Source organism: Hevea brasiliensis, chromosome 1, assembly GCF_030052815.1.
Source record: "Hevea brasiliensis isolate MT/VB/25A 57/8 chromosome 1, ASM3005281v1, whole genome shotgun sequence".
NCBI lineage: Eukaryota > Viridiplantae > Streptophyta > Magnoliopsida > Malpighiales > Euphorbiaceae > Hevea > Hevea brasiliensis.
The window spans coordinates 10,353,139-10,425,227 of NC_079493.1; the positions used below are offsets into that span (position 1 = coordinate 10,353,139).

Sequence of the window (72,089 nt, forward strand, 5' to 3'; positions counted from 1 at the left end):
TTGATATAAAATTTAAGAGATTAATTAATAAAAATACTAAACTTTCATGTATGTAATAAAGCAAATTAAGTATATTTGAGTATGATATGAAGAATTATTTTGTACAAATTTATTTTGTGTCTTACATCATCATGAGAGAAAAGAGCTATATATTGATAAGAGGTGTTTGGTTCCAATTTTGATTCAAAATTTATTTAAGAATTAGAATTTGATCAAATTTTTAGTTTAATTTTAATTTATTTTTTTAATATTTCAATTTTAGCTCAATTTAATTTGGTTTGAATCTTAAAATACTTCTAAAATTATTAAATAAATCAAAACTATATAATTTTGATAGTAATAATCTCTCCACCTCTTTTCCTTTTATTCTCTCTCTTAAAATCTTAAACCTTTTGTCACGACCCAACCTATGGGCCGGACCGACACTAGGACCTGGGCCGGCCTAAAGCTCCCGAGACCCGTAGTAAGCCTAACTATTCCTCAACCCATAACCAAGCCCACAATTTAGGCCCAATATGCATATAAAATAATTTAAATTAAACTGTTGAATTTTTTTTTTTTGGGCCAACTTAGCCCAGTAATTATCAGAAACTAAATTAGGGGAGCCCAGCTCAACCCTGTTACACCATTTACAAACTATTTGAAACTCATAAAAATTTTTCATTTGTTAATACAAAAATTTAAGTTCATGCAATCCCTGACAGGATTAATGCTACTACTAGTACATGCGGAGTCCTAAATTACGAATTTAGAGAATAATAATACAATTAAGTAATCTTTTCATAACCTGAGAGGAAAGGGACAGATTATTCTGAAAAAAATGTCTCCTCCTGTAGCCTGGAAAAATATGGTGAACAAGAGTGAGCGTTCGACTCAGAGAGTAAAATATCAATTTTAACCATAATCTCTATAACTATCTAAAGCTAATGCACCCTGTAGAGTGAAATGCAACATCAGTAATAATTTTCACAACATAATAGCAAAAAGGTAATTTGAAGCACTCATGCACCCAGTAATATCAATCATAATATATGGGAGCTGATCCCCTATACAGCCCTCTTAAATCCAACCTGGTGCTAGCGAAGAACTCGACTTTAATAAACCAAATCGGGTCCCGAAGAACTCAAGCCGTGACTACCCCGAAGGATCGGGTCCCAAAAGATCTCAAGCCGTGACTACCATAGTCCACACCACATCACACGCACGCCAACGCACGCTCCAAATTACCACAACAACATCCATGACACTTTAACAGTTATGAATGCAACATAAATCGTGCCTAGAGTTTAACTACATAAATATATGCATATAAGTGATGCATGGGCATGCTTGAACATATAATAATATCAAAATTACAATTAAAATTAATATTTTACTCACTGTACACCGATGACTATTGTGGCTGCTGGATGCGGAAAAATAGCTGACATCGATCACCTAATAATTAAATTATAAATTTATTAGTACTAAGTTAAGATAAAACTCTAAAGTGGCAATAGACAGCCTAATTCATGCCGGAAATTCGGCAGAGTTTCCCCTATACCTGGGACCTACCCAACCTGCAAAAAGGCTCAAATAACACTTCTAAATTTTCAATTTCCACAATCACATCTCATCAATATCACATGGCCCCTCCTGGGCCCTCCAAATCAGACAATACTCAAAATCTTAAAAATTACGTTTTAGTCCCTATAATTGACATTTTGCAAAAATCCACTCAAACAAGCTCTAAAAATTCTGAAATTTCGCTCCGCGGTCCCTAATAATATTATAAGACTATTGCAAAAGGAATTATAATTTTTCGATCATCCACGAATATTTTATGAATTTTATTCTAAATCGATATTCGTCGAAAATGAGCAACTTGGAGTTCGGGTTTACCTATGCCATTCGACACAGAAAATGCTAGGATTGACTGTAATATTGACCATGTTCTGAGACGGATCGTCGGGCAGCCGGATCTGGCTGAAAATGCAGTCCCGACGCCGGTGAGCTATCCTCGATCCGATCGCACCTAATTTAAGTCCAAATTTTGTTAATAATTATCATAAAATTATTTTTAAATTTTAGAAATCGAAAAAGTACGAAAATCTCACCAAGCGATCTGGACCGTCCGATTATCGCCTTTTTCAAACGGTGTCCGATCGGAGCGGGACCAGTCCTATCTCGAAGATCTCGTCATCCTGAGTCCATCGGTGGCCTCGGATTTCCGATCCGACGGTCGGATCGCCGGAAAAGTGATCGGAAACCGAGAAACCCATATGATTTTCTTCTAACTTTCCCTCGCCGGTTCTCTTTCCTCCGGCCACCAAACGGGGTGCCACTGGTCTCATATGAAAGTTCATCATCTTGGAAGTCCGTGGCACTTGAAATCACCGGAAATGGCCGCCGGAGTTGGCCGAGGCGACGCCGCGAAGTCGGGCCCCCGGTCGCACGTTCTCCCTCTCTTCTCTCTTTCCTCTCTCCTTCTCTCTCCTTGGTGGTTGCTCGGAGGGCACCTCACGGACGAAAATGGGAGGGAGAGAGTGAGGGGGAGAGTGGAGTCGGGGAGAGAGAAATGGGGAGTCTTTGCGTTTTTCTTTGTTTTTTTTTTTTTTTTTTTAAATGTTGGCAGTGACAGTGGGTTTACCCACTGTCACACGCCAACAGTCAAATCATTTCATTTTTTTTTTTCCGGTTGTTACACCTTTAGACTAACTAACTCTCTCTCTCTCTCTCTCTCCCCCCCCCCCCTCCTCCGTGTGAATTTTAAGGGCCTATTTGGTATTGCTGTTAAAACCGCTGTTAAGAAAATCATTTTTTTAGATATATTAGTTAAAGAGTATTAAAAAATAATTTAAAATTAAATTTGATAAGTTTGAGTTATAAGAACACAAAAATAACAAAATAGTTTTTTTTTAAACTGTTTTTTTTAATAGCATCTAAAATTATACTTTTATTTAAAAAAACAGTTTTTGACCTCCAAATGTAATGTCAAACAGGCACTAAATCCTTAAAACTAGCTACTTATCTTTCTCTGTCTCTCTCTTTCTCCCTCTTCTTGTCTCTTTGTGAACCTTAAACCTTTAAAATTAACTATTTCTATGTCTCTCTCTAAACCATAAACCTTTAAAATTTACTATCTATCTTTCTTTGTGTCTCTCTTTTTCCCTCTTCCTTGTCTCTATGAACCTTAACCCTTTAAATCTCTCTCTCTCTCTCTTCAAGTTTACCACAAAGCTATCCAACATCTTTGAACCTGAAATCTCTAAATATTAAGATTTAAATTTACCACTAAACTGCCTAACATCGTTGAACCTTGAACCTTTAAAAATTTAAAGTTCAAGCTTACAACTAACCGATCCAAATCCAAATTTTGACACTAATGTATTCATATTTGTAATTTAAATTTAAAATTTTATTTTTTATAGGAAATAAATTAAAATGTTAAATGATAAGTATCTTTCTCAATTTTCAAGTTTTATTTGGATTAAAAGAATATAATTAAATCATGGAAAAAGTACACTTAGGTACCCTGTGGTTTAAGGATTTTATTAAAAGGGGTTTGAGATTTTTTTTTTTTTTTTTTCTTGTGGTTTAATATCATTAGTACTTAAGTCACAAAGTGCTAAATAGCATCTATAATTGATGTGGCAATATCTCCCAACTTTTTTTTTTAATCTTACCTATCACGGTGGGTGGGACAAGTGAAATTGGAAACAAAAAAAATTAAAACTTAATTTCAGAAATCCCTAATTTTCTACCCCATATATAAACCCTAGAATTTCTAATCCCTTATTTCATGAAAATCTTGTAGTAAAAAAAAAAATTGTTAGCTGAGATGAGTTTCAATTTATCGAACTCATATGCATTAGCGTTCCAAACTATAAGCAATGATCAAAGATGCTTGTGTGGATATGTAAATCTAATTTGAACATCTTGGACAAATAAGGTCCAAGTAATATGTAGCTTCTTTGAGTGGATCAATCCAAAGGAGAAGCTGATAAGGGTAAAGGTTATTCTCAATTTGATTAAACATATCAACAGCTGCGAGAATGAAATCACAATATGTAAAGTGAGATAACCTGAGCTTGAAATGGAAGTCCATAGCAAAGGAACAAATTTGTTGTTTGGATAGCACTCTAATATGCTATCAGAAAGAAATGATAAAGAAGCATATGAAGTTGGAGCGTATCGCCAAGAGAGAGTAAAGAATCTGAAATGCAACTTTTGTTCAGTTATTGGCTTCTCTATAGTTTTGATTGAGGTATTTGCTTTATTAAAAATGAGTGCAAGTAATGCATATGGCAAAATGTGTTTGCCATGATGTTAAGATGTAATTGGTGCTATAGGGTTAGGATATGCCTTGTATTGGACACGGCAAGTGTTTGTGAAAATGCTATGACAATGACTTGTTTTATTAAACTTGTTCTAATTGTGAATGAAATTTGCAGTGAGTAAATATGTGTAAAAGATTTGTGAATGGAATTGGTAATGAGTAAATATGTGTAACTTAGTATGAAATTAACTTGATAGAGCAAATGACCATTACCCTTTTCAAGTCATGAAGCTCACCCATAATCACAAATGCAACTCTAATTTTTCATTTGATTTCTTTGAAATCGTGTAGTGATATGTCTTCATTGAAATTACAAATGATGGTTTTAAGTTTTTTAGAATAAGAGAGTGAGGAATTATAGAATTATTCCAACAAAGTATAAAAGATTAAAAAATAGAGCTCTTATTTTCTGAGTTTACCACATACCTCACTTTTTATTCTAATCGGATCATAGTACGAAGTTTTTGGGTTGGATCATAATTTGGGTCTATAAAAACATATCCAAAATTCAAGCCACATAAAAATAACACTAATACCAAAACCATGAACTATTTCCTTTCATTTTCCACTACTAATTTCTTGCACTGCATCATCCTCTTCCTCATTTTTATCAATTTTCAGTATTTCAACATCATCAAATTCAGGCGGTATTTCCATATTCATAGCTAATTTTTGCTCTTTTTTCTACTAATGCAATCTTGAATGTAACTTCTCACATCTTCCACGCATTTTGGATACCGAACCACATTTTTGTAACCTTCAGCAAGGTGTTGCTTGATTTTATTAATTCATCCTTTATAAACTTTCATGCAGCAGTTGCATTGAAGATCATTGGTATTATTTTCACTAACTTGAATAACATATACCCACCTTGGGTCTGTTCTTTTAGTGCCAATAGAAGAAAATGTAGTTCTATTACCCTTATAACCCATCTACAATCTAACAAGAATATTAAAAAAAAGAAAACAAATTAACAAATTAGCAATACTCATATAAATTAACCAACTAATTAAAAACTAATTAATAAGAATAAAAATTATTGTAATAAGAATAACAACAAATTAGCAAAGTAAAAGTAAACAAATTAATAATAAACTAAAAAATTAAAAATAAATTAAACAACTAATTAACAAAAATATCAAGTTAAAGTAACAAGAATAACAACAAATTAACAAAGTGAAAGTAAACAAATTAATAATAAATTAAACAACTAATAAATAAGAATATCAAGTTAAAGTAACAAGAATAACAACAAATTGACAAAGTGAAAGTAAACAAATTAACAATAAATTAACAAATTAACAATACCCATATAAATTAAACAACTAATTAACAAGAATATCAAGTTAAAGTAACAAAAATAACAACAAGTTAACCAATTAACAAAGTGAAAGTAAACAAATTAATAATAAATTAACAAATTTGCAATACCCATATAAATTAAATAACTAATTACCAGCTAATTAACAAATTAGCAATACCCATATAAATTAAATAACTAATTACCAACTAATTAACAAATTAACAATAAAATAACAAGAATAAAAGGAAAAAGTAAACAAATTAACAAAAAATTAAGAATTAAAATAAAAAAATAAAAAATGAACAAAATACTAAAATTGACAAGAATATTGTATACCCAATACCTATATAACAAAATACTAAAATTGACAAGAATATTGTATACCCAATACCTATATAAGAGACTTAGAGAAGAAGGAGGAGAGGAAAAGAAAAGAAAAGAAAAAGTATGCAAAACATTCCGCAACAACAACTGCTTTGAAGACTAAGAACAAAATAGGGAAGAAGAAGAAGAAGAAGAAGAAGAAGAAGAAAAGAGGGATCAAGAGAGAGAGACAGAGAGATAGAGAAAGAGATACCCAAAATTGAGAGTGCCATAGTGAGGTGAGAGCGCACTCTTTCTTTCTTGCAAGTACCGAGGTAGATAGCCAACAAGTAGAGGTTTTTTCTTTTATTTTGCTTAAAACAATTGAAAAAAAGAAAAAAAAATTCTTCCATAAAAGAGGTGTCGCCTCAAGGGCCTTGTCTCTTCTCGCCTTTCTTTACTGGGGCGCTGGCCTCTTTGACGACAACCTAGGAGTTTTTTACCGTACAAGGTTACTGTAGAAAAAAAAAAACTAAAATTGGGTGCAATGTGATAAATTTACCTGAGCGGGGTTGAAAAAGTCAGGAGCGTAAAAACGCTAGTACTAGTAGCGTTTTAATGTCCAAAACGCTATTAATAATAGCGTCCAAAAAACACGCTATTACTGGTTGCAAGTTTGTGCTCAAAACGCTAGTCATAATAGCGTTTTAGTCTCAAAACGCTACCACGAGTAGCGTTTCTATGTTGAGTCGTGGGACCCACACTTACACATTCCAAAACGCTACTATGAGTAGCGATTTTGTCCAAAAAATAAAAACGTATAATAATAATAATATGTTATAATTTTTAAAACATAGTATTTTCTATTTTTTTTAAATATAATAGTTTTGTAAATTTAAAATATTAAAGTGTAAAATTGTAATTGTATTAAATTAACAAAAAATATATACTATAATTTTTATTAAAGTGTAAATAATTATTTTTATACATTTAAGGAAATTAAATGTTAAATGTAAAAGGGTATTGTGCAATTTCAAATTACTAGAAATTTTATGTGCAAAAAATAAAAAAAAATATGTACTATAATTTTTTAAAAAAATATGTGAGTTTTATAAAATAAAAATATTATTTGAACTAAATTTTTTGAATAAAAATTTAAATTGTAATTATTAAAAGAATAATTTATTTTATAGATTTAAAGAAATTAAATGTTGTACAATTTAATGGAAAGTATTATGTATGAAGCACGCCAGCTTAATTAGTATCCTGAGGCCATACTCGTACATGTAGACATAAAAATTTATAATAATTAATACATGTTAAAAAAATTAAAATTGTTTAAATATAATTGCATAAAATATTTGTAATATATAAAAAATAAGAAATTAAGTAAAATTCATTGCTTTAATTTTAATTTTTATTCTTATCATAATTAGGAATAATTTATTTTGTTGATAGCAATTAATAAATTTAAATTTTAAAAGAAATTAAATTATTATTTATTATGTGTTAGCATGTATAACAATATAAAATTTAAATACTGTAATTGATTTTCAGTTAGTGCCAAATTAAGTTATTAAAAATTTGTAGGAAATTTAATTGTGCAAAAAATATAAAAATTGTCACTAGCATATTGTAGCAATTGACTTAAAGCGAGAAATAACTTGAGAGAAGTATTCATAATTAATATATAAATGAAAACAAATATTTAAATCAGTCATGTGCCACAACCAGGTCTTCGTATATGTCGTCTCGGTCGAAGAACTCGATGTTCTCCCCCTTCTTGATGTTCTGCTGGATGACCTTGTGCATCTTTGGGTTGGCTAGCTTTCCCTTGATGTTGTCCCGATGATTCCCTCCCTACAGTATAATGCACAGCACTTTGTTCATGGTGTTCAAATAGACCTGCAGCAGATGGAATATGGCCTAAGGCACCAGACTGATATGGTGCAAAGTATTGTTCTGACCTATATCCACTAAATTGACCTAACGTATAGTGTGATGGATAAATGCTTGATGGTCTGCCAAATGGAGCAAATAAGCCGCTGAATGGTGTTTGCGGCTGTTGACTCTCAGTAAAGTCGAATGTGCTTCTGTTTTGCATTTGATTTTGATATGACATCCACTGTGCTGATGGGCCAGGCATTGATGGGGTAGCCATCCAACCAGTGTAATGAGTGGGGATAGTTGCTGAATATGATTGGAATATAGTGGATGGAGCAGGGTCAGACGGTGCAGGAGCCAAGGGAATAGGATCAGAATGATCAGGCGCTTATGTGATGCAGTAAGAGTGGAAAGAGATAGGTGGGGGCAAAGCATCATCGGGAGGAGAGGCTGGACGCACTGGATGTTGACGACGTCGAGCAGGACGTGATCAGTGTCGTGCTGATCTATGTGAGGGCTCAGGCTGGTTGATGGGTTGGTCCTCTTCTAATTCATCATTAAAGGTTGTTGCTTGAGGTGCGGACTGAGGAGGTAGCATTTGGCAAAGCCGACTTTCTTCCTCTAGAGCAATCATCATTTTTCTTAATGTATGTTTAACTTCAGCCACATTTCCTGTTGATGGGTTCTGTAATTTTAGCAAACAATCCTCAATTGCATCCTCCTGTAAAAATATGAAGTCCATGTATTATGTTACAGTTTGTGTTAAATACTATAATTAAAAATTATTATTACTAAGTATTTAATAATGAAAAAATATGTATTGTAAATGATTACCACACAACCAATGGCAGCTCCACTTATTGAGATCCAACGTCTTGCAACTCGACGATACCACTCCATATATTCAGAATGATGGTGGAGTGGTTGTGCCATTTCTTGCCTGTGAACAATGTAATTTTCTCGCCTATTCCAACGATTAATGTACGTCGCATGGTGGTGCGCCCAATTACTCTCACTAAATCGGAGAGTAATCTCATGTAACTCATCTGTTTGCATCGGTCGTCGTGGAATAGGTTGGGCCAAACCAAACTGCCTCATCACTCTATCAGGCTGGTGCCATTCAATAATATGGAAGCAAATTAATGGCACCACTGCCTTCCATATGGGACGGCCCTGTATGCACATGTCAGGCAGCTCATCCAACAATTCCTCATTATATGGTTCCCATGTAATCTGCAAGTGAATATGAGCAAAACATGAAGTATTAAATTTGCAAAACATAAAGTGATTATAAATATAGGAAAAAAATATAACACTATTTTAAGTCAGATTTTGAGAATTTTGATTTACATCTTCAGGTCGCATCCGATCAAGATTGTACCGAATTTGTTGTAGTACATGGGTTGTAACTTCAGTGATCTGTCATGTAACACCCTCATTATAGCAATTCCACACATTCTACTGTTCCAGTGACCGGTGTCGGTCTGGACAGCTAGAACGTCTGGAAAAATATTTAGACTAGAGTGAGGAGTCATAAATAACTCAAATAAGTGTAGCAATTCCACACATTCTACTGTTCCGGTGACCGGTGTCGGTCTGGATAGCTAGAACGTTTGGAAAAATATTTAGACTAGAGTGAGGAGTCATAAATAACTCAAATAAGTGTAAGAAAAATTAAGAAAAAATTTTAGAAATAAAATACAATTAAGTTAAATGAGCCGGGGCCCTAGCGATGGGTAATCTAGTGGGAAGTTGCGGTCCTCGCAGCTAGAAGCCCTAAACTCGGGAGAAAATTCATGAAATAATTTTTGAGACTCCAGAGAAGAGTCATTGAGGTTTCTATGGCATTAGAATGCCAGGAAAAGGATTAGAAAAATTTTTAGATTAGTACAGACGATTTTGGCTCGATAAGCCAAACGAAGGGCATTTTGATCATTTCGTCTTCAGAGATGATTTTGGCTGACTTGTCCAGTTAAGTAAATAATTATTATGACATAAAATATGAATAAATATTGCTAAAAATTTAATTAAAAATGAGTAAAAATGAAAAAAAAAAAAAGAAAAATGAAAGAAAAGTTTAATAATTACATCATGCTTGAGTAAGCATGATGCAATTAAAAGCTCTACACCAATCACCATGAGACAACCATTTAATGAACAAGTAAAAAGGAGATAAATGAGTAAAAAAAAAATGAAAAATCCATCTTCTTCTCCAGTATTCTCCCGTCCAACCCTCTCTTCTCCATTTCCTCTCAAATTCTTTCATTTTCCTATCATTAAAACACCATTTAAAGCTTCCAAATCATTACCTTCCTTCACAAAAATAGTTGGCAGCCTTGATAAACCTCCATAGCCAGCCATAAAACCCAAGGAAAGTGGGAAGAAAAGTGAAAGGAAAATCTGGTTGGCAGCCCCAAAGAGGTGAATCAAGTGTTGGGTTGATTAAAGGTTGCTTGGAGCTAGAAGAATAAGGTTAGTGCTAGAAATTCTCTTGGAATTTAAAATTTATGCAAGTTGATTTAGGGTTTGCTAAAATATGAAATTTTGTGTTGTGACTTGAATTTGATGATGTTGAGGTTGATTATTGACTATTAGAAGTGCTATAAATGTGAATTGAAGTTTGGAAGTTGGGTGGAATTGAAAATTGGGAGTGCTTCTCTTATGCAGGAAATTCGGACCTATGAGTCTAGGGTATTGTTTGACCTATAACTGAAGTTGTGTGACTCCAATTGGTATGAGGCCAATTGGAGGTGAAACTAGACTCAAAATGCCCCATTTTTCATGAAGAAACCCTGCCCAAATTCTGTCCATAAGTTGACCAATTTGCTGGTCCAATCCGGATATCCAAACACTGAACCCAGAAAAATGACCACACATGTTCATTTGGCCATAACTCTCTTTAGACAGGTCCAAATGACCTGAATTTTATACATTGGAAAGCTTAGACATAGTACTACAACTTTCATTGAGAACACCAAGCCCAGAAATGCTTCTAACCTAATGAAATTGTTGACTCAAATTAAGACACCAAACTGACCTGAACCATTCTACCCAGAATTTTCTGGACATAGACTACCCGACCAGTTTTGGCAAAATAGCCATAACTTGGCCTATAAAAATTTAAATGCAATGAAACAAATGGTAAAAGTTTTATAAGACATAGTTCTACAATATTTGTATTTTGACCAAAACCCAGAACCTAAAGGAATTAGGTCAAATGCTTAAAAGAACTTAGTACATCTAAACCTAGAAATTTACCCAATTTCATCTGAGCCCGGATTAGTTTTTATAGCATATCTTCCATTAGAAAACTCCATTTAGGATGAGCCATACCTTTTCAGAATCCTAAGACAGAGAGATCTAACTTTGTTTTAGAAACCTTCCTCAAATTATGAATGTAAGAATCCTAAAAATCCACTCGTACTCACTGACCTGAATCTGGACCCTGAAGACACAGGGTACTAGAGTCTAGGCCAATTAAATTGGTATAATAAATTCTACAAAACTTGAAAAATTGTGATTAAAAATTTTGAGTGACCATAAGACATAGGGAAATAAATTCTATGAAGAGCACTAGACCTAAATGTGACTGCAACTTGGTCAATAAAATTTGTAAGGTGTAATTACAAAATCTGCCTAGCTAAGGAACCAGAACTAGGAAATGAACCAGTTATGGTTATTTGACCATAACTTGAGCTACAAAACTCCAAATGGAGTGATTCAAAAAAGGAAATTAAACTAGATACATAAAGGAACAACTTTCATGAAGAAAGATTAGCCAAATTCTCACTTTAGCATAGACCAATGAAATAGTAAACATAGGACATAAAAACTGAAAATTTAGAAATACTTTTAGAAGGCTTTGAATTGCAATCAATGCCAACAAATTTAGAACAAAAAATGTGGGATCTTAGTGCAATTGGAATTAACACACCTATTATATATGAAAAGTCAATAATTTGAGTGAATAGTAATGTGTGAATAGTAACCTTAAAGACATAAGAAATAATAAAAGAAATTAAAGAAGTCATTATGAGTAATGTATAAATATATATTGTAATTGGTGAATTTGAATGACTTAATGAATACCAAAAATTTTGTAATTGAGACTTATACTCCCAACACCAATGTAGTTCATAATATATTAGCAATACAACTTGAAGTATGAAATGTACCTTACATGAATAGATTGTTAAATGAATAAATGTGATAAAAGTGTCATTTGGGATTTAGGTTCCCATCAAGAGAGAAAGGAAAGATGTTTTGAATTTGAATGATAGATCAAATGAATGTGAATTGTGATCAATATGAATAATGTAAGGAATGTATGAATATTATGATGAATGTATAAATTATGGAATTTGTCATGAAATAATGAAGTCATAAAACACAATATATTAATATTTAATGATATTATGTGCTCTTGTATTGCCTAGACATGTGTGTCAGATTGGATAGATTGGCATGCCAATAGGGTATTGTTTTAGCAGTACTGCGAAAGACTTTATGCATGTATTCATGGCTTTATGCCCGCATTCATGGCTTTATGCCCGCATTCATGGCTTTATGCCTGCACTCATGGCTTAATGCCCGATTATGTGATATCATGGCTTTTTAGCCATACTGACTGCATACGTGGTATGACGGCCTGCGTCCCATGGTATGACGGCCTGAGGCACCGCGGTGTCTAGTGCCAACGACCCGTTATCCAGTTTAGTCAGCCTGTCGTAGGTTACTTGGGCAGTCTAATTTATTAAAATAAGTTACGAATATTAGCAATTAAAAATGCTAGAAAGTAAATAAATGAGAAGAAGTTTTTAAGTAAATTAAATTAGTTCTAAAAATTTTAAATATTACGAAATGATTGTAAACAACTTAGAAAGTATCAAGGAAGTGATAAAAAGACTAGTAGAAAAATTATAACTTAAATAACAATATAAATATGACTTTCATAAGAATATAAGTATAAGTATAAATTTTATATTTATTTGTACATTATATAAGTGACTATTGTAAACTTATGACAGAAGAGATTCTAGAGAGCAACATAAATGACGAAAAATATACTGTATGGCAAATTTCATATGAACCCAGTAAAATTCTTGAGTATAGAAAATATGCTCCAATTATTTTTATTTGTATACATTATTTCCTTGTTATATTATTGCACCACTAAGCAGCAATGCTTAGCGCGATAGATTTGTTTTCTCGTGCAGGTACTGAAGTTAAAGCCCAGCGAATACTAAACAGAGATTTTAGAGTTCTGATTTGCAGAGCGTTCAAGGTTGTCACCTCCTCAGCAATGCATGTAGATAGGGCTCACATTAAGCATTTTTGTGTATTTTATTTATTTCTTATATTGTAATGTAAATTAGCAAATTGTAATTAATTTGTATATCATGTAAATTAAGGATTTATGTAATTATTGCAAATCATGTAAATTAATGCAAATTTGAGAATTTTGCTATAAGAATGGAGCATGAATGAATTTGTACAAATGAGTATAAATTTGAATTACATAATGATTTTTCAAATGATGATATGAGTATGGATGAGATTATACTTAGAAAATATTGGTGAATTTTCAAACAGGTGAATAGTAAAACACGTCAAACGAAAATAAAATAGGAAAAACTCCGTTAGTTTCTCCGTTGAAAAATAATCGATATTAAATATAACGAGAACAAAATTTTTAAAGAAATAAAGTAAGATAAGTTAGGGTGCTCCGGCACCGAATGTAGCACGCTTTGCTCGGCTACACTGTAGTCGGGTGAGGGGTGTTACATGTCGAGCTCTACTCCACCTATTAGTTGATAAGAAAATTTAAAATATTGTGCAATAAAAATCAATTTTTTGATTGTTTAATGGAAAAAAAATATAAATTTAGTTACATACCTAGCACTTAGGGGTGCATCATGAGGTGCCGATGGATCTCTTATTGATGGAGAGATTATTTTAAATCTCTCCCAAGCCTAGATTTGCAATATGAACAGGGGTCCTGAAATCTCCTTTGCTTCAGTAACTGCAACATGACAAAGCTCACGATAAAGGAAGGCTAAGCAAGCTCCACCCCAACTGTATGTCGCAGCTTCCCTCAAGTCTTCTTATAGGGGTAGGAACATCAAGTTCACATGTGAGTTTGCCTTGTCGGGAAATATCAAACTGATGAGTCGTAATATGAATGCTCTTGCATGCCATAACACTGTTAAATCATCAGCTTCATGTGGAATAGCTCCAAATTTTAATGTATGTCCTCGAATCATTTCTGGAGGTGGTCTAGCTCCCAACAAGAGCTCACAAACTTCTGGCCATTCGGCTCGTGACATTCTAATTACTGGAGAACCATGTATTGGCAATCCGGTGATAATGCCAACATCTTAAAGATTGATTGTGCACTCCCCAATTGGCATCATAAATGTATGAGTTTTCGGTCGCCATCACTCTACAAAGGCACTAATAAGGTGCCAGTCAAGGGGAAAAAATCCTAATCTAGCAATTCCAATAAATCCAGAATCGTGGGGATGAGGAACAATTCGGTCATCAATGTCAGCATGCAATATGTTCCCCTGCCTTCTACACGTAAGCACCTCATGCTCCATTGTACCAGTCCAAATCCCTTCAGAACGGTGTTGTGACTGGAGTCGTAGAAGCTCTGGATCAATTGGACCTGGCACAATGTAATCTCTTCTTGTTTGTTGATTAGCCATACCTATTCATTATATGAAATATACATTTTCATTTTGTATTTTAACAGGTAAAACAATGCACATATTTTCCTTATACAGTAAATAATACATGAATGGTAAAAAAAAAAATTTAATACACGTATTAAATGGTATAAATAAAAATTTCTCATTCAATGCATTAATTAATAAGTCTACATTACATAGTCAATGCAAAGATAAAAGTACATCATCATTTACTACATCAACATTGTTTACTACATCAACTAATTAGGTCAGTCTGACTATTTGATTTACAGGACATGATCTAATTAGCTCGTCATAAGGATCTTTCTCCAATGTGTAGTCGATTTTAGGTAAACAGGGCTTTACCAGAGTATGTTTCTTACTATCACACATTTTTATACCACTCGCCCGACACATTGTCCTTGTAGCTACCCAACTAGCATATTCTCTGACAAATCCTTTAAGAAGTAGTAAATATGATGGGGTACAGTTAGCTTCTAATTTTTGTCATACACTGTCAAGTATACCTTTATCCTGGACACAACTAAAAGCTGACTTTAAAGCCAAATATCTAGGTTTATTTGTTAATAGCTCTCCTTCCCATATGATTTGTTGAATTAGCCCATTTACCCTTATCATATGCTTAACAATGCAGAGTAGGTAATCTCCTGTAGTTGATGGTGTTACTTCCATAGGTAGATTAATCAAATTCCTAATTAAACCATGTACTCTTGCCCGCTATTGTTGACTGACAATTCTTTTCGGAGTGCGCATTATACGAGCCATTATTTTATCTAAGACATAAACAAAAGAGAGCATAAATAAATATATATGAAATAAATCATAATGCAGTAATTATATTAAATAATGCAATAATTTAAGATAAAATTGAAAAGTACGTAACCTAACAACACGGGGGTAATAATACACATAAAATGAAAACATAATAATGAAAACTGTGTCCAACAATGTATGATAATAATACAAAGTATTTGAAAATAGTGTCCTTCAATGGATTTTAGACGGATCCCCTCTTTTTTGAATCACCATCCAATCCATTTCATTCGTCTTCCTTAAAGAAGTTGGTCTTCCTTTAGACCTTTCTGATTTGGGTCAGGTACAAGGATTGAATCCTTGTCTGTTGGCCAATCATCATGATGTCCAAGTGCATGAAACTGCCACTCATAGCACTTAAGTGTTCGTTCCAATGTATAATAATTTGAAACGTATTGCTCATAATTGATTGACATTCATTGGCATGCTGCTATGACATGAGAACATGGAATACGTATCTCTTGAAACTTCTTCCATGTGCATGTCCTCTCATCAAGTTTGACGATGTGCTTGTCCCCTGTAACACCCTCCCGGTAGCAACTCCGTACATTCTACTGTTCCGGTGACCGGTGTCGGTCCGGACAGCTAGAACGTCCGGAAAGAATATTTAAACAAAAGTGAGGAACCAAAATTAACTCAAATATTAATAAGAAAAACTTAGTAAAAATTTTAGAAATAAAATACAACCAAGTCAAATGAGCCGGTGCCCAAGCGATGGGTAATCAGAGGGAAGTTGCGGTTCTCGCAACGAGGAGCCCTAGACCCGGGGGAAAAATTATAAAATAATTTTTGGGACTCCATAGAAGGGTTATTGAGGTTCCCATGGCATTAGAATGCCAAGAAAATACCTAGAAAAATTTTTCAATCAGATGCCAATTTTGACCCGTTAAGCCAAACGGAGGGCATTTTGGTCATTTCGCCTTCAGAGGTGATTTTTGGCCGACTTGTCCAATTGAGTAAATAAATATTGTGACATAAAATATGAATTAATGTTGATGAAAAATTTATTAAAAATGAGAAATGAAAATAAGAAAACAAAAGTAAGAAGAAAAGTAAGTAAATGGGAATTGTGACATCATAATTATGTCATTTAAAAATGGTCCACCAATCACCATATAACAAAGATACTTAAAACAAAATAAAGAGGCTGAAAATTGAAGAAAACAAATTCATCTTCTTCCCTTGGACCAACAAGCCAAAACCTCCTCCTTTCCTCCCTCCATTGATGTTCAATCAAGCAAGCTTAATTTCTTACTTTGTTTCACCACAAAACCCTAACCTCTCTTCATTAAAATTTTACCCCACACCTTAAACAACTTTTTGGCAGCCTAGAAAGTGAAGGAAAGTGAAGTTTAGAGTTGGGAAAAATCTGCCCTATTCAAGGTTAGTGCATTAGATACTTAAAACTCTTTATTTTTATGATTTGTAACTTGAATTGAGTAAGAATTGTAACTAAAATGAACAAGAATTATGTGTATACATACTATGAATTTTCAGCAGCCCTTGTGAAGGAATTATTTTGATTGTTTTGATGGACTTAGAGTGAACTAGAGCTTATGTTTAAAGTGTATACATATACATATACAAAGATTGAAGGAGTTAAATAAGGAATTTGTGAAAACTCATATGGGAATTAGGGTTTTGAGAAGTGAAAAATTGACTTGGCTTAGGAAATTGTTAGAGAACATTTTAATGGTCAATTAGTGACCATTTTAGGTAAGTTGACCACAATTTGGACTGAAAAATAGTATGGCAAAGTGAAGGTGTAGACTGCCCTAGGACAGCAGCAATGGACTGAGATTTCAGTCCAATTACACAGCCATAACTTTGGCTGTGTTAGTCCAATTGGTGTTTGGCCAATTGGACATGAAACTAGGCTTATAATGACACATTTTTGCTGAAGAAACCATGCCCAAAAGACCAAAGCAAGAGGACCAAAAGTTGGCCCCAATCCGGATACCCTGCAACTGATTCTGCAGAATGACCAAATGAACAGTATTTGGCCATAACTCACCGTAGATTTGGTCAATTGACCTGAAATTTTTACAACAACAAGTTAAGACATAGACAAACAACTTTCATGAAGAAATCTACCCCAAATTATGGTCAGAACCTAACCCAAATGGCAGTGGCAGTCACTGTTCATGTTACTGTAGATATGGTCAATTCTGCAGATTGGCAATCCGGCCAGCTATAGTTTTTAGACCATATCTGGAGCTACAAAACTCCAAATGGAGTGATTCAAAAAAGGAAATTCAACTAGACAAAATAAGGAACAACTTTCATGTTTGCCATTTCTTCAAATTCCCACTACAACAGGGCCCAATAGAACAGTAAAGTTGGGTCACAAACACTGAAATTTCTGCCCTCTTAGATTTAAGTTGAGAAATGGAAATGGAGACCAATCCCAACAAGTTTTAAAAGCAAAATGTGGTATGTTGGGAGTGCCAAAGTCAATGTACATATTTTCTATCCAAAAGTCAACATTTTTGTTGACCAATGAGGTGAATAGTGACACCAAAAACTTGAAATTCACAAATTGAAGAATTTAAAAGTTTCAAATGCCCTAGTATACCTAACAAGATTGGTTTGGATAGTTTGGCATGCCAATAGGGTTCAATTAGCAGTACTGCATATGGCAATATGCCATTCTGTGATTTCATGGCTTTTAGCCATTCTGACTTTGCATTGAGATTTGGCCTTGTGCCTGAGATTATTCTGACTTGGTAGGCTCATTACACCTGCCGAGATGCATATGTGACCGATGGTGTGTGGCGAGGTACGATACCCAAGGCGGTTACGTTATCCACCCAATGCCTAGTGTAGGTTACTTGGGGCAACCAAATGAATAAAAGTGGACAAAGTAAATGATATACAAATACCAAACAAATAAAACATATACATTCACTACACATTTAATTTCTTGCTATTTTCTTTTATTATATTATTGCACTACTAAGCATTATTGCTTAGCGCGTTGCTTTTGCCACGCGTAGGTACTGGAGATACAGATCGTGAGCCCAGAGACCACGTGAGGTGAGTCCATCCTGCACTGCACGATGTCCGTGTCACCTCAACTTACGTAGTGCATTGGTAGGACACTAGGTGTCATTTTGACATTTTGTAACTTAATTTTGATTTTCTCATATGTAATTAAACTTGTGTAATGTATATTGAGGTTTATGTAAATTATGAAAATTGTATTTGTGAATGGAAAAGTAAATGGTTATTTATGATTTATATGTGATCATCACATGTGATGGATGATTGAGAATTGAAATTGAAATGTTGAGATCTTGATATTGAGTTTTGTGATGATATTGGAGTTGAGAATGAATGAATTTGTTTATTGGAAGTGTTTTTCACATGTTCAAGAACTGCTTTTCTCCATTTTTAGCCGGTACTGCGGATTTTCTTTAAAATTTAACCTCAAATAAATTATGATTTCAATAAATGACTTAAATAAGTTATATTTTACAAGTTATATTCAAAATTATGCTGTAAATTAATTAGGGTATATTAGAGTGTGCCGGTACACCGTGTGGCATTACTTACTCGGGTATACTGTACACGGGTACGGGGTGTCACATTTAGTGGTATCAGAGCACGGTTTAGGCGTTTCTGGGCCTAGATTGAGTCCATACCATGCATTGCATTTGTAAGAGTCGAGGTGACACTAATGCAGATCTGTTTGTTTTTTCTTATTTTGAATAGGATATGGACCCTTCATCACAGAGCAATGAGGAGGAAGTGGAGAGTCATGCTCCACTGCAGCCGAATGAGGCGGGGTAGGGAGAACCTACTCCACCAGCTCAAGCGAGCACCTTTCGGCCTCCACGTGCCATGTTCCAAAGAAATGGCCGACTTCTTTAGACAAATGGCCGGGTAATGCCAGCACCACCACCACCACCACCTCCACGGAAATCCCACCGAAAGGCTAAGAAAGTTTGGAGTTGTGGACTTCTATGGCAAGAGAGAAGATGACTCTGTGCGGTAGAATTGGTTGAGCAGGCAGGCGAGTTCTAAAATAACTCCACCGCACTCCGAGCAAAACCCGAAGTGCCATATCTTTGTTGCAAGGCGATGCATATGAGTGGTGGGACACCGTGTCCGATGAAGTGCACGGAAGTCAGAACTTGGGACTTCTTTCTCTCGGAATTCAAGAAGAAATATGTGGCATCTTGTATACGGAAGAGAGAAGAAGAGAGTCTATTAACCTTAGGCAGAGACAGCTGTCAGTGGCCGAATATGAGAAAGAATTTGTTCGATTAAGCCGCTATGGAAGGGAGATAGTCCCTAATGAAGCTGAAAGATGTAAGAGATTTGAAGAGGGACTAAATGATAACATCAAGATTCGGCTCACTGCCTTGGGAATTACAGAATTTACTAAGTTAGTGGAAGCTGCAATAAAGGTTGAAAAAGTAAGAATCAGTGAGCAGACCAGAAGGGAGAGACAGCAGAAGAGGGGACCGGGTCAGTCTAGTTCAGCCCCTGCATTTGGGAAGAAGTTCAAGGGTCCTCCTGCACAGAGTTCAGGTCAGCCACAAGGTCAGGGTCACCTCGGGGCCGTGCCACGATTCACCCCTAGGAGAGGTCACCACACCATCGGTGGGCGCTCTCTAGGGATGGGGTTCAGGACCAGCCCAGATCTTCTGCATGTCCACCGCACTGAAGTGGCATAAGGAGTGTTGGAGAGTGACGGTGCTCGCTTGAGGTGTGGGTCAGAGCATCGTTGAAGAACTCCCACGCAGAACTACTACAGCTGCTCCAACACAAGCAGACAGACCTGCTCCTGCACCACAAAGGGGTAGAAGGTCTGGTAAATCCGAAGCTGTGGGACCATCTCAGAGGCCTACATCTGAGCCAGTAGAGAGGCCAGATAACAGACCACCTGCCAAAGCCTATGCCCTGAGAGCTCAGGAGGAGCAAGATGCCCCGGACGTCATCAGGGGTACGTTCTCCCTCTACACTACACCTGTGCATGCATTGGTGGATCCAGGATCCACTCATTCATACATCTGCATCAACCTACCCATAGAAAGGGGGATACTAGTAGGGGAGAGTGACCAAGACATTCTGGTCACTAATCCATTGGGCCACAGTGTAGTAGTGAACAAAGTATACAAGGGTTGCCCGTTAAAGATTCAGGGGTATGAATTCTTGGCAGACCTGATTGAGTTGCCCTTCCATGACTTTGACGTGATATTGGGAATGGACTGGTTGTCACGTCATCAGGCAATAGTTGATTGCAAATTGAAGAGAATTTCTTTGAAAACTCCTGAGGGTAATGAGATCACAGTTGTGGGGGAAAGGACAGATTTCTTGTCCAATGTCATCTCAAATGATTGCAAGAAGAATGATGAGAAAAGGTGTGAAGCCTACCTAGCACATGTGTTGGATACTAGGCGTGCTAAGCCAAACCTCGAGTGACATACCCACAGAAGAGACTTCCCAGGTATTTCTGAAGAGTTGCTGGTTTGCCACCGTAAAGGGAAGTTGAATTTGCTATTGAGACAACTGCCGATCAAAGACCCATTTCCATTGCTCCTTATAGGATGGCACCCAGAATTGAGGAGTTGAAAACTCGATTGCAAGAGTTACTTGATAAAGGGGTTCATACGCCCGATGTGTCACCATGGGGAGCTCCAGGTCTTTGTTGTAAAAAGAAGGATGGGACTTTGAGGCTTTGCATTGATTAACGGCGATTGAATAAAGTGGATGAAGAACAAATATCCGTTGCCTAGAATTGATGATCTGTTTGATCGGTTGAAGGGAGCAGAGTATTTTCTAAGATTGATCTCGAATCGTATCATCAATTGAGGGTGAAGGATGCAGATGTGCCAAAGATCGCATTCAGACCCGATATGGGCATTATGAGTTCCTAGTGATGCCCTTTGGCTTAACAAATGCACCAGCAGCATTCATGAACCTTATGAACCGTATCTTCCATCCACACTTAGATCGGTTCGTAGTGGTCTTTATTGATGATATTTTGGTGTATTCCAAGACCAGGGAAGAACATGATGAGCATTTGAGGATTGTTCAACAAACCCTGAGAGAAAAGGAACTGTATGCTAAGTTGTCCAAGTGTGACTTTTGGCTGAATGAGATTGCATTCCTTGGACACATAGTGTCACCGATGGGATTAGGTGGATCCCAAGAAAATAGAAGCGATGATGGAATGGAAGCCTCCCGAAATACAATCAAGTCGAAGTTTCTTGCGGCTAGCTGGGTATTACAGGAGATTTATAAACGGATTTTCCTTAATAGCCGCTCCAATGACCAAGTTGTTACACAAGAATGTCGATTTGTTGGAATGACAAGTGTCGCACCAGTTTTGAGAAGTTGAAGGCTATGTTGTGAGGCAGTGTGCAGCACAGTGTCGAGAAAGGACTTCGTGGTCTCTGGTGATGCCTCTCATAATGGGTTAGGGTGTGTATTGATGCAAGAGGGAAAGGTGGTCGCTTATGCTTCCGGCGAGATAAGGCCACATGAGCAGAATTACCCTACCCATGATCTAGAGCTTGCAGCAATTATCTTATGATCAAGATATGGAGGCATTACTTGTATGGTGAAAAGTGCTACATTTACACGTACTACAAAAGCACAAATATTTGCCAACCCGTAAGGAGCTCAACCTTAGACAGAGGCGATGGATTGAGTTCTGAAGGACTATGACTGTAATTGACTACCATCACAGGAAGGCAAATGTAGTTGCTGATGCTTTGAGCATAAAATCCATGACAGCTTTGAGATCATTGAATGCCCGTCTATCTTTGGTTCGAGATGGAGCTATTTTGGCTGAGTTACAAGTGAGGCCAACCCTGTTACAGCAGATTTTAGATGGGCAGAAGACAGATGAGAAGCTAATGGCTATAGTGAGCAAGATCTCAGAGGGAAAAGCAACTGACTATGACGTGAAAGTGGATGGGTGTCTGTATTACAAAGGAAGACTGTGTGTACCAGATGATGGGGAATTGAAGGCCAGTATTCTAAAAGAGGCACACACCAGTGTATATGCTATGCACCCAGGAAGTACAAAGATGTACCATGATCCAAGCTTGATATTGGTGGCACAGTATGAAGAGAGATATAGGTGACTATGTGACTAAATGCTTGACATGTCAGCAAGTCAAGGCAGAACATCAAGTTCCATCAGGTTTGCTATAGCCTATACGCATACCTGGATGGAAATGGGATCGGGTCACCATGGATTTTGTAAGTGGTCTACCTCTCACCCGGAAGAAACATGATGCAGCATGGGTAATAGTGGATAGATTGACAAAGTCAGCACACTTTCTGCCAGTTAGGATTGACTACTCACTAGAGAGGTTAGCAGAATTGTATATCAGTGAGATAGTTAGACTGCATGGAATTCCACTTTCCATCATATCTGATCGAGACCCAAGGTTTACATCGAGATTTTGGAAGAAGTTGCATGAATCCTTGGGTACACAACTCCATTTCAGCACAGCTTTCCATCCTCAAACGGATGGGCAATCAGAAAGAGTAATCCAGGTAAACAATTGAAACCAATGAAATTGATACAAATATTGAATTAAAATGATAATAATAACATGAAATATATGTCAGGTCCTTGAGGATATGCTGAGGAGTTGTGTCATTGAATTTGAGGGAAGTTGGGATAGATACCTCCCAGCGCGAATTTGCATACAACAATAGCTACCAAGCTAGCATCCAAATGGCCCCATATGAAGCAATCGTATGGGAGAAAATGTAGAACTCGGTGTCTTTGGACTGAATTGGGTGAAGACAAGCGGTAGGGCTGACACAGTGAAACAGACTGAGGAGAAAGTGAAACTAATCAAAGCTAATCTGAAGGTTGCCTCGGACAGACAGAAATCTTTTGCCGACCTGAAGAGAAAAGAAATAGAATATGCGGTTGGCGACAAAGTGTTCCTCAAGGTGTCACCGTGGAAGAAGGTATTGAGGTTTGGAAGAAAAGGTAAGTTGAGCCCTAGGTTCATTGGCCCATATGAAGTCATTGAACGTGTGGGTCCAGTGGCCTATAGGCTAGCTTTACCACCAGAGCTGGACAAGATCCACAATGTGTTCCACGTGTCCATGCTCAGAAGATACCGCTCAGATCCTTCACATGTCATCTCCAGGGAAGAAATTGAAATACAGCCGGATTTGACATACGAAGAAGAACCTCTACGGATCCTGGCTCGGGAAGTAAAAGAATTGAGGAACAAGCAGATTCCATTGGTGAAAGTACTTTGGAGGCACCACAACACCGAGGAGGCAACTTGGGAAAGTGAAGAGACGATGAGGCAACAGTTCCCTCAACTGTTTGCATCAGGTAAATTTCGAGGACGAAATTTAAATTAGAGGGGAAGAGTTGTAACACCCTCCCAGTAGCAACTCCGTACATTCTACTGTTCCGGTGACCGGTGTCGGTCCGGACAGCTAGAACGTCCGGAAAGAATATTTAAACTAAAGTGAGGAACCAAAATTAACTCAAATATTAATAAGAAAAACTTAGTAAAAATTTTAGAAATAAAATACAACCAAGTCAAATGAGCCGGTGCCCAAGCGATGGGTAATCAGAGGGAAGTTGCAGTTCTCGCAACGAGGAGCCCTAGACCCAGGGGAAAAATTATAAAATAATTTTTGGGACTCCAGAGAAGGGTTATTGAGGTTCCCATGGCATTAGAATGCCAAGAAAATACCTAGAAAAATTTTTCAATCGGTACAGCCAATTTTGACCCGTTAAGCCAAACGGAGGGCATTTTGGTCATTTCGCCTTCAGAGGTGATTTTTGGCCGACTTGTCCAATTGAGTAAATAAATATTGTGACATAAAATATGAATTAATGTTGATGAAAAATTTATTAAAAATGAGAAATGAAAATAAGAAAACAAAAGTAAGAAGAAAAGTAAGTAAACGGGAATTGTGACATCATAATTATGTCATTTAAAAATGGTCCACCAATCACCATATAACAAAGATACTTAAAACAAAATAAAGAGGCTGAAAATTGAAGAAAACAAATTCATCTTCTTCCCTTGGACCAACCAGCCGAAACCTCCTCCTTTCCTCCCTCCATTGATGTTCAATCAAGCAAGCTTAATTTCTTACTTTGTTTCACCACAAAACCCTAACCTCTCTTCATTAAAATTTTACCCCACACCTTAAACAACTTTTTGGCAGCCTAGAAAGTGAAGGAAAGTGAAGTTTAGAGTTGGGAAAAATCTGCCCTATTCAAGGTTAGTGCATTAGATACTTAAAACTCTTTATTTTTATGATTTGTAACTTGAATTTAGTAAGAATTGTAATTAAAATGAACAAGAATTATGTGTATACATACTATGAATTTTCGGCAGCCCTTGTGAAGGAATTATTTTGATTGTTTTGATGGACTTAGAGTGAACTAGAGCTTATGTTTAAAGTGTATACATATACATATACAAAGATTGAAGGAGTTAAATAAGGAATTTGTGAAAACTCATATGGGAATTAGGGTTTTGAGAAGTGAAAAATTGACTTGGCTTAGGAAATTGTTAGAGAACATTTTAATGGTCAATTAGTGACCATTTTAGGTAAGTTGACCACAATTTGGACTGAAAAATAGTATGGCAAAGTGAAGGTGTAGGCTGCCCTAGGACAGCAGCAATGGACTGAAATTTCAGTCCAATTACACAGCCATAACTTTGGCTGTGTTAGTCCAATTGGTGTTTGGCCAATTGGACATGAAACTAGGCTTATAATGGCACATTTTTGCTGAAGAAACCATGCCCAAAAGACCAAAGCAAGAGGACCAAAAGTTGGCCCCAATCCGGATACCCTGCAACTGATTTTGCAGAATGACCAAATGAACAGTAACTGTTCATTTGGCCATAACTCACTGTAGATTTGGTCAATTGACCTGAAATTTTTACAGCAACAAGTTAAGACATAGACAAACAACTTTCATGAAGAAACCTACCCCAAATTATGGCCAGAACCTAACCCAAATGGCAGTGGCAGTCACTGTTCATGTTACTGTAGATATGGTCAATTCTGCAGATTGGCAATCCGGCCAGCTGTAGTTTTTGAACCATATCTGGAGCTACAAAACTCCAAATGGAGTGATTCAAAAAAGGAAATTCAACTAGACAAAATAAGGAACAACTTTCATGTTTGCCATTTCTTCAAATTCCCACTGCAACAGGGCCCAATAGAACAGTAAAGTTGGGTCACAAACACTGAAATTTCTGCCCTCTTAGATTTAAGTTGAGAAATGGAAATGGAGACCAATCCCAACAAGTTTTAAAAGCAAAATGTGGTATGTTGGGAGTGTCAAAGTCAATGTACATATTTTCTATCCAAAAGTCAACATTTTTGTTGACCAATGAGGTGAATAGTGACACCAAAAACTTGAAATTCACAAATTGAAGAATTTAAAAGTTTCAAATGCCCTAGTATACCTAACAAGATTGGTTTGGATAGTTTGGCATGCCAATAGGGTTCAATTAGCAGTACTGCATATGGCAATATGCCATTCTGTGATTTCATGGCTTTTAGCCATTCTGACTTTGCATTAAGATTTGGCTTTGTGCCTGAGATTATTTACAGCTTGGTAGCTGTTTTGTTGCACACCGAGAGATGCATATGTGACCGATGGTGTGACGGCCCGAGGTACTAGATACCCAGTGCCAGTTTACCCGTTATCCAGTCCAGTCGTCTAGTGTAGGTTACTTGGGGCAACCAAATGAATAAAAGTGGACAAAGTAAATGATATACAAATACCAAACAAATAAAACATATACATTCACTACACATTTAATTTATTGCTATTTTCTTTTATTATATTATTGCACCACTAAGCATTATTGCTTAGCGTTGCTTTGCCACGCAGCGTGAGTGCTGGAGATACAGATCATGAGCCCAGTAGACCATAGACTGGGTGAGTCCATCCTGCAGCTTTGCACAGTGTCCGTGTCACCTCAACTTCTGCAGTGCATTGGTAGGACACTAGGTGTCATTTTGACATTTTATAACTTAATTTTGATTTTCTCATATGTAATTAAACTTGTGTAATGTATATTGAGGTTTATGTAAATTATGAAAATTGTATTTGTGAATGGAAAAGTAAATGGTTATTTATGATTTATATGTGATCATCACATGTGATGGATGATTGAGAATTGAAATTGAAATGTTGAGATCTTGATATTGAGTTTTGTGATGATATTGGAGTTGAGAATGAATGAATTTGTTTATTGGAAGTGTTTTTCACAGGTTCCGAAGAACTGTTTTCTCCATTTTTAGCCGGTACTCTGCCGGATTTTCTTTAAAAATTTACGAAACCTCAAATAAATTATGATTTCAATAAATGACTTAAATGAGTTATATTTTACAAGTTATATTCAAAATTGTGCTGTAAATTAATTAGGGTATATTAGAGTGTGCCGGTACACCGTGTGGCATTACTTACTCGGGTATACTGTACACGGGTAAGGGGTGTCACATCCCCAGTTCTATCCTTCCAAAATTCACCACAATCGCGATTAAACAATCGAACATTAAGTGAGTTTGCTTCATTCAAATTTTCAATTAAAATTTGACGACATGCCGGGGTTAAGTTGAAGCCCAAATGCAATTGTTCGCGGAAGGTCGTGCGGCGTGTGTCAAAATATTGGACACATTGGAAAAATATTTTCTCTACCATTACAGTTATTGGTAGTGCACGAATCCCCTTAAGCATTCCATTAACTGACTCAACGGTATTGGTTATCATGGAGCCATACCTTTTTCCTCCATCATGAGAACGTGTCCATTTCTCCAATGGTATATTTCTGGCCAATTCAAACGTATCTAGATGCTCGCTCTTAATTGTGTCCATGGCATCATAAAATTTTTTTTTCTGAATTTGGTGAGCTATTAATAAAAAAATGTCAATTTTTTTATTATATCACATTGAAAATGCAATTAATGTTTGCAAAAATAATATTCTTTGGCAAAAACTAACCTGCCTTTCGGAGAGCTTCTTTCATGTCAGGATTTTTAAACTTCGTGTTATAATTGCTCAGTATGTGTCTTAAGCAGTATCGATGATGTCCATTAGGAGGCTGCCACCAATCTTGCTGCATTGCTTTTTTTATGGCAATATGTCTGTCTGATATAACATAAATATCAGAACGATCAGTCACAAACACCTGTAAACAAGACATGAACCAATCCCAATTTCTTGTATTTTCACAATCAACTATTGCCCATGCAATAGGAAAAATATGGTTATTGCCGTCCAGTCCCGTAGCACAAAATAAACACCCTTTGTACTTTCCATATAAAAATGTGGAGTCTATAAAAACAACTAGCCGACTGTGCTTGAAACCTTCAATTGTTTATTTGAACGCCCAAAACATCCTATCGAAAACCCGATTCTCGGGTTTTAATTTATTATTAACAAATAGAGGGTCATCTTCAATCAAGAACGAAGAATCGGGGTTGTGTTTGCACACAGTAAGCATGAATTGACGCAATCTTGCAAAAGATTCCTTCCAACCACCAAATATCTTAACAACTGCATCGTGTCTAGCCTTCCACATCTTCCGATATGTAACAACCCAAAAATTTAAAATAATAATAATAATAAATAAATAAATTAATTAATTAAAGTTAATTTAGTAAATGAGAATAAAATAATTAAAATTTTCTAGACTGTATTTATTTTATTATTATTAGAAGTTTATCAAATTTTAACATAATAAAAAAATTATCTTGGACCTAATCGTAAACCCTTGAAAAGTTGGGAGACTAATAGGGTAATTAGAAGTAAAACAATAAAAAAAAAAAAAAACTGCAAAACTTAAAAAAAACGCAGCAGCCCTCCCATTCTCTCTCCCCGACTCCACTCTCCCCCTCATTTTCTCCCTCCCTTTTTTGTCCAAGTGGCGCCGGTCTTGAAGGTACCGTCGGCCTTCCCCAGTGTCGGAGCAACCACCAGACAGCGGCAGCATCGAGCAGGAAGCAGCAGAAAGAGAGAGAAGGAGAGAGGAAAGAGAGGAGAGAGGGAGAGCGCGCGGTAGGGGCTCGACTTCGTGGCGTCGCCCCGGCCGACTCCGGCGGCCATTTCCGGTGATTTCAAGTGCCACAGACTCCCAAGATGATGAACTTTCAGATGAGACCGATGGCACGCCGTTTGGTGGCCGGAGGAAAGAGAACCGACGAGGGAAAGTTGGAAGAAAATCATATGGGTTTCTCGGTTTTCGACCACTTTTCCGGTGATCTGACCGTCGGATCGGAAATCCGAGGCCACCAATGGACTTAGGACGACGAGATCTTCGAGATAGGACTGGTCCCGCTCCGATCGGACACAGTTTGAAAAAGGCGATAATCGGACGGTCCAGATCGCTTGGTGAGATTTTTGAACTTTTTTGATTCCCAAAATTTAAAAATAAATTTAGGATAATTATTAACAAAATTTGGACTTCATTTAGGTGTGATCGGATCGAGGATGGGTCACCGGCGCTAGGACCGCATTTTCAGCCAGATCCGGCTGCCCGGCAGCCTGTCTCAGAACGTGATCAATATTACAGTCAATCCTAGAATTTTCAGGCATTCTGGACGCGTTCCAGGTTTCAGAATTGGCACAGGTAAACCCGAACTCCAAGTTGCTCATTTTCGACTAATATCGATTTAGAATAAAATTCATAAAATATTCGTGGATGATCGAAAAATTATAATTCCTTTTGCAATAGTCTTGTAATATTATTAAGGACCGCGGGGCGAAATTTTAGAATTTTTAGAGCTTGTTTGAGTGGATTTTTGTAAAATGTCAATTATAGGGACTAAAACGTAATTTTTAAGATTTTGAGTATTGTCTGTTGGGGTAGGCCCAGGAGGGGCCTTGTGATATGCTTGAGTTGTGATTGTGTGATTGGCAGATATAGAAGTGTATTTTGAGCCTTTTTGCAGGTTGAATAGGTCCTAGGTATAGGGAAACTCTGCGATTCAGGCATAAATTAAAGGTCTATTGCCTCTTTAGAGTTTTATCTTAACTTAGTACTAATAAATTTATAATTTAATTATAAGGTGATCGAGGTCACTATTTTTACGCATCCAGCACTCTGATAGTCATCGATTGTCTTGTGAGTAAAATATTAATTTTAATTGTAATTTCGATATTATTATATGTTCAAGCATGTCCATGCATTACTTATATATGTATATTTATGTAGTTAAATTCTAGGCACGATTTATGTTGCATTCATAACTGTTTAAGTGCCATGGATGTTGTTGTGGTAATTCGGAGCAGTGTGCGTGCGTTGGCGTGCGTGTGATGTGGTGTTGGCTATGGATAGGACGGGTAGACACGACTTGAGATCTTCGCTGGGAGCTGGTCCTTCGGGGTAGACACGGCTTGAGTTCTTCGCTGGGACCCCGATTTGGTTATTAAGTGGAAGTCCGAGCTGAGTTCTTCGCTGGCACAGGTTGGATTTAAGAGAGCTGTATAGGGGATCAGCTCCCATATATTTATGATTTGACATTACTGGGTGCGTGAGTGCTCCAAATTACCTTTTTATTGTTATGATGTGAAAATTATTGCTGATGTTGCATTTCACTCTACAGGGTGCATTAGCTTTAGATAGTTATAGAGATTATGGTTAAAATTGATATTTTACTCTCTGAGTCGAATGCTCACTCCTGTTCACCATATTTTTCCAGGCTACAAGAGGAGACATTTTTCAGAATAACCTGTCCCTTTCCTCTCAGGTTATGAAAAGATTACTTAATTGTATTATTATTCTCTAAATTTGTAATTTAGGACTCCGCATGTGCTAGTAGTAGTATTAAGCCTGTCAGGGACTGTATGAATTCAAGTTTTCATATTAATAAATGAAAAGAAAAAATTTTATGAGTTTTAAATTGTTATAAATGAGGTACTTGAGGTTGAGCTGGCTCCCTAATTTTTGTTTCTGATAATTTCTGGGCTAAGTTGGCCCGAAATAAAAATTTTAACAGTTTAATTTAAATTATTTTTATATGCATATTGGGCCTAAATTGTGGGCTTGGTTATGGGTTGAGGAATAGTTAGGCTTACTACAGGCCTCGGGGGCTTTAGGCTGGCCCAGGTCCTAGTGCTGGTCCGGCCCATAGGTTGGGTCGTGACAAAGTTGGTATCAGAGCTTAGGCTCTAGATTCATGGGAAAGAATATGCTTGGGAGTGTAAATGGAGTCTTGTTAGGATGCTACATGCGGAGTATAGGATTCTGTTTCGTCTTTTCTGTAATTCTTTGTTTCTAGATTCTGCGTTATACCTCGGGAAATATAAGAGTACTTCAATTAGTGTCTTGATTTTCGTGGAGTACACAGAAATGTGAAATAGAGTTAGTAGACATGTGAGGTCTATCATGAGGATACGTACTCCAAGAAATGCTATGTTTCTATCTTTATGGGTTTAAATGGTGTGCCCATTTTGTGTAAGGCACTACTACATAAAGGTGAGTCTTGAAAGTACAGTTGCCCTAGATAAGGATGAGGATACCACTGCTGGCAGTCATCAGTGGATGACCCAGTCAGAATAAGTTTATGATAATAGAAAATTCAAGAGATATAAGAAATTGGAAGACCTAGTCTGTCAGGACGTATCGTAGTAACTATACAATGTTCTCGATGTCTGCTCTGTAAGCTGCAGATTACAGCATTGACATGAGATTATTGTGTAGAACTGCGTGCATCCCCGTGGTGCTCCATAATGAGGGTGTTTGCGAATGGCCTCTATTTTGGTACAGTAATACCAGAACAGAGTACTATATCTGCAGAGGAGTTGGGAACTCCTGGTTAAGAGTCTAGAGTTAGAATATTGAAAGGTCACAGTTGGGTGATAACTAGAGTCAGTGACTCAGTTACCCTAGCATGAGCTAGAGTTACAGTAAGAGTTGCCATCAGACCAGAGGTTTCAGACTAGTTGCAAAGTAAAGGTGACACCTATAGAGTGAGACCATCTAGTCTTCGGTATGGAATTTGGATGGTTTTTGCAGTATGACAAACATTTTGCTTTGAGCTTAGTGAGAATAGTATACCTTGTGTGTATCAGTATGGAATAAAGTACAACCCTACTACCTAGAGAAGGTCGAAACTATGAATTGATGATTTACAGAGCTATGATATGATAAGAGAGACATTAGTTTGACATGGTTTTGGACAAGGTGGTAAATGTAGTACCTTTGTTACAGCAAGTTAGGGTATAGTCCTATCTTTTCAGAAGGGATCAAAGGTTATTGCTAATAATGGTGACCAACAAAATAGTGCCCCAGATGGTACTGTAGAGTGTGGTAGAGAGTAGTTGGCTCGGGTATCCTGCAGAGGATACAAGTTCCATTATAGGAATTATATATAATCAGATCACGAGGGATGTAAATCCTTTGAATTGGATGACGGATTTGGGTGCCCGGAATCTTAAGTTGTGGCTAATTGAGTAAACATGGAAAATAATAATAATAATAATAATAATAATAATAATAATAATAATAATAATAATAATAATAATAATAATAATAATAATAATAATGATAACAAATAAATAAAATTACTACAGAATCAGTTCTCGAGGTAGTAAGGGTATTATGTAAGCTAAAGGATAAGAATAGAAATCATACGATAAAGGTATGACAGCAATTTCCTGGGTTCCTTTTTAACTTCATATTGTTCAAAACAATAGTATAATCTAATTTTAACAGTATTAAGAGTAATAAATTAGCGAAGATAAATCACAGAAGGCCAATGGATAGAGAAAGTGCAGAATGAAGGTTTGGACAATTGATTGCAGATGCAATATAATCTAAATGCTAGTGGAAGTACTAGCTAGAGTGGTCAAAGGACCAAATCTGAGTATACAGGACATATGATAACGATAGAGACTCTGAAAGATATAGTAGCAAGTACAGCTGTTATGTTAGGAAGAAGAATGGAACCAGGGATAGAATAGTCAAGTTCTATTTTGGGTAAGACAAAGGAAATAAATGAAAGGACAACCTAAAGAGCGCATAATAAAAGGAACAAAGTTAAGATATAGAGTAGGCTAAGTGTTATTCTTGGCAAGGAGAATGACAAGGATGGAAAACCCAAAATGGGACCACTTTAGTGAGAACAGTGATGGAGGTATGGAATACAATAATAATAAGTAAATGCTAGAAGGTGTGCGATGGTATTGCGGACTACCTAATTAGGTAGAGAAAAAGAAGTTAGTAAGTAGTAAGTTGAATAAAAGTTAATCTAAGGGATCAAATAGGTATGATGAGTGGAAAGAATTATAGATAATGACACATAGGCTTTAGGTTAGACCTTTGAGATAGTGAGAAGGTAGTTAGAGGTTCGTTATGAAGTCAGACAAACATTTTTAGTGTAATCAACAGAATCACTTTGTAGTGAAGCAATAACGACAGGACAACAGTAGGGATAGAACGAAAAGTGACAAGTCTGGGTGGTTATAAATCACTAGAAAGTTCAAGGATCAAATTAATGACCATAGATAAGGGTGGAATTGGTGCTGGAAGAATCTATTAGTGAGAGAAATCTTTCAGAATTCAACAAAAGTTAAGGGCACAATATAAACGATGATAGATATGAATCATAGGTTGAGTATAAGTAAAGTTAATAAATTATAAAAATATTATGTCAGGAAGGACAATGGTACGGTAAAGGATTTATGTAGATGATATCTTATAGGTAGAGCACAATTGTGCTAGGAGATGATGAAATTTTGAGAGAAAAACCAAGAAACATAGGTTAAACATTATTATATGGACAATCGAGCGTAGTTGAATATAAGAGAATATTTTTCTTTCTTTCTTTTCAAGTTTAGCTCGTGTTTTTGATTCTAGAGCGTTATATAAGGAACAGAGACTGAGGCAAGGGGACCTAGTTATTTGAGATTTTGATAGGCACCAATTCATATACAATTTCCTGATATGAGAATGACAGTAAGTGCATACTTAGTGTTAAGTATGAAAGGACGATCAGAGTAATGACAGGAGTTAAATTGAGTTAGCTACTAAAGCTTGCAACTATTTTAAACTATGAGCTGGAGAGAATACTAATTGTGAATGAGTTACAGCGAATGAGATTGTTGCTAATAGGAAAAGTTGAGGCTGACGTTTGGAAAGCTATGGGCAATATATGTGATTATATTAAGGAGAATGAACACGTGAAGTATTTTGTTTAGAATTAAGGCATGGCACACATTTCCCACAGCCGTGTTAGTTCAGATGGAACTTATAGTTTCAAGGGCTCCTATCCATCCAGGATGAGCAATTCCCTACTGAGGCTGGTGGGGAATGATAATGTTCTGATAGTTAAGTTGGGAAAGGGGATACAAAAAGAATTTTCTATGGTTAATTATAAGTGTTACAAAAGGTGAAGAATGTGCAGGTAGGAGAAAACCGTAAGGTTAGAATTCCCGAAGTAATAGAACTAGTAATCAAGATAAGATTAAGAAATAAAATGAAAGTTAAAGTTGATGATGAGATGGACATTCTTGAAGGAAAAGGTGTAAGGGTGAAATAGAATTAAGATTTAGGAATAAGTGCAGTAGGTTGAAAGGATATCAACAATAGCTGAAATAGGAAAAGGAAGTGGATAAGGTCCAAAGGATAGGAAGAAATCTCGATAGAGCTAGTTATAATGATGAGAATAAGGAGGAATAGGTATGCTAGGAACACACTAAGAGATGTTTAAAACAAGTTATTATGAGATGATAGATTAAAGGAGTAGTAGAGCCTCGATCTGAGTGCCAATGTGTCAGAAGTAGGCCACATACTAAGAAGCTATAGGAAGAAGTCTAGATATTTCCATTCCAGAGAAGGAGTGAGAATTGATAAAGTCGCATGGATTGAGTTGTCAGGGAATATAAACACTTTTGTTACCTAGAAGGAGAGACCCAGTTCACTTTCCAATATTGATAAATGATACACTTGGCCCTTGGAGGAGACTCTACCTGACTAGTTACATAAGATGGATAGAGGTTGGTCTAAGTACCTTAGTAATGACACAAAAGAGAAAAAAAAATTTTGAAGTATCATGGGAGTGAGAAGATTTATAGGTATTGACCACTGAGGTCATAAGAAGAGTGAAGATCTCGAACAAGATGCCTAGATTAGGTGCTACAGGAAAGCTACTCATAGGATACCATGGAATAAGGAACATAAGTTATGTCATTGGGGAAACAGAGATTATTAAAACAAAGAAATGAGGACTGAAATCACCAAGAGACACGTTAGGGCGTAATAAAAGTGAGATAAGCGCCAAGGTTAATTAAAGTTATCAGATATAGTAATGGAGTTATAATGAATACCTGAGATGTCAGAAGAATAGTCAATGAATAGCCAAGAGATAAGAGCATCTCTAGAAAGAGATGATGGCAAATAAGACACTATAGTAGAAAGAGAGAGCAGTAGAATGTAATATATAATATACGAAGAGTTTGAAGAATAAATGTTTTACCAATCTCTGCATAGCTGGAGGAGTAATGATTGCACTTGTTCTAATAATCTTCTTTTCCTTATCTCTTGTTTATTCAAAAATTCGAGGACGAATTTTTCTTAAGGGGGAAAGAATGTAACAACCCAAAAATTTAAAATAATAATAATAAATAAATTAATTAATTAATTAATTAAAGTTAATTTAGTAAATGAGAATAAAATAATTAAAATTTCCTAGACTATATTTATTTTATCATTATTAGAAGTTTATCAAATTTTAACATAATAAAAAATTATCTTGGACCTAATCATAAACCCCTGAAAAGTTGGGGGACTAATAGGGTAATTAGAAGTAAAAAAATAAAAAGTAAAAAAAATAAAAAATAAAAAAAATAAAAAAAAATAAAAACTGCAGAACTTAAAAAAAACGCAGCAGCCCCCCCATTCTCTCTCCCCGACTCCACTCTCCCCCTCACTTTCTCCCTCCCTTTTTTCGTCCGGCCGACCAGCATTAGTGCCGGCTAGGTACCGTCGGCCTTCCCCCGTGTCGGAGCAACCACCAGACGACAGCAGCACCGAGCAAGAAGCAGCAGAAAGAGAGAGAAGGAGAGAGGAAAGAGAGGAGAGAGGGAGAGCGCGCGGCAGGGGCTCGACTTCGTGGCGTCGCCCCGGCCGACTCTGGCTGCCATTTCCGGTGATTTCAAGTGCCACGGACTCCCAAGATGATGAACTTTCAGATGAGACCGGTGGCACCCCGTTTGGTGGCCGGAGGCAAGAGAACCGACGAGGGAAAGTTGGAAGAAAATCATATGGGTTTCTCGGTTTCCGGCCACTTTTCCGGCGATCCGACCATCGGATCGGAAATCTGAGGCCACCGATGGACACAGGACGACGAGATCTTCGAGATAGGACTGGTCCCGCTCCTATCGGACACCGTTTGAAAAAGGCGATAATCAGACGGTTCAGATCGCTTAGTGAGATTTTCAAACTTTTTCGATTCCCAAAATTTAAAAATAAATTTAGGATAATTATTAATAAAATTTGGACTTTATTTAGGTGTGATCGGATCGAGGATGGCTCACCGGCGCCAGGACCGCATTTTCAGCCAAATCCGGCTGCCTGGCAGCCCGTCTCAGAACGTTGTCAATATTACAGTCAATCCTAGCATTTTTAGGCGTTCTGGACGCGTTCCAGGTGTCAGAATTGGCACAGGTAAACCCGAACTCCAAGTTGCTCATTTTCGACTAATATCGATTTAGAATAAAATTCATAAAATATTCGTGGATGATCGAAAAATTATAATTCCTTTTGCAATAGTCTTGTAATATTATTAAGGACCGCGGGGCGAAATTTTAGAATTTTTAGAGCTTTTTTTAGTGGATTTTTATAAAATGTCAATTATAGGGACTAAAACATAATTTTTAAGATTTTGAGTATTGTCTGTTGGGGTGGGCCCAGGAGGGGCCTTGTGATATGCTTGAGTTGTGATTGTGTGATTGGCAGATATAGAAGTGTATTTTGAGCCTTTTTGCAGGTTGGGTAGGTCCCAGGTATAGGGGAAACTCTGCCGGATTTCCGGCATAAATTAGGCTGTCTATTGCCTCTTTAGAGTTTTATCTTAACTTAGTACTAATAAATTTATAATTTAATTATTAGGTGATCGAGGTCAGCTATTTTTCTGCATCCAGCGACTATGAGTCATCGATTGTACTGTGAGTAAAATATTAATTTTAATTGTAATTTCGATATTATTATATGTTCAAGCATGCCCATGCATCACTTATATGTGTATATTTATGTAGTTAAATTCTAGGCACGATTTATGTTGCATTCATAACTGTTTAAGTGCCATGAATGTTGTTGTGGTAATTCGGAGCAGTGTGCGTGCGTTGGCGTGCGTGTGATGTGGTGTTGGCTATGGATAGGACGGGTAGACACGGCTTGAGATCTTCGCTGAGACCCGGTCCTTCGGGGTAGACACTGCTTGAGTTCTTCGCTGGGACCCCGATTTGGTTATTAAGTGAAAGTCCGAGCTGAGTTCTTCGCTGGCACAGGTTAGATTTAAGAGAGCTGTATAGGGGATCAGCTCCTATATATTTATGATTTTACATTACTGGGTGCGTGAGTGCTCCAAATTACCTTTTTGTTGTTATGATGTGAAAATTATTGCTGATGTTGCATTTCACTCTACAGGGTGCATTAGCTTTATAAAGTTATAGAGATTATGGTTAAAATTGATATTTTACTCTCTGAGTCGAACGCTCACTCCTGTTCATCATATTTTTCCAGGCTACAGGAGGAGACATTTTTCAGAATAACCTGTCCCTTTCCTCTCAGGTTATGAAAAGATTACTTAATTGTATTATTATTCTCTAAATTTGTAATTTAGGACTCCGCATGTGCTAGTAGTAGTATTAAGCCTGTCAGGGACTGTATGAATTCAAGTTTTCATATTAATAAATGAAAAGAAAAAATTTTATGAGTTTTAAATGGTTATAAATGAGGTAACAGGGTTGAGCTGGGCTCCTCTAATTTTTGTTTCTGATAATTTCTGAGCTAAATTGGCCCGAAATAAAAATTTTAACAGTTTAATTTAAATTATTTTTATATGCATATTGGGCCTAAATTGTGGGCTTGGTTATGGGTTGAGGAATAGTTAGGCTTACTACGGGCCTCGGGGGCTTTAGGCTGGCCCAGGTCCTAGTGCCGGTCCGGCCCATAGGTTGGGTCGTGACACGATATCTCGGCATATATCCAACCTTATCTTTGATTTCTGCTTGTAACGCTGATATCTTCACATTTGGCTGTTCTCGTACAATTGCTAAGATGAAATCAGATATAAATTTGCTATCCAATTGCCTATGATCTTGTGAGATTGATGGATTAACACATGTACGGGGTCCGTTATATCGAGTAATTTTCCATATATCATATCCTTCCTGACGAGACGCACGCATTCTCCACTTACAATTGTTGTTTCTATATTTGCACCTTATAGCATATGTTTTGCTCTTTGTCTCATCATAAGAAAACTCATGGTACCTAAGTAAATGATATTCTTTGACAACTTTTTGGATAGCCTCTCTAGACGGAAATGTCATTCCAACTTCAAACTCATTCGATGGATCCCACATTGAACTATATTGCGGTTTTGACCATGGATCAACTGTTAGCAATGAAAAATCTAATTCACAGTAAAGTGGAGGATGGACAATAGGCATTATTGGGTTTGCAACATAAGTGTTATAGTATGAAGGCAAGTTGACTACTACCTCATTATCATGCTCAACATCCTGATTGAAGTCTGCCTCATCACTATCAATCCATTATTCATCAAAATCCTCTTCATCGACACCATTATTGGGGCAATAATGACTATCAGAAAAGTATGATTCGTTTGAATCGTACACCCATCGACGTTCACAAATATCTTCAGATTCATTGAAAACCCCCAAAACTTTATCCTCAAACGTACTACTATCAAGTTCAGACGATTGATAGCATACAACTACCTCATCAGTAGTACCAACATTTGATGGTCCCGCTTCATCAACAACATTTCTAGATGCATCCGGTCGAAAATATCAATATATAATTCTATCGATGACATACCTCCAATTTCATCAATAAAATTAAACATAATATTTACATCATCATCGTTAGTCAAACCCATACAGTCCCATTTCACTGAACCATCTCCTTCAATGGGTTGTCTGAAAAAGATATTCGATATAAATTTACACCCAGCTTCAAGATCAATTGCACGTACTATTTTCATACCTAAAGTACCGAAACCCTTGCGTCTACCAATGGTAATGACTGTTGATGAACCCCCATAATAGTCGCAGCCTTCACCATCAATAATAATTTCTCCATCCCAATATAAGGTAGCAAACGATGGAATTGACATTTTTCTGATTAAATAAGAATCCTAGTTATTTGAATGACACATAAGAAAAATTATAATTAATAGTATTGCCTAACTTTGTAAAAAAAAAAAAAGGAATTCAAATAAAGATGCAGTTTGGTTCTTTATTTCGGCCAAACCTATTAAATTTTTAATTCAAATCTAAATTTTTTTAAAAAAATCAAACCTAATGCTGCTGCGGTTTGATTCGGTTCACCTAAGAAATTCTATAAGTACTCGGATAAACAGTCCGGTTCACCTCATATATTCAACTATATGTGTTGAAAAAAAATAATAAAATGAATCGAACCAATTTGGTTTTCTGGTTCGATTCATTTAATTATTTTTTGATTTTCTGAATTCTCATAATCGATTAGGTTAACCACAAATATTCAATTATTTTAATTTCTTTTATTTTTTTATTTTTGTTTGAACTATCAACTTAATAATATACATTTATATTATATATTCTCTACATTCTTTATTATAAAATATTATAAACACTATTTTGCTTGAAATTTTTTCTTCTTTCTATAGTTTTTACATTAAATATTTCTAATCTACATATTCAACTACTATATTTTAAAAAATATATATATTTTACGTTTTAACTAATATAAACTTTATTTCGGCTATTTGTGGTATTTATTAATTTTTTTGTTTTTTAATTATATTAAGAATATAATATTATATTATCTCTTTTATTTTATTCTTTAATATAATATATTATAAACTAAATTTCCTATTATTTTTTCTCTTTTTTCACTAACTTTTACAATTTTTCAAAGTATATATATATATATTCCTTTCGAATCTTAACCTAGTGCTAAATTTTTTTTAAATTAAACCACTATTTAGATTAAATTAACTTTTCCTATTATCCTTAAATTTCTAATTTACATTAAATTTATTTTCTTCCATAATTAAACTTTTTATTAATAATATACTATTATCTTATCTCTTTCATTTCATTCTTTCATATAATATATTATAAACTAAATTTCCTATTCATTTATTCTTTTATATAAAATTTTATATTTTCAATAAATTTCATCATTTATCAAAATATTATACTATTACTGATATATATATATATTGTTAAAAATATTTCCTTTAATTTTTAAGATTATCTATAAACTAGTTAAAAATTATAAAAATTAAATATATATTATACAAAAAAATTCATTTGAAAATATTAATAATAAATCACTCATTTTTCTTCTAATATAAGACAATATCACCTAACATTTGTAAAATATCACTCAACAACTACGTATTATCACATGCATGCATATTTAAACAAATATTTCATCAACTTTCTACAAATATAAATATATGAAACACTCAAATATTTAAATATATTACATATTTATTTTCTTAAGAAAGTAAAATACGTACCAGGATAATATATCTTTAGAAATCACAAAATACAAGCATAATTTTTTTTCTCACTGGTCCACCACTACGTTTTCTGCTTCTTGGTCCACCGAACGCAAACTGGCTCCACCACCTGCTTCAACAAGCAGTTCCACGAGAAGGGAGAAGGAACGATGGATATGGGAGAAGAAAGGGACGATAGAGAGTGCTGTAAATGAGAGGGACGAATGAGAGAGACGAGAGACTGCTGTTGGTGGTGTTTAAATTGGATAGTGTGGATGGTTGAGTGGGAGCTTGGGACGCTAGTCAGAGAAGCGTCCTCTGTTCATTCTGGCTTGACAGGACGCGACGGGCATGCGACGGGGCTGCATGACCGGGCTGCAAAGAATCTCTGCAAAAAGTTTCTGCAAGCATTTGGACGCTGTTAAGAACAGCGTCCCAGCTTCTGTACGCTATCTTTGATAGCGTCCCAGCTTTCTCCAGCTCTGCACGCTATCTTTGATAGCGTCTCAGTCCAAAACGCTATCTTGACTAGCGTCTGTATTTTCTCCTCACCCCGTTCCTGTATTTTTTGGATTTTCAACCCTTTTTCCGTATTTTCCTTCTCACGGCACACTCCTACGGTAATTAACCCACAACCTAGGTGGTGCCAAGCGAGGTGTGAGAGAGGCGCCTCGCCTGGTCGCCTCAGTCACCATTCAGAACATTGATATAGATTGCCTCAAAACTCATATTAAAAGGTCAAATGGGTTGGTCAAATAGTCAAACAATAGAGAGGTTTGATCAAACAATCATTTGCCCAACAAAGGCTTCCACTCAAGAGTTCAGGTTTAGGCGTTTGGGTCATCCAAGGACGGCTCAGAAGTTTGGATGAGCAGTCTTGGTTAGGTGATTCAGATCATTCGGTTAATGCTGTCTGATTCTCGATCATAGCTCAGCGATTGTACTTAGAAAAAGGCTACGCACCAGTCAAGAGACATTTTTTCCAAAAATCTTGAGATCACTCTCTAGAATGGAGCTGGACATCTCGAGCACAGGTAAATATTGTGTAACTATACAAACGTTCACATAAGCCTATAAGTATTACATCAATTCCAGACCTTAGGTATGTTACTTTGCCAAAATCTCTATTGAAGCTTTCGTTTTTATCAGCTTTCTAAAACACTCTACAATTTGAGCTTCGGAGTAATTGACTCAAAGCCACTAGTCTCGCTCTTTTCTTTTTTGACAGGTTTCACGTCACGTTGAGACGAATTTAAGGAGCTCACGACTAGGTCTACATCTCAAATTTAGAGTTATTATTAATATGATGATTTATATATCTTGTTAAATTTTTTATGAGATTCTTTGTCAAAATTAAAAATTTAACCAAAAATTAGTTCATAAGTAATCTAATTCCAATAAAATTAATGCCTAATGATGTTAATTGATAACAGATTAATTAAGGCCTTGTCATCACATTCTTTACCAATAAAAGAAAAAAAAAAAAAAAAAACTTTGTCATCACGATGAAAATTGATGCAGAAAATTTTTCAATTAGAATAATTTACTCTATAAAAAAAAAAATCTAAATACAACATAAAGCAAACTCGTGATATATATATAAACAAGGATGAATTTAAGAATGTTGTGGCTGTTGTATATGTAGCATTAATTTATCAATGTACAGTTGACAGGCAGGCTTGAATATAATTTCACAACCATCATCAATGGGTGACGTTATATCTAAGACTTAGTCATAATAATTAAGTGTATATACATAAGAGAAAGAAGCAAATAAAGAAGTAAATACTATAAGAAATGAATCAGTAATAACTTTGGCAACAAGTAAGAAGTTGGAATTTGAGTATGGATTTCAATGTTGGTTTGAGGGAGTAGGATTTTAGAGTGCATTAAAGTTGTATCTACTTGCCATCTTAAATGCATTGGCCCTCCTTTTAATGGGTTTGATGAAGGCAATTTAAGAACCCTCTTAAGTAGTCACGCCCTCTCTTGCATGACTCCACCAAATCCAAAGGAGAGGAATTGGGTTATGTACTACTACGCTTCACTCTCTGTTTGTTTACAAAGTTTCCTCAATTGGGTTCTCTTCATTTTCTTCTCTTCACTCTTCTATCTTTCCTCAACCTTGAAAGCTAAGGTAATGCAGAGCAAAAGCTGTGTGTAGACAGAGAGAGTCTTGTTAATATATGTTTACGTATTGAAATATATTGAATCTGAGAAAGGGTAAGAGTTTTTGGAGGATAATGGAACTTACAGAGCTCTCCTTGGCTCCAACTCAGTTTGTTGTTGAAAAAAGCGTGAATAGTTCATCTTCAGAATCTGAAAACAACTTTTCCAGTTCCAGTAGCAGCAGGAAAAGGAAATACTTATCAGAATCTGTTGATCTTCATGTTAAAGACCCTCTTCCTCTGGATTGGGAGCAATGCCTTGATCTTGATGTCTCTCTCTCTCTCTCTCTCTCTCTCTCTCTCTCTCCCTCTCTTCGACACATACACACAGAACACTTCATCTCTTATAGAGTTTTTTTTTTCTTTCAAATATTATTTTTTTGTCACTTTAAAATTATTGATCTTTCGCTATATATGATATTAATTGTTGTTTGCAGTCAGGTAAAATGTATTATCTGAACAGGAAGACATTGAGAAAGAGTTGGAATTGGCCCAAGGTGGATCAAAAGCTAGATCTTGAACTCAACATTTCACCACTCTCTGATTGCCCTGATCATCATCAATGCAGAAGCTCTAATAATTCATCACTTGAAGATTACTCAAAGAAGCTTCATGCTTCATTATCAAGCTGCAGCAACAATAGTATGGTAGCATTGGCTTGCTTGAATTGCCATCTTCTTGTCATACTCTCAAGATCCTCTCCTTCTTGCCCCAACTGCAAGTATGTCCATTCCCTTCCTACCCATCAAGCTCCTCCACAGCCTAAAATGTCTCCTACAAAGTCCCTCAGCACCTTAAGCCTCTTGAAATAGACATGCATGAAATAGAAAATAGAGAGAGAGAAATTAAGGAGTGGGATAAGATGATGCATAGATATGATCTTCATGACCCTTATGATATATAAATCAAATTAAGCTACTATGCCATGTTCCCTTTTTTCGATGTTTGATGATCAAAAAGAGTACATAAAGAATCTATGGAAAGCTTTTTCTGTAATTTAATTGTGCAACTATTTGCAAATTGTACATTATTTTCACTATGAGAACTTGATAATGCATCAACAATATAAGCATATTAAACTAATTAAGTTAATATTGTGTGTAGAGTAGGTTTATTTCTTGATCTCTATTTTCTTTGAATCCAAAAAAGAAAGAGTTTACAGTATCCAATAAGTACATGCCTACCCCACAATGCAAGATATCATAAATATATCATAAATTTAAATTATGATATATATATATATATATAAAAGGTTTGAGTTTAAAGTTAAATTTTTACTATATTAACCTGAAACTCAAATAAAAAATTTAGTTTATAATTATTTTTAAATAATAATAAATATTTAAATATATAAAATTATTAATTTTGAATTGAATTCATTTTAGTTAAGAAAAAAAATTGAATACATTTTGATTAATCGAATTTTTCGATTTAGGAATTTTTTATATACTTTTAATTATTAAATTTTGTAAAATTAAAATTAAAAATATAATAATATTCTTTATTTTTTTTTTCAAAATCACAATAATTAAAAAAAATAACTTTTAATAGATGAAGAATGTAATTATTTTAATTGGTGCTACGTATAGCGTTCTTGTCCCCCCCAACCACAACATTTCTAGTGTTTTTGACGACTGCCTATGGGAAAGAAGTTGTTATGAGGTACCTATATGATTATTGATGATTGAGATTATAGTTACAAATTCTGGGAATGGGGTCACCATTAGAAGACAAAATCTATAAAACCAACATTGGGAAGGTAACATAGAAGGGAGAGGTCCTTCAGTTTCGAAAGCTTCTGCGATATACATGGGTGCAAGTGATTGGAGAGGAGGTGTGAATCAATGAAGTGGGTCTATGGTGGACAGATTATATAGGGATCTGTGTTAGTTTCTTGGGCTCCATGCATGCAGCTCTTTAAATCCTGTACTGACACACACGGTGGGTTTTAAATGGGTTCTTAATGTGACAGTTTAGTACTTAGTTTCACCATTCACCTTCCGCTTTTATGGCAATGTAATATCCATTGTACGATTTACAGAGCTTTTGAGTTTTCAGTTTTCGGAAATGATTTGGATCAAAGATTTGTATCAAAACTGGATCATCATCATAGATACTCTTAAAATTAATAGATATAAAAAATTATTTTATCCTAATTAATTATTTGCATGAGTTTGTCTACATTAAGTAATTGCAAATTTTTTTTTTCTCATGATTTTTTTTTATTTTTCTGTCACGTTTTTTTTTTCTCTTTCTTACTATCTCTCTCTTGCTCTCTCTCTCTCTTTTTTTCAAAAATAAAATTCATTTATTACGAATCTCATAAAGATAAAGAAGATGATATAAACATGATTTGTGTTAAAAGATTAAGGTAGAAGAAATTTACTGTCATATTTCTTGTCCAATTTGCATGAAATAAAAGGGGCCTAACAACGTGAGAAGCAATCCAGATTACATCATTTACCACTTCAGTAATTGAAAGGGGGCTATATGTAAAACAAAAGCACATATATATATATATATATATATATATATATATAATTTGATTATATAATTTAAAATAATAAAACAATATTGTATTCACAATGGTTAACTTTGACTTATTTATTTTTTCTAAGAAAACTCTGAGATAAAGTTAAAATTATTACGAAGATAAAAGAAAATAAGTATGCATTGTAAAATATAAAAGAGATGAATAAAAACAATGATATAAATTTCAATTAATATACTAAAGTGTTTAAATAATAAAATGAAATATAGGGAAAAAATATGCATAAAAATTAAAATATGAATATAATGTACTCTAAATGAATAAAAAAAATAAAAAGCAAAGGTATTTAAAAAAGGGATTGAACATTTTTAATTAAAAAAATTGTTATATTTAGAAATTTTTTAAATAATTAAAAGGATATAGAGAAATTTATCAAAGATCAATATAAGTAGAAAGATTTATCAAAAGAGAGATGGATTTATGAAAGATATATAAGAGAGAGAGAGAAAGATTTATCATATAGAAAGATAGATTTAAAGGTGAGAAGACAAGAATGAAAATTTATTAGGGTAAATTATTATGTGTACTCGGTGTATATATATCTTTATTGATAAAACCACAGGTTTTCCATTCTTATTTTTATATTATAATTATTTTTATGTAAATACATATAGTATATTATTTTTTAATGTAATGAGTATACTCTATAGTTTTTCATTTATTAGAGAGATTTATTAGATATATAGAGAGAGAATTATTAAACAGAGTGAGCATAATTTTTTAAATTTATGTTATTAAAATATTACTTGATATATTTTTTATTTTATTATATTTATAGTCGATAATTTATTTTATTTTTTATTAATAAGCTTTGAAAATTACGTTTATCCATTATAAAAGTTAAAAAAAAAATTGATGAGTGCAAAAGATAAAAAAAAATTAAAAAAAAAATTTGAGCATAATAAATTAAAATAAAATATAAAAAATTCAAGAATATAATAGACTTTTTTTTTTCAAATAATTCAGAAAATAATTTGTGTTGGGAGATTCAAACCATAATTAATTCATGGACTAGCTTAACTGCCATGATTCTTCACCATTCTTGTTTCATGCATGCGACTTCGCAGTATTTCATGACAATATTATCACTAAAATTCAAGCCACATTCATTTTATTCTTACAAATATTTAAGACTACTTAATTAAAATAAGCTCCCTCAGGTTTATACACCTTCGTCTATGCTATTTTAAAAACAGCACTTTCTTTAACATTGCATTATAAAAAAATAAATTTTAATTACATTTTAATCCTTAAATATTTTTATATAAGACATTTTAATCTTCCAAACTTAGAGATCGCAACTGGTACAATATTCACAAAAATCACCTCCACTTAAATTTAAATTTAATTAATATTCTCAAAATTTAAATATATTCTAGAACTGATTAAAATTTATTTCTAACTATTTGAATACCCGATTATTATTTCTTAAAAAATAATAAAAAAATTTTTAATTTTATATATTTTGATTAAAATCTACATAAAAAATATTTTTATTAATAATTTATATTTTAAAAATTTAATAATTTCATAAAATATTTTAATTTTATTTTATATAAAATAAAATATATAAAAATTTAAAAATATAATTATAAAAATATATATTATATATTTAATTAAATATTTATAAAAAATTTTTAACATGTAAAATTCAAATTTGACTTGAACCATCATGGATATTGAATTCTAAATCCAAAAATATCCCAAACTCAATTATATAATACCCAATTTTAATTACATAATATTTAAATCTATCTTATTAAGAATCAATTAAATCATGTACTCTTTTTTAACCTGATCCATCGGCATCCCTATCCAAAACCAAAATCTTGTATGTTTCGGTAATGATTATGTAGAGACTAAACTGCTAATTTGAAAATAACAATAACAAGGTCAAAAGTACAGATAAAAAATCTCCTCTAAATATATATATATATATATATATATATATTTTCTAATTTTTAGAGCAAAAATATTTAACTAATAATTCACAAAAAACAATAATTTTTAATTTAATAATTACACTTTTTACAAACGCCTATGAAAAAAAATAAAATAAAAATTAGTAGATATCCGATATATTAAAAATTTATCCATACTTCTGCTACCCAAAATCATATTTATCTTTAAATTAGTACCTGTATAGAAATACCTGAAAACACAGAGGGTAATATTATATGCCCACAAAATATAATGCGTAAGCTCTATGAGCAGCCCTTTTAGGTTGCCGATACATTATTATGTCTAATTGTGTTTGTGTACCTGAGGAAATACTTGGCAGCAACGAGAAATACAAAGCTCAGAATCCCAATTTTAACTGAAAGCACTGTACCAAATGAATTGTGCCTGTTCTTGCTTGTGCTTTTGGCACTAGATTTATCCCGGCTAGAAGATGTAATCTGGGTCTTCATAAATAATGAATACTTTTCAATATCTGGAGGAGTTAATGCTGGTTTTAGCGACTCCTTTACAGTCTGGAAATGTTGGTTGCACACAATAGTGGCAGATATGTTTTCCCTCAGAGCTACAATTCCAGCTTCCCTACAAAGACCTTCCAGTTCAGCCCCTGTGAAGAGCTCAGTATCTTCTGCTATTCTTCTCAGGTCAACATCTTCGGCTACTTTCATGTTTCGTGTATGAACACAAAGTATCTCATACCGAGCCTCTAAATCAGGAGGCGGAACATATAGCACCTACATGTTCATACAAATAAAGTTAAACTGGATTCCACAACTGCAGGTTTAATGCCTAAAAATTTCATTTCCAATATCAATGCAAACAAACCAAGAGCTTCAAAATGATTTTGAACCATTTAAAACAAGATCATCTTGGGGGTAAGCTATCTTATATTCTTAGCAAAAATCAGTATTTGACAAGTCCGCTTTGTCAGGAATTTTGCATCTTTTATTGAATTTTGTAAAATTTTTTTTCATTTGGTTGAAGAAAACATCTGTTCAGCAAGGAAAAACTCAATTTCAAGTTTATACTTATCAGTTATGTCCATAGTCACATCTGAACTGATATCTAAACAGTCATGGATCAAAATGCAATAATGTCAAGAGGATCTGTTATTTGCCTATATGCAAGGACTCCACCTAATACCAGGGCATAACCAGCTTACTGACTTTTTCTACCATTCAATGTTTATGTTTGGGAATATTTCAATGCAGACACCAAGAGTTTCATATGAGAGTTAGGTTAATAATTTTGGCAAATTACTGTTCAAATTATATCAACAGGGCATTTTAGTAATCATGATGGTTTAGTAATTTTATAATTTTGTTAAGATGAACCGACTTTTATCAGTCTTAAATCAGTTTATGTTTTGAAGATTCTTTAGATCCTAATTAGTTCAGTAATCAAATAAAAGAGGGATCTTTGTTTCAGAGTTGGAATCTTGTAAGGATTAAAAGTGCAAACACTTACAAGGTGTTTTGTAAAACTGAAAATTTAAGAGTTAAATTGTAAGTGTTAAATAAGATAAATGCTGAAATTTTAAATTGTAACGTTGTTTGGTATGGGCTTTAAGAGAATTTTAATTTAATTGAAATTTTTAAGTGATACATAGAAAAGGATTATCAAACAAGTTTAAAGTAAAAAGCGAGATGAAATTTTTAATTTTAAGTGCTTAATTATGTTATCAAACACTCCCCTTAGTACATGTTTGGTATGATGTCATTCAATGTAATGAAATGAAATGACTTTTTAGTTCTTTTTTTTTTATTATTGAATTTATGTTTGATTATATTCCATTATGTTCAATTACATACCACAAAACAAGCATTTACAGTATTATGATTACTCTCCGATTTCGTAACCACCTAAGCTTGTAAAGCTTTAGTATCATGTTTTCGGTGATGAAAAATCCAGAAAAAAAGAAAAAAAAAACTTTTTGTGTAATTCAATTCTAACAGTAGAAAGCGCAAGCTTTCTTGAATAGGATTATCTACTTGAGTAAGAATTCAGAATAGTAGTCTTTGATACTGTAAAGATAACCTTATTTGTATACAAAGTACATAGTGGACCATGTTGCTTATAATATAGGGTAAAGCATCCAAAAAAAGGGGGTTTTAGTGCTTTATCAATATCAAGAGTTAGTGTTTTGTTGTGACAAGCTAGTACCTTGTATTTTGCCCTGTTAATGATTGTTAACAACCAAATGCAATAAGGCCATTATATATTATTACTGACATGGCAGGGAAGAAATAATAAAAAATTATATTTAAAATTTCTTTAAAAACCACATTTACTTATTTATATTCTTTTAAAAAATTAATAATTTCTCACAAAAATTATTTAAAAAAATTGTATATTTTTTAATTATTTTCCCCTGAAATGTCAGGCATTTTTAACAGCGTTACAGCAATTGATTACTAACTGCAATCGAAGCAAAACACAAAGTACTGACTTGTCACAAAAAGAAAAACCACAAACCCTTGCTTGAAAAGTGCTAAATCACAGAGTATTTGTACTTGCCCTATAATAAAATTTTAATGGTCAAGGGTTAATATTATTTTTATTATTAAAGCAATATGGGTCCTACTCCTACCTCTTAGAAATTATGTTGATTTTCATTAAATTATTCTTAATTCTTATGTTATATTCTATATTTCTAATTTTGTAATATTGAATTATTGATGAAAGAATACTTATAAATTGATTATTAGCTCGTAAAAAGAAAAGGACACTGAGTCAACAGGTAGTAAACCTTAAAAAATTTGCAAATAGATACTGCAACAAGTTGAACAATATTTACACTAATGTTGAGCAGAAGTCAAACTGATTATTCAGTCTGTTTATGGAACCATCTGCAAACCTTTGTAAAATCTGCACTCTATAGTTCAATTTTAAGTTTTTAACCATGTTGGCCTCAAACCATGTTTAACCATTTGCCAGGCTAAAAGAAAAATAAAATAAATGTGCAAATAAAGCTTTTGTATTGCTTACCACACATTTGGGAAGCAAAGAAGTCAAGTTGTATAATAGAATATACTTCTTACCAAATCAAAGCGTCCAGGGCGCAAAAGTGCAGCATCAATTGCATAAGGACGATTTGTGGCAGCTAACACAAGAATTCCCTTTTGGTTTTAAGCAAAGTCCAAATCATGAGAACCGAAGTTAGATGTTAACAGCCAACTTCTAACAAAGGTCATTTTGAGATAAACAGAAAACTTAATCCTGTTATATTAGCACTTACCTTGGCTTGTTCCAGACCATCCATTTCAGTCAATAAAGTTGATAGAAGCCTTTCTCCTACTGTAATACTGTCACTTGAACTCCCACCCCTGCCAATGAACAAAAGGGTTTTGAGAATCATTTATATGTTCAGGAACCCAAACTTCATTCTAAGAGCATGATGAGAAAATTCTATTCAGTTCAGCATGTTTATGACAGCATACATCACATAACACATGATTAGCATTATTTCTGGCTCTTTAAGACACTTGCCTAAAGAACCTATCATGAAAAATTCGAACATATGTATTGGAATAAACTATAAACGTTCATATTGAGATGAATCAAAAGGTGGCATTTGAGTGCCATAATGCATCATTATTCCCATCTGAATTCCCTTTCTTGAGGAAGTGGATTCATATTCCAAGAATGTGACATTATTGTTGCATCATCATTATGGCCCACCGAAAGATACAACAGTACATGTACTGTAAGACCCTAATATAAATACATTGTATTTTATTTGATTTGGTTATATTTGGCTGTTTATATGACTAGGTCTAAATTTATTCCATGGTTGAAATGGATTTATCTTCTATTTATTACATATAACTTTCCCTTCTTTTTCTTTCCTATGGTTTAGTAATATCTATCTCATAAAAGAGAAGTACTAGAAAATCCTTTTTTGAAATTGCTTGCATCCATTGGGCTTTTGTAATTTGGCTTTTGGAGAAAAATCTACTAGGCTTTTGATAATTTAACAAAAATATATATATATATTTGAAGGTAATAATATCTCTATGTTTTTGTTTCTTCCTGCTCCCATGGGAATGTAACAATTCCACTTTAAGGATGGGAATCATATGCACACATACATAGAAATACAGAAGAACCAATGATTAAAGCATATGGCTTTCCTAGAATATAAGATTCTCGTGCAAACTAAACATGGGAATACCACATTCCCAAATCATTTTCCTATGTGATTACCCAAAACAAAAAAAATATATATATATATGCACCCTATGGGTAATGTTACAATCTCTCCCCCACACACACATACATACTCAAAAAATACAAAATGCACTGTTAATGTTTCTATCCATCTCACACACACACATGCATACACACTCATAAAACACAAAATGAACCCTGTAGGTAATGTTACTCTCACTCTCAAACACACACACATGCATACATACTCAAAAATAGCATTTATTGCAAACAGAAAACATACTAACCGTTTAGCAGCAACAACATCAGCCTCATCAAAGAAAATTATGCTTGGCGCTGCAAGGCGAGCCCTTTGAAATGTATTACGCAACAATGCTTCACCCTCTCCAACATACATTGAATATAATTCTGCACCACTGATTTATAGTTTCTAAATACTCAAGAAGTACAAATGAAACATCTTCCCCCAATCCCTTCCTCTCTTATTTTATATCTTTAGATGTAACAAAAGGAGCAACTAAAATTTAAAAAAAAAAATGTGACTAAAGCTTTACACAATTATAGAATTACAATCACAAGCAGTTTAAGAAGGCAGTTTGATCTGTAACTATCAAAAAGTAATTAATATGTCAAGCAGCATTTTTATCTTCATAGATTAATTGAAGTGGCCATGGAGCAAGGTGAAAGAAAGAATTGTACTATTGAAATCAATTAGATATGAAACACCTAAATGAGCATTATGAAATGCAAACAAAATTGGCTAGAGAATCAAATAACCTCAGTCACAAATTTCAGATAATGTTGTTGGAATTGGGTAGAGAAACCTCAATTACACAGATCTCAGATAATGTTATTGTTGTTTACTGATTATGCAAATCCTTTGCCAGAATCTTTTACTTTGGTTGAAGTAATAGGTCATATACCCCTTTGTACTGATACTGGCATTGTTAAGCACACAATAGATTGTCACCCCAACTAGAACAGCTTATGAACTTCTATACTATGATACTAACCATTGCAATAATTGAACACTTCTTGTCAGAAGAAAAACCAGAAGGGGGACAAAGACCAACAATCAAGCTGTCGATGCAAGATAGGATATTAAGGGCTAGATTAACGGTTCAAGGTTGGAGCACAACAGACTTTAATAAAGTAGCATAATTTCTTTTCTCCTCAGCCCCAAAGATTTCTGATCTAACTATTAGGGATAAGCAACCATCAAATCTCAGCCATCAGTAAACAGCCCCCACCGTTCTTCCAAACAATAATCATAAATGGCTAAATATTGCTAAACTTTCATGATTAAATAAATCCCTATGAATGTAAGCATTCCTTTTCTAATGCATCACAACCAAGATCATTTGTGAGAAGAGGTTCCAATTTGCAACTAAAAGATAGCCAAACCTCAAAGAAAAAAAGGAAGCTTGGGCAGCATTAGCTGCAGCTTTAGCTAGAGTAGTTTTTGAGCATCCTGGAGGCCCATGCAGAAGGACACCACGAATAGGTGATATACCCATCCTTGCAAATGCAGCAGAATGTTTAATAGGCCACTCAACAGCCTGTTGGAGCTTTTTCTGTCAATAGAGAAAACACAGTACCACCCCTCAAATCCTTCATATACAAGTATCTCTCATTAAATTTCAGCAAGAGAGAAGATGTAAAAAGAATGCACATGGTTACAGACCTTCAAATCCTTTAATCCACCAATATCTGCCCAAGATACCTTGGGGATTTCCACAGTAACACCTCTTGTTATGCTAGGGCCCACCACAGATCTTGCATGTTTCCAATCTTCCATTGTCAAGGAAAACACGCCAGCATTTTCATTGGCCTCTGAAGACTTAAGAGCAGACATAGTAGCCTCGCGGCATAAAGCTTCTAGATCAGCCCCAACATAACCATTGCAAGATGCAGCAATAGCTTGCAAGTCAACAGTTGGTTCCAAAGGAAGCTTCTTTGTGTAAAGCTGAATACAATAAACAGGGAAAAAAAATACACCCCCCACATTATTAACCCATGCTAATCCAACACAAACAAGATAAGCAACAATTATACTTGCACATTATGTTTGGAATCAAATTAACAAATAATTTGTTTTAAATTTCAAATATATTGTGAATTTTTTTTGTATAAATGAATTCTATTGAGTCCTCAACTGTAAATGATTCTTTATATTTGGTAGTTATACCAGGATCTAGAATGCCAATCATTTATGTTTGCAATAAGAGAGGGACACACACACACACACATGATTCTTTATATTTGGTAGTTATACCAGGATCTAGAATGCCAATCATTTATGTTTGCAATAAGAGAGGGACACACACACACACACACACACAACACACACACACACACACACACATGATTCTTTATATTTGGTAGTTATACCAGGATCTAGACACACACACACATGATTCTTTATATTTGGTAGTTATACCAGGATCTAGACACACACACACACACACACACACACACACACACACACACACACACATGATTCTTTATATTTGGTAGTTATACCAGGATCTAGACACACACACACACACACACACACACACACACACACACACAGAGCACCACCCATTCAGTTATCCGAACAATATCATATTTAAGTGGAAATCCATTTGCAAATTCAATGTTTCATAAATTTGATAGAATTTTTCCAAGTACAGTGAATTCCATAAAAAAAACAAGATAAGCAACAATTATACTTGCACATTATGTTTGGAATCAAATTAACAAATAATTTGTTTTAAATTTCAAATATATTGTGAATTTTTTTTGTATAAATGAATTCCATTGAGACTTCAACTGTAAATGATTCTTTATATTTGGTAGTTATACCAGGATCTAGAATGCCAATCATTTATGTTTGCAATAAGAGAGGGACAAACACACACACACACACACACACAGCACCACCCATTCAGTTATCCGAACAATATCATATTTAAGTGGAAATCCATTTGCAAATTCAATGTTTCATAAATTTGATAGAATTTTTCCAAGTACAGTGAATTCCATAAAAAAAAAAGGAATTATAAATGAAATCTGTCAAGTTAAAAACAAAACAAACATGTAATTATAAATGAATTTATTAAACTTTTATATTCCAAACATGATGGGCCTAATTTACAAATAAATTCCATAACATTTTAAGGAGTTTAGTTGTTCCAAACACTATAGAAGAAAAATCTTCAGTGGCTGATGAATTTTGCCATACAATTGGCCATATAATGCACAAAAATATCAAAAAACTAAATTTTACCTTTAAAATTTGAAAGCGTTCCTCTTCCGTAGGTGTAGTAACTTCTATTTCAGTATCAAAACGCCCTGACCTTCTTAGTGCAGGGTCAATTGCATCAACTCTGCACACAAAAACCATATGAACTAACATATATGATGCAGACACGGGATAGTCATACTCAAACAGCTTTCATTGAAGCTTGTAGCTATGGGTTCTCCAGCAACTACGCTAGGCATTTGAGCAAGGCTCGACATGAAACAGAACATGTCATTTAAGAATGCCATGTGGTGCAGAATTTTTTTTGCACAAAGTATCCAGTTGGTTTCCCCCGTAAGAACATAGTTACATAGTAGCCCTCCCTTCAACATGCCATCACAAATTGATCTATGATGCACAGGAAACAATCTAATGCTAAGCTTAAGTAATTACAAACTAAACTTGGCAACCAGTCCATTTAACATCTATGATAGTTATGATTACACAGCAGAAAAACTTCAAAAAGTACAACACAGGCATCCTCTTTTTACGTATCACATTTATATGTTTAAAACTACGATCAGCATAGGAAAAAAAAATTCTCATCTGATCAATTCCGCTTCCATATAATAGAAAAGGGCCTCGATAAATAAAAAGGTGAGAAAACAACCTGTTAGTTGATGCAACCACAACAACGTGCGCTGAAGATGTAGATGAGTGTTTATTGGCATCCATCAAAGTAAATAGTTGAGAAGCTACACGAACATCCTGCTCGCGTCTGCAAATGGAATACTAATTTAAATATTTAAGAGTAGAACTTTACCTAATCCCTCTAATCCAATCAAGATATAACAAACCCAGAAAGATAACAAACACTCAAATTGCAGAGAATTGACCAAAAAAAATCTATATATATAAAATAAACCCACCCCGAAAAAAAAAAAAAAAGAAGAAGAAGAAGAAGAAGAAAAAAGCACAACATTAAAGATTACAGATCAAATGAAATAATAAATAAATACAAAATCAAATAGCCATTACAATTTCTCCCATACCTTGAATCACGACGTGGACATAGTGCATCTATTTCATCTATAAAAATCACGGATGGCTTGCCTAGCTGTGCATGAGATGCTGCCTCTGCAAATGCCTCACGCAAACTTTTCTCACTTTCCCCAGCAAAACCTTTATGAACAGAATGTGGACTGGGAAGACACACCCACAAATTGAAACAAACACAAGTTGTTCAACAAACTGAACGCCTTAGAAGGAAACTTTCTATTAACCAAAGCTTCATCACAACTAACTGAAAGAACAGCATGTAGTAATTAACACAAAAATAAGTCACTACCTGATGACAATCAAATATGCACCACATTCTTGAACAACTGCACGTACCAAACTTGTCTAGTATTGAAAAAATAAAATAAGAGAAAAATCAAATAAATAAATAAATAACACCATTATGCCTAGAGAAAATCATATTCAGTTAACAAAATCAGACACAACTTATATAACACAACACAACAAGAATAACTAGAAATTAGTCATCCATTCCAAATTTGTTTCCCCCCAAAAGAATAAATGCTACTAAAATAAATTTAAACACAGTCATGAGCATTTTCCTCTACTTCCACATATGGAGGCAAATAGAAAAGTAGTCATATGTGCATCATATAGATAGCAACACAATAGGGTTATTGGCCCCATAGTTATCCATCGCTTGGGTATCTGTTAGACTATACTCGGTTTCAGCAATGGAATATAAAGTTATGGACACGGCAATTGGTTTTGGTTATAGATAGGAGGATAGGCCCGTAAATTAGGTAGGTGGCCCGAATTTCAAATTGTTTGGCCTGAAATTTTTTAGTTGTGCTTTACAATAGCTTGATCTCAAATAGAGCTAATTGGCGAAAAATTTCAGGCTATTGAGATCAAGCTCTATTTGAGATTTACAATAGCCCCAATGACCTTCAAGCTCAACTCAGGCACAGTGGTAAAAAAAACTGTGCTGAGGCACTGATCTCGGGCTTGCTTCATCCCAAAAGATTTCAAGCCAAGCCAGGGCTTCTAGTCAGCCCAGCTCAGCAGCCTGTTTACAGCCCCTGAGAGGGCCGGAAGTTTTCTACTTTCCAATTTTTTTTTTTTTAAGCTAAGGTGCAAGACATGGAGTTCTGCATCAGCACTTTTTGTCAATATCAGCAAATGTTTTCTCTCACTATATTAACTTGAATAGATTGGGTTCATTGCTACAACAAAAAAAAAATAAAATAAATCAGGGTTGGAAATAGGTTCCCCCTACCAACCCCACACCCCCCCCCAACAACCCAAAAAAAAAAAAAAGTTCAAGGATCTTTCTTGTATTTGGTAATAAAAAAGTAAAAACAAAAACAAGTGCCAAAAGTTTGCAAAGTCTATTAACACATCAAGAGAATTAAATTATCCACATCTCTAGCAGCCTCCATTTGCTTCAATAGTAAAGCCAATAATGCAGTGAAACAAAGGAATCATCAATTAAGTTTCAAGATGAAACAAACACTGGCATGGCTCACAATTTTGACGAGATATAATACCTTTCCAGTTCCTGGTGGACCATACAGAAGCAAACCTTTTGGCCACTGGAGTAAAACAAGAAATAAGATAATTAAAAATTATAACAAGAAGATAATAACCGAAAATATTTAATCGTAGAGAAGAGGGAGGAAGGAAGAAAAAAAGACAGAGTAAATTGTGCGGTTCAGTTACTTTAATACCCAGCCTTTTGGCTTCATAAGGATAAAGAAGAGGGAAAGTGATGAGTTCTCTTAGAGCTTCAAGGGCCACTTTATTTCCAGCAATTGCTTCTTCAGCTCTCCACTCCTTTATCTTATTTTGATTTATGTTGTTGCTGTTGCTGCTGCTGTGTGTTTCCATCTGAGAAACAAGACAATTTTTTAGCATAAAGGATTCAATTTTTTTTTTTTTAAATCCAAAGCAATGGTGCATGGACTTGATCAATTGATGTTATGGACCAACAGCTGCACTCTTGCACCACTCCCCTTTCTCTATTTCATTAATCCCACAGGTTCAATTGAAATAGAAATAAAACACCACTGACTCTTCTTTGCTTTCACATCCCATTCCCTTTTGGGCATGTGAACTCACAGGAAAACTATGGAATTCAAGGGAAAGAGTGGAATAAAAAAATACTCGATTGGAGAGTTTGAGAATTTCTTTACAGATAAATGAGCTGAAGAGAACAAGGAACCTTTACGGTTTACAGTTTATACAAACAGAAGCCAGATAGGAATAAATATTATTATTTGAGAAACCTCATAAATGTATAAGGAGATGGAAATTGGAAAGTGGAAAGAAAGGCAGGGGCTTTCGAGCATTCAGGCTTCATTTCGGCTTTCTATAGTACAGAATTAGAGATTTGGAAGCATCTTAAGGCTGTAGGGATTGATGAGGACTGAGGAATGGGACAAGGGGGACGAAAAGAATTTGCAATGTTTATAAACCAGACCAGAGATTGAAACAAATCCATGACACATTCCCAGTTCAACCAGCAGGTTGAACAGATTTACTTCATTGTGATAACAGGGACTGCAAATGGCCAGAAACCAATCACAAGTCCACAAGCAGCTACTGCAAGATCCTCTTGCACATAAATTTCAAAGTAAAAACTCTTCAATATATGCTTGAATTTTTTGACAATTAAATGAATTTCATTACCAAATAGAAAAAATTAAAAATTTTAAAAAAGAAAAAAGGAGGCCAGTGCTCTAACAAGGCCGCCCTACAATAACATGCCAGAAGATTAAAGTATTTGACAAAGGGAAAAGAAAAAATAAATGAAGTAATGAAACAATAAACACAAGCCTATAAGAATAACTAAACCTCCCCTGCACAAAACTCAAGCAAATACCCAACACAGGGCTAATTGAAATCTAAGATAGTGAAAATACGCATACGGAGCAGGACAAATCGCCTGAATTTGAAAGTATAATCCAAAATAAGATTATTATATGTTGGGTAAGAAATAAAATACAAAGATTAAAGGGAAATAATTATCATCTATTGATTTTTGCTCCTCAAACACTAATCAAAACAGCGAGCAACCCATCGACTGCTCAATGCCCTCAACAAATTATGAATAAACAATGAAGAATCAACAAATGCATACATATATAAATCACAAAGGCCACATATTTAGAATAAAAAAAACTATTGTAAAATGAACCAAATAAAACACGATACAGAAAATGCAAAATAGGAAGAATATGCAAACCAAACATAATTATAAAGCATAAAATCACAGTCTAGATATGGAAAATATTGAAAAAAATATAGAAGAAAAGAGTTGTTTTAACTGGAAACATCACCTCACCTACACTAAACAGCGACACGATTGGGAAAGTGGATTCAGTTCAATTACGACAACCACGGTGATGGCTTCAAAGTGATGAACGACGACGACGGCGACGCCAAGGCAGAAAGCGAGGGTTGGAACGGCTATGGTGAACAGCAGTGAAGGAGAACGGCGGCGGTGGCTTCAAAGTGGCAGCACACATGACTCGGGTCTTTAAAACGAGGTAGTATCGGTTTTAACTTTACCTCTTCATGTGTGTATTTTAATTTATTTTAGGCAACAGTCCTAATTTTGTCCTTAAAGTTATGTCATATTTCGGGAAAGCCCTTCAACTTAAAATAAAATAAAATAAGTATTTCAAAATTTTAAAAATAGATCAATAAATTCTTGGAGATAAATAAATCTTTAACTTTTAAAAATATTGATATTGACTGTAGCTCTCGAGTTGGTAACTGATTTCTCAATAATCTACAAGGAAAAAAATGAGGTTGATAATCTACGCAAGGCTACTCTGATGCACAAATTAGTAAATACTAAAAAAAAAAAAGCAAATACTAAAAAAAAAAAAGGGAAAATGAATTATGTAGGCATTAAAAGTCTTAGTTATAGAGCAAATGATAACGCAATTTCGCGACACTCAGATCTTACTAGTTCATATCTAACTATTTCTTCTGTATATTACAGGAGCACAACATACTGCGTAGCGATATTCATGATAGAAATATAGCGCATCCTAACGACTTGTATTTGATTTCTAAAGTAACCCTTCTTATCTGAACCTGATCCGAATCAGACATTTAAAGTCCTTCCAATGATTTTGTTCTTGGACTTATCCGAACTTCTTGCCTTGCATTATGTCTTGTCCGAACGCCATATATCTTGTCTGAACACCATATGTTCGGTTGCCTTAGTGATGAATCTGAATCCAATTCAGTCCTAAAGGATCCAAGCACTTTAAGAATTGGTTTGAATTTTGGAGTGTACCATATCATTTACATAAAAAATATATTAAATTATAATTTGCCTCTAATATAAATATAACACCCCCTTACCCGATCTACAATGTAGCTGAGTAAAAGAATGTCACATTCCGTGCCAAAGCACCTAATCTTATCTTATTCAATTGATGATCAATTTAATTTCATCATAATTTAATCAAAGAAATTTTAAATGGAAACTGTAAGAGTTTTCCCGTATTATTAATATTTTACCTGTTAAAGAATTGTCCTGTTGAAATTATTCATATTGGAAAATCTCAAAATTTATAACAATTTCAAAATCACAACTCATATTTCTTTGCTATTTACATCCATTTCTATACATAAATTTTCTTCGTTACCTTCATTTACAAAATGTGCACATTTATCATACATATCAAAATTTAATTATAAACTTTGTGTTTAATTACAATACACATGATTACCCACTACTGTGGGCTAATGATCTCTACCAGAATAATGTGCAAAGGTGACAATGACTACTACTGCAGATCAGTCCAAAATCCTTGTCCAAAGTCTACTAAGTCCTATCGCCTAGACCTGCGCAAGGAGAAAATCATTGCGCTAAGCATTTCTGCTTAGTGGTGTACTAACATAATTAAAAGTACAATATACAAACAAAAAATAATTTTCATGCTTGTATGAAATAAGAAAAAAATGCACATTTAAATATTCATAAATCATTTAAAAGAATATCGAATTTGTAACATTAAAATTTTGTAGTCATTTCATTTGTTTAACTATGTAACGATTTTGAATACTTTTCACAATATTTTTCTCTCATTTTTTCATATTTTCATATTTTCATGATTTTTGAAAATATTTATTTTCATAGGATCTTTCCTTTTCTTTATTTAGATATTCAACTTTCTTAATTTATTTTAGTGCCCAAAGTAACCTTTAACGGGACTTTTTGGACTGGATATGCGGGTTTTACTGGTGCTGGACACTCGGTGCCTTGGGCCGTCATACCGTCGGACACATCAGTGCCTGCCGGGGATGCAATATAATTGGGCATAAAAGCCATGGGAATAATCATATCGGACACTCGGTGCTTGCCAATAATTATTCAAAGAAATCATGAATAAGGGATAACCATATCGAACACTCGGTGCCAACCAATGGTATGTAGGCATAGAAGCCATGAGCAGTACTGCTAATCTCGTCCCTTCTTGGCATACCAATCTATCTAACTCTTGCACTACTGTCTAGGTATACTTGGGCTAATTTATTATCATTAGCAATTCAATGTTCTCATTATTTCATCATTTCGTTATTATTCTTTTATCATTCCGTCATCATCTCATTCATCACGGAAACATAGGCCCTAAACACAATTTCACATGCCATTCATGCTTAACATACCATTGGCATTAATCACAATTCACATTTTAAACAATTATGCACACATTTCATAAATTCCAGATTTGGTATCTCAACTTCCTTAATAAATTTGGCTAAGGTACAATAGGAATTAGGTCATACCTTCTTCATAAGAATTGTAGATCTATGTCTTATGTTTATTTTGACTTTGGAAGCATTCAATTTGCATTTGTGTAGCTTGAGTTATGGCTATTTTGCCAAAACTATTCCGGAAACCAAATCTCAGTTTTTCAGGTCACTTCCAGAATCCAGACAGATTTTTGGACTCACTTTGTCAAGCAAATTTGGATAGGTTACAGTCATAATTTAGTATCATGGTCCATATGAATTGTTCCCCTATGTCTCAGAATTACACAAATTCAAGAATTACTCGATTTGGAGTTTTGTAAAGTGAGTTATGCTCAATTAAGTGCTTACTGTTTATTTGGTCATTTTTCAGGATTTTAGTTTTGCATTATCGAATTCTAGCCTTAATTCAGGCTTTTTCCAATCAGTTTCAGGTCAAACATTCTCCATAAAAATTTTAGTATATTGTCTTATCTTTCATTTGCCTTTTGTTCCACATTAATTGGAATTATGTAGCTCAAGTTATGGGCATTTAATCCCTCTGGACTCAAGCTGTCCAAATTCACACTTTATGCACAATATCAATTCATTTAATTTCTTCACCATATCATTAATGTTTCTCAATAAATACACATCAAATAATCATAATACAAGCATAATAGCATTAAATAGGCTTCATACAATGAAAACCCTAATTGTATAAAACCCTAACTTAATTAGTAATTACTTTCAAAATTCATGAAATTTCTTAGCACTAACCTTGATTATAAGTCCTAACAATCTGAATCAACCTTCAATTTACCAAAACCTTGACTCTCCTTCTTGTTATCCCAAACCAAAATTCCTTCCTTCAATAACATCTATAATTTCAATCAATATTCATAGTAATCTCCACAATCAAACTTGAATTCCATTAATTCACAACTAACTAAGCTTAAATCATAACTTACCTCAATTGGTCAATAATTCTTCTCCACTAATCTTCCAAATTTCTTAGAATCCTTGCTTGATTTCTTCAAATCAAAGCTTAATACAAGGTTTTCTCTTAATTTTCTATAAAAATTAGGGAGGAATTCATGTGTTTAAAGCTTGGAAAAATGAAGCTTTAATGGAGGAAAAGAGTGAGAAAAGGGGACGGCAAAGAGATGGGAAGAAGAAGATGATGATGGTTTGTCATCTTTCAATTGATATTTATCTTATTTTAATCCCTATTAGCAAACTTGTAAATATTTGGAAATGGCAAACTTGTAAATATGTTAAAATCTCTATCAATTAGGTTTGACTAATTAACTAATTAGGTTCAATTTTTCTAACCATGGTTAATTAAATTAATTCAATTTCATTAATTTAATTAATCTCATTTTTTGTCAATATTTGACTTTTAAATCAAATTGACCAATCCTGCTCTTACGGGGTTTCTATTCATCTTTTCCATAATGTCCGATAAATCTCTAACTCCGTAATTTTACTTAAGTTTTTAATCTACTTCTTTGAACTTATTAAGAATCTTGCAAGGTCCTATATGAATTGGTGTAGCAACCAGACTCATAGTCACTTCCCAGTGGTGTTACCTTCGCCGGGACTTGTGCACATTTAACTGATTTATACTCTATTTCTTTTATTTTTCTTTAACCTTACTTGATCTTTATTAATTTAAATTATGACTCCTTAAATTTAAGGGTAGTTTCAGACATTCTAGCCATCCGAATAAATGTGAGTCATTAGAACAGTGAAATGTACGGACTACCTAAAGTGGGGGTGTTACAATTTTTCCCCTCTAAAAAGAAATTTTGTCCTCGAAATTTACCTGATGTAAATAGCTGAGGATACTGCTGCCTCATTGTCTCCTCGCTCTCCCAAGTGGCTTCCTCTATGTTATGGTGTCTCTAGAGCACCTTCACTAAAGGAATCTTTTTATTCCACAATTCCTTGATTTCTCAAGCTAAGATTTTTACTGGTTCCTCTTCATATGTCAAATCTGATTGCACAACAATTACCTTCGCTGATATGACATGTGAAGGATCCGATCTATACCTCCTTAGCATCGAGACATGAAATACATTATGGATCTTATCCAATTCTGGTGGTAAAGCTAGCTTATAGGCTACCAGACCCACACATTCAATGATTTTGTATGGACCGATAAACCTCGGGCTTAACTTACCATTCTTCCCAAATCTTAACACCTTTTTCCATGATGACACCTTGAGGAAAACTTTATCACCGATTTCATATTCTATGTCTTTTCTTTTTAAATCTATATATGACTTCTGTCTATCTGAGGCAACTTTCAAACTAGCTCTGATTACCTTTACCTTCTCTTCAGTCTGTTTCACCAAATCTGGCCCCATAATCTTATCTTCACCCAATTCTATTTAGCATAAGGGTGTCCTGCACTTTCTCCCATACAATGCTTTATAAGGAGCCATCTTTAAACTTGCTTGATAACTATTATTATATGCAAACTCTGCTAATGGGAGATACCTGTCCCAACTTCCTTCAAATTCCATAACACAGCTTCTTAACATATCCTCAAGTATCTGGATTACTCTTTCTGACTGCCAATCTGTCTGAGGATGAAAAGCTGTGCTATAATGCAAATGTGTACCCTAGGCTTCTTGTAACTTCTTCCAAAACTTGGATGTAAATCTCGGGTCTCGGTCTAATGTGATTGATACTGGCACCCCATGTAACTAAACTATCTCACTTATATACAATTCTGCTAACTTCTCCAGTGAGTAGTTGGTTCTAACTGGTAGAAAGTGAGCTGACTTCATCAATCTGTCTACTATTACCCATACTGCATCATGCTTTTTCTGTGTGAGAGGTAAACCAATGATAAAATCCATCATAATACTGTCCCATTTCCACTCAGGTATAGCTATAGGTTGCAGCAAACCTGATGAGACTTGGTGCTTTGCCTTAACTTGCTGACATATTAGGCATCTAGTCACATAATCAACATTGTACTTCTTCATGCCAGGCCACCAATTATGAGACTTTAAATCACGATACATCTTCATACTCTCAGGGTGCATAGCATAAAAGCTACTGTGTGCCTATTTCAAAATGCTCTTTTTCAATTTTTCATCATTCGATACACACATTCTTCCTTTGTAGTATAAATACCCATCTTCCTTTATCTCATACCCATTCTCCTTCCCCTCTTTGATTTAGCCCATAATGGTTATCAACTTCTCATCTAGCTTTTGCACTTCTTGCACCTGCTGTAGTAGACTCAACTTTACTTGCAATTCGGCTAATATAGCCCCATCTTGTGCCAAAGCCAAATGAGCATTCAATGTCCTTAATGTGACCAATGACTTGCTACTAATGCATCTGCCGCCACATTTGCCTTCCTAGGGTGATAGTCAATAACACAATCGTAATCCTTTAAGAAATTAATCCATCTTCTCTGCCTCATGTTGAGTTCTTTCTGGGTTGGTAAATATTTAAGACTTTTATGATCCATGTAGACATAACACTTTTCACCATATAAGTAATGCCTCTATATCTTCAATGCGAATACAATTGCTGCTAATTCAAGATCATGGGTAAGGTAATTCTTTTCATGTGGTTTTAGCTGCCTAGAAGCATAAGCAACCACTTTCCTTCTTGCATTAGAACACACCCAAGCCTATTATGCGAGGCATCACTATAGACCGCAAAGTTTCTCCCTGATATTGGTTGTATCAACACTGACTATAACACCCCTAAGTTCGGTAGTTCGTTCTACTGTTTCGGTGACCAGTGTTGTCCGGACAGCTAGAATGCCCAGAACTACACTTCGATATGAGTGAGGAGACATTAAATAATGAAATACAAGAAAAGAAAATACAAGAAAAATAAAGGAAAAATAACAGTAAAGAAATGCAACTAAGTTAAGCGAGCCGAGAACCTTAGCGATGGGTGACCGCACCGGGAAGTCACGGCGTGGACCGTTTACTAGCCCTGGACCACGGGGAACCCTGGAAAATATTTTTAAGACTTAAAGAGACACCTATTGAAGTATAAATATCATAAGAAATATTAAAGAAAAATTAAATAATTAGTACAAAAAAAAGTGAGAAATCGAAAAATGGACAAAACCCTTGTTCTGAAAAATCAGAATGCAACCCGAACAGGGGCATTGTGGTCATTTGACACTCCGAGTTGTCTTTTGACCTAAATTTCCATTAAAAATACATGATATTATATTTGTAAAATGTCATGAAAATTAAAATTGTGGTACATAGTATAAATGATGGAAGTTTGGGGCATAAAAATGAAAATTGAGAAAGTTTGAATAATTAAACATTAAAATAAATTAAGTGCTCCACTAAGGCAGCTTGGACCACCTATAAAAGACACTTTGGATAGCTGAACATCATCTTCAACCTCCAGCAAATGAACCAGCCGAATGCATCCCAAAGGAAACTCCATGGCCATTCATGTATGAAGCTCCAATCCTCCATGATCAAGCCCTAGTTTCTTCAAGAGTCCTTCACTAAAGTTGTTCTATACAACTTGGGTAGTAGATAGGCAGCAAGAAATTTAAGTTTTGGTGAGGTTTTGAAGAATTTCAAAAGTAGTAAGTATGTATTTTTGATGCTTACTTCATTAAAGTTTGTGTGGATGTTATGGGTACTTGAATTGTGGAAAGAATTTTGAGGTTTGATGTTTAAAGGGAGAGCTGTATTTTTGGCAGCCATGGAAACACTTTGAGAACAGCTTATTCTTGTTTCTAAATGGGAGATTAAAAGATTGATTAAATGTATAGGTGTGTAGGAAATTATTTGGGTGATGTATACTTAGTATATGTGGATGTGTATTTGAAATTTGAAGCTTGGAAATTAATGGAGTGTGATTTATGAATTGGCAGCTTGCATTGTGAACCAAAAAAATGTTATTTCATGGGTTGGTTTATGAAATTACATGTTTGAATTAAGGTGCTTGCTATGGCAGATTGTATATGTGTACAAGGGTTTGAGTTTAGGCATGTAAATGAGCTTGTTATATAGTTAAATTGTGTGTAACTTGGACTTGGTAAATTCTGTACTTTATGGTGTATGTTGAATGTGATTGTAAGTTGCCAAAATGATCAACAATATGTGGTAAAATATGTTTAGGTTATGGTACAAACCAGATTGGGTAAGAATGTGTGAATTGGTAAATGCTAAAAGTGAGCTTTGATGAGTAATAAAGAAAGTGCAATAGGGCAGTATGCATTTTAGACCTATAACTTTAAGTGTGTGGCTCCAATTGGTATGAGACCAATTGGAGGTGAAACTAGGCACAAAATGTGCCAACTTTCATGAAGGAAGCTTACCAAAATTCTGCTTGCAAGGTAGCTTGAAAAATGACCAAATCTGGATTAAGTGCAATTGAGGTCTGAAAATTGACCATTTGGGCAGGAGTTAGTGTTTAGGCCATAACTCACTCAAAACAGGTCCAATTGACCTGAAATTTTAACCATGAATAGTTAAGACCCATATCTACAAGTCTTATGAAGACACCGAAGCCCAGAAATGACCATAAGCAAGTCAAACAGCTTGCACAAGTTCGGGTCCAAAAACTGGCCGAACCTAAAATGACCTAAAGTGACTTAAAATGACCAATTTTGGTGCAATTTGACCAGCAATAGTAAAATGACCATAACTTGGTCTACATAACTCAGAATGACCTAAAATTTTGCCCCGTGTGCAATAAGACATAGATCTACAAGTTTGTAGTTTTGACCGAAACCCGAAAACCGAGGGAACTAGGTCGTCCGGCTAGGTCAAACTAGTATCCCGGAATCCAGCAAGTTGCAAGAAAATGCAGTATACACGGAAATGAATTTGGTAACATGTACCAACCCTAAAAGACTATCGAATGTGACATATTAATGACATTAAAACCTAAATTACCTAGAATGTACCAAGGGTCGACATAGTAGGTTGACTAAGCGAATAAATGAATTCAGTGAATTAATTATCAAGCATTATCGTTAGAGACAGTTTAAATGAGTACTGAAACACTTCAAATTGTGTTTCTCGATTAGCAAAGACTCGAGGAGGAAGGAAACACGAGTCGAGCCAGAGACAATTATCAGAGGTTTGTGTATAATAAGTATTTCTTTTGAATTTTTCAATTGAAATAAATTATGATTATTTCTATGTTATTATTTTAAATTGTGTTTGTGCACAATATTTATTTCTTTTGAATTTTTCAATTGAAATAAATTATGTTATTTCTATGTTATTATTTTAAAATGTGTTTGTGCACAATAAGTTTGACTTCTCATTTTCTACTTAAAAATTTTTAATTCAATATTATAGTTTTAAATTGTGTCCGTGCACAATACTTTTATATTCACTGCTTTTACTAGCAAATTTATGTAGAGAAATGAGTTATGAATAAGTTTTGATACTTTGGTTTTGGGAATATTATTTGGAAATTATTGTGTTGCCAACTTTGCAAAGGGAAATTTTGAGATAAAATGTGATTTATGGTTTGTACGAAATATTGTGATTTGAAATTGTTTTGATTCACATTTGGCATGACACTGTCACTATGTTCCTCCTCCATTTATGGGGTGAGTATGATATATTCCTCCCTCTTTGACTTATCAGTCTGGGGTGAGTGTGATTATGTTCCTCCCTCTTTGACTTCCCAGTCTGAGGTGAGTGTGGATGAGTGCTCATTATTCAGCTAGCTTCCTCCCTCATTGATTTCGATTATTGGGGTGAGTGTGTCTTGTCGTGGTGTACAACACGGCATGTGTGAAAAAATTGTGTCATGGCCTAAATTATGTTATCGATTGGCAACATTGTATTATTTAGTTATTTGATCGAATTGTGTTATTGATTTGCAAAACGGTATTACTCAGTTATTTGATCAAATTGTGTTATTGATTTGCAAAACGGTATTATTCAGTTATTTGATCGAATTGTGTTATTGATTTGCAAAACGGTATTATTCAGTTATTTGATCGAATTGTGTTATTGATTTGCAAAACGGTATTATTCAATTACTTGATCAAATTTGTGTTAGGTGAATTTTGTAAATTGTGAAATGGAATTGTGAATCATTTGATTTGTGAACTGTCAATAAAAGATTTATATATCGCATTTCAAATTGTTATTTTGCACCACTGATTAAATTTTACTCGTGATAGCTTTTCATTCTGTCGCAGTAGATCGACAGGCGTGAGACTAGGCTGCTAGTACATTCAGCGAGAAATCATCGGGTATATTGAGTATACCATATTCTGCATTTTATATTGTAATGTATGTTCACTGTATGTATATATTGTTCTTAGTTTTGAGCAGTTGTAAAATAAAATTGTACATTAAAGTTGTAAAATAAATTATGAGTTATTTTGACTTGTAAAAATTGTATTATATTTCTTGTATCTCAGTCTTTGAAAAATTACTATGGATTTGAGTTGAGAAATATGTTGTGTTGAGAAACATGTTGGAGTTGAGATTTGGAAATATATATTGAAGTGCTTTTTACAGGTTTTTCTGAAGAACTGTTTTATCCAAAATACAGATGGCACTCTGCCAAAATTTTTACAGAAATTCCAAATAATTCAAATGTGTTAGTTCTATCACTTGATTCAAAAGGTTTTTAACACTGTAAATAGTGCTCACCACTGTAAAAAGAAGTAAGAAAAGTTTTTAAAATCCCTTGTAGTGTATTTAATGGGTTATCAGTAGACGGAGTTGGTAATTCATTAGGTATACTACGGGATCATGTTATGCCTTACAGAGGGGTAGGGTGTGACATGTTTTAGTGGTATCAGAGCAAAGTTTTTAAATTCTGTTTTCACATGTTATTTGAATATTCTTTCTTCATAGTACAACTGCTCAATATCATTGTTTGATACATACAGTACATTACATTATAAATATGCACTAACGGGAGGAAATCTCCTTGTATTAATTGTTCAGGAGGTCTAAGATCCTCGCATTGACTATGGAAGAGGGTGATCGTTCAGTCGATCAATCTATAGAGGTTGAGGTGCAAGGGGTTGCTGACCCTACATAATGTCGATGGTTGAAGACCACTCACGATCTGCAGTCCCTGCTCGATTCGCTCGCAGATGGTCGCAATGTTCCAACAAATGGTCGGTAATGTGCCTACTCAAGCCCCAATACGAGACACGATGGTACAACCACGGTCTTACGCAAGCGATATGACAAATTGATGAAATATGGGGCTACAGAGTTCAAGGGGACAGTAGATCCTCTAGAGGCAGAACAGTGGTTAGAAAGGATGGATAGGGTATTCAAGAAACTACACTGCACAGAGGAGCTCAGATTTGAATACTCCGTATCTTTGCTACAGGGGGATGCTTATGACTGGTGGAAACCCATTCCCCACAGTTTGGTAGAACTTGCAGTGCTAACCTGGAGTGACTTTCACAGGGAATTCAGACAAAAATATGTCCCTGATGCTTATGTAGATTAGAAACTGCAAGAGTTCCTAAGTCTGAAACAGGGGAGTAGATCGGTGGCTGAATATGAAAGGGAATTTTTCTGCCTGAGCCATTATGCAGTAAGTCTACTTTCTACCAGTAGGGAGAGATGTAAGAGGTTTGAAACCGGCTTGAAGCCTAGTATCAGATTACAAGTGGTCGAATTCAAACGTAATAACTTCTCTGAACTTATTTCTCAAGCACTAGAATTAGAAAGAATTGAATCAAGCAGGCGACGAGAAAAGAAATCGAGAAGAAAAAGAGGAAAGTCAAGAAACGAGTTCTAGTGGTCTTCTGGAAAGAGGAAAAACTTTAGTGGATACTACATATATAGTAAGAAGTCCGGTAGAGATAGATCTTCTGGACAGAAACCACCTCGATCCGATCAGCAAACTCAACAGAAACCCAGGAATGCGCTGTCAGATCGACTTTGTGAAACTTGTGGTAAACCACATAGTGGGGTATGTTATAGAGCCATAGGAGCATGTTTTAACTGTGGAGAGACTGGCCATTTTGCTAGGGATTGTGTAAATCCAGGTCGTTCTGGATCATTTACTACACCAAAGGGATCAACCCAAGTTTCTACCCCAAAGAGTTCACCACCAGTTAGTAGAGGCAAAGGTAGAGGTAGGGGTAGTACAATCAAGTCGAATCGTGAATCACCGAGCAGGTGATGCTCCAGCTGGAGTATACGATATACGGCAGAGAGAAGAGACTTAGACTTTTGATATTATTGCTGGTACTTTCTCAAATAATAACTAAGATATATATATGTATTGTTTGACCTGGAGTTTGCATACTTTTATGTTAGTGTTAGAACTATATATTCTATTGTTATTCCTTTACAGGGGAATAAATTTTGATGCATTAGTGATTAGCCCTTTAAAATAAGGATTGTGATAATAAGTGAAATTAGTTTTGAAAGAGTTTATTGGCGAAAAGTATTTTCTAACACACCATAAATTATAAAGCTAATTGGCGAGCCTACTTAATGTAAGGCAAGAGGACGTAAAAGTAAGATGCAGTAATGGAATTGCTCTAGATGAGGGCAAGAATGTCATTGTTAGTAATTGTTAATGGATATTGTAATCATAATAAGTTCGGGATATTAGTAAATTCGAAAAGGATAAAAGATAGGAAAATTTGATCTATTGGGATGTATCGTAGTAACAATGAAATGTTCTTGATGTTTATCGTAGTGCAGATTCTGATACTAACTTGAGATTATTGTGTAGAGCTACGTACTACCTGATAGTACACCTAGATAAGAATAGTTGCCAACGGCATCTGTTTTGGTATAGTTATGCCATGATAGAATTTAATTGTTAGAAATAAGTTTGAAAATCCTACTTAGGGATCTAAAACTCAAATGTTAGAATATCGAAAGGTTATAGTTCAGTACAAAAGAAAGTAAGTTATAGAATATTGACAGATAAAAAGAGTTATGGAAGTAAAAATTCGAACAGTTGGTTCAAATATAACAAAGAAATGTTACGAATGTGAGGAAGACTATGGACTAGAATGGTCAGAGGACCAATGACTAGATAAATGATTCTAACATGACCTCAAGGGTCATTCAAGAAGGAATATGAATCGAAATATTAGACAGGACAATAGTAAGAGAAGATTGGTGTTATACAAACAAATTAAATATTGTATTAGATTGTTAAAAGTCTTATACAAATTCGAGAGAAAGAAGATTATACGATCATATAGAAAGGAGAAAATAAACGTATGACTATTGTAAGATGGCTATTGGGAAAAATTTCGTGGACGAAATTTATTTTAAGGGGGGGAGAATTGTAACACCCCTAAGTTTGGTAGTTCGTTCTACTGTTCCGGTGACCAGTGTTGTCCGGACAGCTAGAATGCCTAGAACTACACTTCGATATGAGTGAGGAGACATTAAATAATGAAATACAAGAAAAGAAAATACAAGAAAAATAAAGGAAAAATAACAGTAAAGAAATGCAACTAAGTTAAGCGAGCCGAGAACCTTAGCGATGGGTGACCGCACCGGGAAGTCACAGCGTGGACCGTTTACTAGCCCTGGACCACGGGGAACCCTGGAAAATATTTTTAGACTTAAAGAGACACCTATTGAAGTATAAATATCATAAGAAATATTAAAGAAAAATTAAATAATTAGTACAAAAAAAAGTGAGAAATCGAAAAACGGACAAAACCCGGTGTTACCGAAAAATCGGGAATGCAACCCGAACAGGGGCATTGTGGTCATTTGACACCCCGAGTTGTCTTTTGACCTAAATGTCCATTAAAAATACATGATATTATATTTGTAAAATGTCATGAAAATTAAAATTGTGGTACATAGTATAAATGATGGAAGTTTGGGGCATAAAAATGAAAATTAAGAAAGTTTGAATAATTAAACATTAAAATAAATTAAGTGCTCCACTAAGGCAGCTTGGACCACCTATAAAAGACACTTTGGACAGCTGAACATCATCTTCAACCTCCAGCAAATGAACCAGCCGAATGCATCCCAAAGGAAACTCCATGGCCATTCATGCATGAAGCTCCAATCCTCCATGATCAAGCCCTAGTTTCTTCAAGAGTCCTTCACTAAAGTTGTTCTATACAACTTGGGCAGTAGATAGGCAGCAAGAAATTTAAGTTTTGGTGACGTTTTGAAGAATTTCAAAAGTGGTAAGTATGTATTTTTGATGCTTGCTTCATTAAAGTTTGTGTGGATGTTATGGGTACTTGAA

General features: G+C 34.7%; 3 protein-coding genes across 6 annotated transcripts; 1 reads left to right on the plus strand and 2 right to left on the minus strand.

Annotated features, from left to right (window-relative positions):
- Positions 1 to 8,242: 8,242 nt before the first annotated feature.
- Positions 8,243 to 8,743, minus strand: LOC131173340 (uncharacterized). The gene is made up of 2 exons (XM_058135790.1): positions 8,643 to 8,743; positions 8,243 to 8,529 (listed from the first exon to the last, which is right to left on the minus strand). Exons 1-2 carry the CDS (start codon positions 8,739 to 8,741, stop codon positions 8,299 to 8,301), a joined length of 330 nt encoding a protein of 109 aa, XP_057991773.1. The 5' UTR covers positions 8,742 to 8,743; the 3' UTR covers positions 8,243 to 8,298.
- Positions 8,744 to 42,002: 33,259 nt separating this feature from the next.
- Positions 42,003 to 43,209, plus strand: LOC110658592 (protein CURLY FLAG LEAF 1). The gene is made up of 2 exons (XM_021816273.2): positions 42,003 to 42,483; positions 42,651 to 43,209. Exons 1-2 carry the CDS (start codon positions 42,289 to 42,291, stop codon positions 43,023 to 43,025), a joined length of 570 nt encoding a protein of 189 aa, XP_021671965.2. The 5' UTR covers positions 42,003 to 42,288; the 3' UTR covers positions 43,026 to 43,209.
- Positions 43,210 to 46,843: 3,634 nt separating this feature from the next.
- Positions 46,844 to 58,709, minus strand: LOC110658607 (cell division control protein 48 homolog B). Of its 4 annotated transcripts, none has more exons than XM_021816282.2 (13): positions 58,486 to 58,707; positions 56,862 to 57,029; positions 56,690 to 56,734; positions 55,468 to 55,523; positions 55,172 to 55,321; positions 54,790 to 54,897; positions 54,165 to 54,264; positions 52,578 to 52,859; positions 52,298 to 52,467; positions 51,181 to 51,309; positions 49,962 to 50,049; positions 49,765 to 49,842; positions 46,844 to 47,457 (listed from the first exon to the last, which is right to left on the minus strand). In XM_021816282.2, exons 2-13 carry the CDS (start codon positions 57,027 to 57,029, stop codon positions 46,984 to 46,986), a joined length of 1,848 nt encoding a protein of 615 aa, XP_021671974.2. In that variant the 5' UTR covers positions 58,486 to 58,707; the 3' UTR covers positions 46,844 to 46,983. The 4 variants fall into 4 exon arrangements, with proteins under 4 accessions (XP_021671974.2, XP_021671975.2, XP_021671977.2 ...); XM_021816283.2 differs by having other exon boundaries at positions 58,481 to 58,707; XM_021816286.2 differs by having other exon boundaries at positions 47,286 to 47,457; positions 49,765 to 49,826; positions 58,486 to 58,709.
- Between the last annotated feature and the right edge of the window lie 13,380 nt (positions 58,710 to 72,089).

Excerpts from the sequence above, each read along its gene's own strand:
- LOC110658592 (XM_021816273.2), top strand. The coding sequence starts at position 42,289 with ATGGAACTTACAGAGCTCTCCTTGGCTCCAACTCAGTTTGTTGTTGAA. Across the intron at positions 42,484-42,650 it reads AGCAATGCCTTGATCTTGAT|TCAGGTAAAATGTATTATCT; the intron begins GTCTCTCTCTCT and ends TGTTGTTTGCAG.
- LOC131173340 (XM_058135790.1), bottom strand. The coding sequence starts at position 8,741 with ATGGCACAACCACTCCACCATCATTCTGAATATATGGAGTGGTATCGT. Across the intron at positions 8,530-8,642 it reads GAGCTGCCATTGGTTGTGTG|GAGGATGCAATTGAGGATTG; the intron begins GTAATCATTTAC and ends ATATTTTTACAG.
- LOC110658607 (XM_021816282.2), bottom strand. The coding sequence starts at position 57,029 with ATGGAAACACACAGCAGCAGCAACAGCAACAACATAAATCAAAATAAG. Across the intron at positions 54,898-55,171 it reads TGTCCACGTCGTGATTCAAG|ACGCGAGCAGGATGTTCGTG; the intron begins GTATGGGAGAAA and ends TTCCATTTGCAG. Across the intron at positions 52,468-52,577 it reads GTGGATTAAAGGATTTGAAG|AAAAAGCTCCAACAGGCTGT; the intron begins GTCTGTAACCAT and ends CTCTATTGACAG.